The 72,089-nt window shown below is 43.6% G+C and overlaps 1 protein-coding gene and 1 long non-coding RNA gene across 3 annotated transcripts in view; both read left to right on the forward strand.

Annotated features, from left to right (window-relative positions):
* Positions 1-1,566, forward strand: part of Ppcdc (phosphopantothenoylcysteine decarboxylase) — a 33,786-nt gene extending 32,220 nt beyond the window's left edge. For both annotated transcript variants that reach the window (XR_013107630.1, XM_076925626.1), the window contains one exon: positions 1-1,566. This exon is cut by the window's left edge. The gene's annotated coding sequence lies outside the window, so the exon portion shown is untranslated.
* Positions 1,567-28,969: 27,403 nt separating this feature from the next.
* LOC143439355 (uncharacterized) lies at positions 28,970-42,303 on the forward strand. Its single transcript, XR_013107631.1, has 3 exons — positions 28,970-29,362; positions 30,220-30,464; positions 41,008-42,303. It is a non-coding gene; the product is annotated as an uncharacterized LOC143439355 (long non-coding RNA).
* Positions 42,304-72,089: the final 29,786 nt, after the last annotated feature.

Consider the following 72,089-nt stretch of genomic DNA (forward strand, 5'->3'; position numbering starts at 1 on the left):
AACAAAACTCAGAATCGGGTGTGGTGGGGCACTTCTTTTAATCCCAGCACATGGGAGGCAGAGGCAGGTGGATCTGTGAGTTTGAGACCACCCTGGTGAATTCCAGGACAGTGAAGGTTGTTTTGTTCCTAGCTCTGGGATTTTATATTTACCTATTTATTTGAAACCACGCCAGTCCATGTCAGATGCCATTTCACCTTCTTTGCTCACTTTGGTGGTTCTCTCTGCCTTCCTATCTCTGCCACCCTTAGCTTCACTCCCTTTTCCTATCAATCATTGTCCTCCTGCTGCAAATAGATTGGCCAGGGAAATTTCTGCCACACCCTCCCCTCTCCTCTCCAAGTTGCTTATGCTCACTGTGTCTGTCCAGCAGTAGAAGGCAAACTGGGACAGCAATGGGAGCCTGGAAGCTCTTCCACCTGCTGGAGCGTCACACAGACACAAAACTCAGTATTAGGGAAGCTCCTGATCTGGTAAGATTTCTGAGGCGACGTACATGTAAAATTATGTATGGCATGACAGCTTGTATATAAAAAAAATGGGGGGAGGGGAGCTGGGTGGTGGCAGCACATACCTTTAATGCCAGCACTCTGGAGGCAGAGGCTGGTGGGACTCTGAGTTCGAGGCCAGCCTGGAGTACAGGGTGAGTTCCAGACAGCCAGGTCAAAATACTGTCTTGAAAAAGAAAACAAGACAAACAAAAAAGGGGGTGGGGACAAGGTTCATATTGGTTTGTATATGGAACAAATATATACCAGAAGTGAGTAAGAAACCCTTTGGCAGGGACCTGACTTTGAGAAGCAGTGGTGGGAGGCAGACTTTGTTTTAAAATCTTAAGCCAGATGAACATATTATCTGACACAAAGTTAGTAAATTGTTTTAAAAGGGTTCTGCCATGTTTGCCACCTCTAGTGTTACCAGGGTTGTGTTTAGTCAGGGTTTGCTAAAGGGGCAGAACTGATGGAATGAAAAAAAATATATATGTATGTTCCATATATATGTTCCAGATAGATAGATAGATAGATAGACAGACAGACAGACAGACAGACAGATAGCAGGATATTCTGCTACTTTATATTCACAGTGGAGCCTGGTGATTAGGCAGTAGAAGAGGAGGTGGAGCTGGGAGAAGAAGAGAGGAAGGGGAGGGGAGGAAGAGAGGAAGGGGAGGAAAAGGAGGGACCATGGAGGAAGACAGATGAGTTGAAAGCAGTCCTGGAGAGCAACTTCTATCAAAAAGTTAGATATTAGGTAATAATTCTGATTGTGTGGGCATCTTGTTATTTGAGCATTTCCAAATATATAAATCCATTGATAATCTTTAACCATTAAGAGTTCATTCTACTGGGTACTGCAAGGATGGCAGATACCGTCTGGGGTTCAGCCGAGCTTTGTGGATGCAGCGTGGGGGATTGGCAGAGTCTCTGGGTGCCAACGCTGGCATCTCATGGGTGCCAAGGCCTGCACATCTAGCTAGCCGGAGTCCCGGTCAGAACCAAGAAGATGCAGGAACATGGTGGCTGCCCGGAAATAGACTGGACCTAAATATTCCCCCTTATATACATACATGCATAATATATATATATATATATATATATATATATATATATATATATATATATTAGTATTTATGTGTTATACATGTAACATATTATATATTATATATTTTGTGTATGTATATAGTATACATATATGATGCATTTGTGTGGCTTCCTGTTTGTAGTTCACTTAGTCCAACAATGGATGTCTCCTGTTGGAAAGGCCAAGAATCTCTGGTAGAATCCCAGAGGATTCCTTCTGAAGACGGAGATTCCAATACTAATGAAGGAATGCTTCAGTAACACAACAAATGAACTTGCCAGCAAAAGTGAGGGCACACAGACCAATCAGAAGCTTCCTTTCTCCATGTCTTTTTACGTGGTCTGACACCAGAGGATGTGGCCCAGATTTAGGGTGGTCTTCCCATATCAAATGATCCGATCAAGAAAATTTCCCAAGGTGTGCACCCAGCTGCTTGAGTTTTAGCCCATTCCAGATAGTAGTCAAGTTGACAACCAAATTTAGCCATCACAGGCTGGCTAGGCAAGTGTCCCCTTCCTTCACTGTTCATGTGAATTCCTCCTGGAACTGCATGTTCTGTGGAAGAAAATGAACTTCCCCAAGAGAGGATGACCATTCTTAGGTCAGAGGGATCTGAGTAGCTGTGCATCCTTGCTAGAACCTCCAGGTAAGCTCTCAGGACCCATTCATAGGGGAATACAAGAGAGTTAAGCTTCCAGAACTTCACACACATTCAAATGAGGTGCTGTATGTCACAGTGTGCTGCTGCTGCTGCTTCTTCTTCCTCTTCCTCTCCTTTCTCTTCCTCTTCCTCTTTTTCTTCTTCTCCTCCTCCTTCCCCTCCTTCTCCTTCTCCTTCTCCTTCCTTTTCTTCTTCCTCTCCTTCTCCTTCCTCTTCCTCCTCTTCTTCCTTTTTTCCTCTTCCTCCTCTTCCTTTCTTCCTCCTCCCCCTCTTTCTTCCTCCTCTTCTTCCTTTTTTCCTCTTCCTCTTCTTCCTCCCTTCTCTTCCTCATTTTATGTTTATTGATACAGAGTCTAACTATGTAGCCTGATGGCCTACAACCTGCTTTGTTGGCCAGATTGGTCTCAAACTTGCAAGGATCTTTTTGCTTCTGCTTCTGCATGTTTTGAGATTCTGGCCGTGTACCACTATGTCCAGCAGGCCTGCTTTTCTCTAAAAAAAAAATAATAAGTAAAAAACTTAAAAAAGCATTCTCAGCCAAGTATGGTGACACATACCTCTTAATTTTAGCAAGTAGAGGCAGGAGAATCAAGGTTCAAGGCCAGCCTGCGTTACAAGGCTCCAAAACAGATAGAGCCAATCAGATAGCTCACTAAGTAAAAACATTTTTCACATAAGACCTGTAATTTGAGTTTCATGCTTAGAACCTATATAAAAGTGAAGAGAAAGAATTGATTATTAAACCTGAGAATCGCAAGGAGAAAAGAAAAACAAATCCATGATTATCCAGTTAAAGGAAGCTGTATTTTGGGGTTCACTTAGGGCTGTTTCACCCTAAGTTGGAAATTGAGAGAACAGCCTCTGTTAGCCTTCTTGAGATCCTTTTTATAGGAGAGATAGTGTTCACAGGGTCAAAAGAGTTGGCTGTTACACATTGTTACACATTGTTAGAAAGATACAATGAAAGGGAAGGAAAATGGGTAAATGGGGTTTGTGTGAATGGGGTTGCAAGCAGTTCACATCAGCTGTAAGACACAGGGCTTATTAACTACAAACAGAAACCTTAACCTGCACAGACAAACAGAAACTTATTCTTACCTGTCTTAACTGCAAACAGAGCCCTTAACCTGTCAGGTATATTTTTCCTATTTTAATCTCCTATTAAAATAGAACCTCTGACCTCTACTGTAACAGGTTTGTAGACCTTAGCACAAATGACGCCATGTTAGAGGCACTGTTTTGACCTTACAACCCCACGTGTAGGCCCCAACACTTGCCAAAATGAAACAGAAACCTAATCCATCAAAGTCCCAGTCGATAGTTCCAGGACAGTCCCTAAACACACTAATCTTGCTTTTTGGCTTCTGTAATTATGCTTCTGACTGACTGAAGAGTGATAACCAGGATATGAGTTTGTGCATAAAAGACAAAGGCTGTAAGGCTTGGGGCTGCATGATTTGGGCAAGTTCCCCATCAATAAAAACTTTCTGTGTGTATGTAGTGGTCTCTGGTGGGCATACCTTCTAGTACTAAATATGTGTGTGTTGTAGTTCACACACACCTGTGCACATATATACACCAACAATTGTGGGGTCTTTTTGGTTCTTGTTATTTGTTTCTTTTGGTTTTGTTTTGGTTTGTTTTGGTTTGGTTTGGGTTTTTTTCCAAGATAGGGTTCCTCTGTGTAGCCCTGGCTGTCCTGGAACTCACTCTGTAGACCAGGCTGGCCTCGAACTCAGAAATCAGCCTGCCTCTGCCTCCCAAGTGCTGGGATTAAAGGTGTGCACCACCACTGCTGGGCAAACAATTGTTAAGTAAATGGTTTATCTGTTCTTTGTCCCGACATTCTTAAGAATGACTTGGTAGTGAGTTAATGCAAGGGAAAGCAGGGAGAAGACTTGGTGGAGTCAAGAGACTTTCATCAAGGTCTTTGGAGTTGAAATGGGCCTATTGTACTTGTCATATGACTTCCCTGGTGTTCCTAATAAGCCTTTGAGGTCTCTGGCCTCAAGGAACTTTTCACATGGGAAGTAGATTAAAGGCCAGCCTGGGCTACATGAGACCCTGCCTAAAACAACAAACAGAAAGAAAGAAAGAAAGAAAGAAAGAAAGAAAGAAAGAAAGAAAGAAAGAAAGAAAGAAAAGAAAAGAAAAGAAAGAAAGAGAAGAGAGAAAGAGAGAGGACAAGCAACAAGAGAAAAGAAACAAAAACACCATTTTGTGGCAAGTTGGGGTGGGAGAGAGGAAACTTAATGGCAATTGTGTGTTGAAACCAGATTTAGTCACAGGCCAGGACACACCTGTTAATAATGCTTTGCTACCCATGTTTGTTTTTTTTTTTTCCTCCTGATGGATTGTGTCTGTCCTTGTGTTCATAAGAATTTTGAGCTGTAATGTTAGGAAAACAGATCAGGACACAGAACTGGGAAGGTGGGAAGGAAAGGACACAAGCTTGTTATTTGGGTTTGTCCAGGTCCCTTTTGTTGTGGCACATTCTGCCAGTGGGTAAAGGGGTAAGAAATTAAACCAAGGAATAAAGAGACGAGGCTCTTACAGCAGTAAGAGCTGTGAGGGACTTGCGTACCATGGTAGTTGGACTCACTTTATATTCTCCCTTGGCCAGTGTGTGGTTCTGGATATACAGGACTGAGCCATGTGGAGCCCCCAGATTATACAGATGTTGTATATGGTCTGTGTGACTAAGGATTTCCCTGATCTCATTGAATTGCCTTCACAGTGCAGCTTTGGATAGTCAAGGGGTATATAGAACTCTGTCTTAGGGTGAGAAATAGCACATGTCCTTCTGGTTGTGTGGGCTTCTCTTCCTGCCTTGCAACCATCTCCCAGCATGCTCTTGCAAAGGAGACCTGCCCTTAGCACTCTCCTGGTATCAGCTGGAGTATTCCTTCCATTGCACATGGATGCCTCTAGACACCTGCTTTTCCAGTCTTTTTTTTTTTTTTTTTAATTTATTTATTTTATGTAAGTACACTGTAGCTGTCTTCAGTCACCCATATGAGGGCATCAGATCTCATTATGGATGGTTGTGAGCCACCATGTGGTTGCTGGGATTTGAACTCATGACCTCTGGAAGAGTAGTCAGTGCTCTTAACCACTGAGCCATCTCACCAGCCCGCTTTTCCAGTCTTAACAGCTCCTTCATTACATTTCTTCCCATAGTTTCCTTCACAAATATATTGTAGTTTTGAGGTCAGCCTCAAACCCCAAAATGCACACTTTGAAACAAAGCACCTTGGCGTTAGACCCCAGTGACAGGCAGGCTGTGTACCCTGACAGCTTTCAGATGAAATGTATAGTTTCTGATAACCTAGCCAGGCTTGGTACCACCCGGAGTAAAGCAAAGGCACTTAAAGATGGGGCCAAGAGAACTACCTGCTGTCTCATAGCAAAAGAATGTTGGTAGCAGGTGGGTGTGAAGGCAGCCATCCAGTGGGAAATCTGAGCCTTTGGGAGACTCACAGCTGATGTAGGTGTGATCTGGAAGTGTGCCACCCTTTGCTGCAATGGGCTGTTCTTATGGTGGCTTGTTATCTGCTGAGATTAGGTGGTGACCTTTTACCTGCTAGCTCAGATAGTTGGCCCTTGGGTACTGGAGGCCCAGCTTATTCCCTTCTATCCCTCTAGATTCCTAGACGAAGAGGGAGAGTTTCAAAGGTGCTTTGCACCTAGGTGGTCTCAAAAGTGAGGGCTAAGGGGTTTCCAGCTGCCATGATGGACTTTAAAGCAGCCAGTGTGGGCAGAAACTCGAAGATACACTCAAGGAAGGTGAAGCAAGAGCACCCCAGGGCATGCAATGTGAGTTAAGAACAGGGCCAAGATCATGTCTTGCACTTAGGAGAGAGATCATGGTTAAATCCAGGCGTGGGATCTCACACATCACTTGGATCTATTGAGAAATCATTCTCCCTGGACACAGAAGCCTGTGATGAGGAAACTGACAGGATGGGGGGAAAGGGGAGAAAGTGCTGGAAGGGAGCTCAGGCCTATCTGGTACCTGGCCTATGGCAAATTGTTTGCTCCTGCCTCCCATCCGTCCTTCAAGGTAAGCGTTATTAACCCCATTTTTACACGTAAGAATCTGAGGTTCTCAGAAGGAAATGTACACCCCAGCAATCTCTTCATACTGAGGATGGAAATGGGCTTGAGTCATCTTTTACCAGGAAGAACCTATTCAACTGACTCAGCAAAATCTCTGTATCATCTGGCTTTTATCTCCTGATTTCCCATGAGAACTCGAGATCTATATATATATATATCTTCCTAGTTTGGCCAAACTATAACTAAATTGCTTTCTGTTAAAATTTTTTAAAAATTATTTGGGATACAGGGAAAGTAGACAGTGGATTGTGAATCTGAGCATAGTAGAAGAAGTATAAAATAGACCTGGCCAGTCACAGGGCAAGGAGGAATGACTGTAGTTAGTGCTCACACAGGCTGGGGAGGAGCATAGTGGTAGAGGACACCCATCTTCAACAGGCTAATCAAAAGGACAAGCAGAGAAATAGCAGAGAAATGTGGCCACACCAAGAAAAACAAAGTTGGTGACCTCTATCAACCCCATCTTTAGACCTCACATTGGGTTTAGATTTAAATAGAAGGTTACAGTAAAGGGTCTTTTTTTTATCCCATTTTGTCTCCACTCAGAAACTAGGCCATAAACCATTTGCTACCCATCCTAAGTGTAGGTACTTTGCTTCCACACTTTGCCTGTTTGGGTTGCTCTGAGGCCAGAAGCTACAGTATCCGGTTTAGCACCTCATAGTAAAAAAGTAGGAGGCTAGGTAAAGTAGCCTTTGTTCTATCTCAGCAGGAATTTCGAGGCTCTAAGTTGAAGTCTCAGGAAGAAAAGGGGAGGGAGGCTTGTCTCTGCTTTGTTCTCAGCACTTTCAGAGTGTGTGATCACATGGTAAAAAGTTCACTAGGAGTTTGCACATACATTCAGGCCATACACTGAATCAGAGGTCTATAACAGAGAATGTCCACATGCATATTCACTAGGAGTAATTATCTGGCTAAACATTCATCATTTGTTACTAGCTTACAGGTTCATGGAGGATTAAAAACTATAACTAAGTTGTACTTGAAGTTTTGAATAGATAAACCCAGTCAATATTTTATCTTCTGTCTTTGCACCTGTGGTATAGATCCTTAGTTCCTTCTTTATGACCTTCGGTTAATGGTTTTTATAACCCCTTGGAATGTGCTCTAGGTTTTAGCATCTGTTTGTTATTTCAGAAGCAACTAAGCCGTTCTTTTATAAAAGGGGTTCGAATATCTTTGTCTGAGTTACCATTCTGAAGCAGTGGTGACCCTAGCTTGCTGGTTGTTTCTGCAGAATAAACACTCTTTGTTCTTGCATACTATTTGAGTCTTAGTTAGGGTTTTACTGGTGTGAACAGATACTATAAAAAGGCAAGTCTTATAAATGACAACATTTAGTTGGGGGTGGCTTATAGTTTCAGAGGTTCAGTCCAGTATCTTCAAGGCAGGAACATGGCAGCATCTAGGCAGGCATGGTAGAGAAAAAAACAGAGTCCTACATCTTCATCTGAAGGCTGCTAATGGAAGACTAACTTCCAGGCAGTTAGGGTGAGGGTCTCATAGCCTGCACCCACAGTGACACACCTACTCCAACAAGGCCACACATACTCCAACAGGGTCATACCTTCTAATAGTGTCACTCCCAGGGCCAAGCATATACAAATCATAACAGGGGATTTCCTTCAGCAATTTTCAAACCCTAATAACAGGTATGCATAACTCAGCAGTCCTGTGAAGCGACACATAACCAAGGCAGGTCTTATAAAAGAAAGCATTTAATTGGAGGCTTGCTTACAGTTTCAGAGGCTTAGTCCGTTATCAGCATGGCAGAGAACAAGGCTGCACACAGACAGGCATAGGAGCAGCAGGAAGGAGGGGGAGGGAAGAAGACTGACAGCTTTCTTTTTTTGGCTTGATGTTGGCTGTTGCTGTTTCTAGGTGTAACCAGTAAGTGCTGTTAAAGAATGTTTGAGGATTGATAACATCTTGCCTGGCCAGCAAGAATTTGAGGTCAGTGGTACAGGGAAGGCAAGAATCTAGAGGAACAAATGGCTTAAGTTCTAGAAAGCAAGTCAGGGATCAATGTTGGTCGTGGTGGTTTGAATAAGAATGATTCCTATTGGGTCATATATTTGAATGCTTAGTCACCAGGAAGTGGCACTGTTGGAAAGGACTAGAGGGATTAGGAGGTGTGGCCTTTTTGGAGTAGGAAGTGTGTCACTGCAGATGAACTTTGAGTGTTGAAAAGCTCATGCCAGGCTCAGTCTCTTCTTCTCTGCCTCTCTGTCTAAGGATCAGGGTGTAGTTCTCCGCTGCACTCTAGCGCCTGCCCGTGCTCTGCTGTGCTCCCCATCATGGTGGTACTGGACTACACCTCTGAAACTGTAACTGAGCTGCCAATTAAATGCTTTCATTCATGAGAGGTGGCCTGGCTATGGTGTCTCTTCACAGCAATGGAACAGTGACTAAGACACTGGCTGTCTTCCACTATTGCTCTATGACTGATTTCTTTAAAAAAATTTTTTTCACCTAAAAAAAAACCTGGAAAGATGCTCTTAAACTTTAAAAAGTGGTTAAGAGCACTTCAGCACCTGCATGGCAGTGCACAAACAACTAACAATCATAGTTCCAGAGGGTCTGCTGTCCTCTCCTGGTCTTTGTGGTGCATATACATGCATGTAGGCAAAACAAAATTAAAATTATTTTTAGGGAAAGCTTTCTTTTAATTTGTGTTATTGTGTGAGTGGCACAGTATCCATGTGAAGGTCAGAATACAACTTGCAGGGGTTGGTTCTCTCATTCTATAATGTGAGTCCCAGGTACTGAACTGAGGCTTAGCAGTGAGTACCTTTCTCCAGTAAGCCACTTTGCTGGCCCTCTGCTTTATTTATTTATTTATAAAATATTTATTTTTATGTTGTATGTGTATGTGTTTGACATTACCCAAATCCCAGGCTGCCCCATAGCCTTCTGAGTAGAGACAAAAGAGCTTGCCTGTCAGAAGCCATTTTGGACCCATTTAGGCAAGCATATGAATTTTCTGGAGATGGCCTACCATTTTTGCATGGCTATGATGCATGGCTCTAACAGTGCAGAGTCCTTAGAGACTTCATCCCAGGATTGCTTCTCACTGCTAACATGCTTTTCCTGTCACAATTCCATAGCCTAAGGATGCCTGGGCACAAGTCTACCCTATTGGGAAGATTTTTCTGCAGAACAACATGAAGATATAGTTTCATGTAATGATGTTGTGTAGACAAATTAGATGATTTCATAATTCCTGATCATGATTTTATAGGACTTCAAAACTAATACAAGTAATCTCAAGCCCCCCTATAGAATAAAAGCCCCAAATAGAGATCTGTAAGCCTTTGTGTGCCATGGGCTAACTGCACGAGGAAAAGAAAGCAAACTTGAGACAAATTTATGATCAAGGAAAACATTCCTTCTAGGTTAAGTGTGGCTGGTAACTAAAGGTCATAAATTGGGAATAGACAATTTATTGTAGGTGCAATGACAGAAAATAAACTATTGACTAGTCTATATAAGACTTCAAAATAATGAGACGCTAGGCAGATGATTCGTCTCCTGTCAAAACTGTGCTAACTTGTAACATAAAATTTATTGCTTTGAACTTATAATGAACTTATGGGGAGGACTAGTGACAGATAATGAATACTTAGATACTAGTCTTAATGGAAAGACATGTAAAAATTCTGTTGTAACTCCTAAAACCTTATCAATCTATGACATGAATTATTGCCTTAAGCTTACCATGAATTTATTGGAATGCAAAAGTGTTTAGAAAATCATGTAATCAATTATCCTGCTGTAACAGTTCTACCTGATAGTTGTATGAGGTAATTTTTTAGAGAAAGTATGAAAACTAAGAATCACAATGAGACAGTGGTGCAGCTTTCTTCAGCTTCACCCAGCACGTGTGTCTCTGGTCTTTCCTTTTTCTTTTCTTTTCTCTCTGGTTCTAACTCCAAGCCTCTTGCCTGGCCAGCAAGGGTCACTTGAGGGAGAAAAGAGACAAGTAACTAAGACTTTTTTTTTTCTTTTTTTGTTTTTCGAGACAGGGTTTCTCTGTATAGCCTTGGCTGTCCTGAAACTCACTCTATAGACCAGGCTGGGTTTGAACTCAGAAATCCGCCTGCCTCTGCCTCCCAAGTGCTGGGATTAAAGATTTGGGCCACCACTGCCCAGCTAAGACTTTTTTTTCCTTAATTCCCTGCTGCTAACAGCAGGAGTTTATTGCCAGAAGGCATCAGCTTTTGGCTATAGAATAGCAAAGAGTTAAAGAAAGAGAAAATTTACCAATAGCAATTGCAACTTTTGGTGCTGCAACTGCTGATGCCACCCATTGCTGCCTGCCTCAGTCTACCTGGATGCCAGGCTGCTCACTGACACTTGCCAGAGGTTAGTAGTGACTCCTCCATATGGATGGCCTATGTTAGCTCTCAGGCTGATTAGTCCACCATTTAAGTTTAGGAGGCTCTGTCCACATCTCTAACCCTCCAGCTCTGCTCAGCCCTGCCAGGCGCTGTCCCACCAAGCACTGTCCCACCAAGTGCTGTCCCACCAAACGCTGTCCCACCAAGTGCTGCCCCACCAAGTGCTGCCCGACCAGCATACTCTACATCACAAACTTCTCTAGGACACTTTTCCTTCTATGGGTTGAACTTTGCTTCCAGGATATCCTTCAGAGGTGAGACTAGAGTCTTATCATCCCCAAGGCTGCTCATACAGTTTAGTTTTGTGTATTCCATAGTAAGATGGCTCCCCTGCAAATGTTGAGTAGCAAGGTCATAACCCTTCTAGTGAAGTTTGAGCCAGAAGGGGAAAAATGGCCTCCCATGTCCTGGAAGCTATGGTACTGCTAACGTACCCAGAGTATTAGGAAAGGTTGTGTCTATGTGTTCATGGGAGGAGAAGATGCTCTCAATGGCTTCTTGGGTCTCTTCATGGACCCCAGTCCTTGCCTCACTAGGCTTCTGCTCACCTTATCTTCCTCACCCACTGAACTCTGCTCCACTCATAACTTCTCTCCCAGCTCCTCCAGCTAGCCCTCTCTCTACCTTTGCACATAGCACAGCAGTGATTGGAAATGTTCTGACCCATCTTCCTCTTTACACATGGGACTGGAGTTCATCTGTCACCCTGTGAGGTGGATCCTGTTACCAGTCACTTTCCCAGGGAATAAACTGAAGCTGGAAGAGGTGAGATCCCTCACTAAAGGGCCAGTCTTCAACCAGACAGACCTCTTGGGTGTGACATGCTGTTTGGTTAGTCCTTAAAATGCACGCGAGTGCGCGTGTGCGCGCGCGCGCACACACACACACACACACACACACACACACACACACACACACTTGTGGGATCTTGAAAGGATAGCTTGGTTCCTGGTCGAGCACGGGCCTTGAAACCTGGACCCTAATGGGATGTTAGGTGTTTGGCCCCCAGACTCTAGGCTCCTGACACAACACACAGTCACAGACACACAGACATAGACACACACACACCACACACACACACACATATACACACAGACATACAGAGTTCTTTCTTGCCCTCATTCCTTTCTTAGTTAACTCTACAGCTCTTTTAAAATTGTCCTAATTAGTTTTTATTGTCAGCCAAGAGACAAGCAAGAATCATCCTGGAAGAGGGAGTCTTAATTGAAGGATTGCCCAGGTCAAATTAGCCAGTGGCCATGTACGTAGGACGTTGTCTTGACTGTTGATGGGTGTAGAAGGGCCCACTCTTTGTGTGTGGTGCCACCCCTGGGCTGGCCGTGCTCAGTAGTATAAGAAAGCTTGATGAGCAGGGGCCAGAGCAATAAACCATGTTCTTCCCAGATTTCTGCTCTAAGTGTCTGCCTTGCGTTCCTGCCCTGACTTCCCTGGATGATAAACTGTGATCTGAAAGTGTAAGTGAGATGATATAAAACATTTCCTTCCCCAGGTTGCCTTTGGTCATGGTGTTTATCACAGCAACAGAAAACAAACTAGGACAGAACACCCTCAGGAGGTGCCCTGCAGGGCTTGGCAGCCTGGGATCACTCACCTCTATCCAAGAATATCCTCCACATTGTACTTTCCTAGGCTGGCTGCTCTGTCTACTTCACAGAGCTGAAAATGTTTGAAGCGGGGCTGAGCCTTGGTCCAGAGCCAAGTCTAGAACACAGTTTGAACTATTCATGAATGTGCAGAGGTGATATAGGAAGGCTATCGGAACTGCCTGGACCATAGCAGCATTTTTTTTTTTTTTTGTATCATAAAATTTACATACAAAAACATTTTATTAATTTGAAAAAATTTTAATGAATCTCAATTCATTAATCATGATCGATCTTTGATTATGAAGCTCTGGCTTGGGGAAACCTCAGGTTGTTGTACTTGTATGAGGTGCCCTAGGCAATCTGGTCACTTTTAAAATCAGGAATCTTCCTTCCCTTGAGACCCTGTAGCACATTGGCAGGAATATTTTAAAGGGACATACGGGCCTCACCTTTATCCTATTCAGGTATTGAAACAATGGACTCCAAGAAATTGAAATTGTTCTAGGAGTCCCAAGCTGGGAGAAGGAAATGGCTGAAGATTGATGTCAGTTAAAGGAGGGAACTTGTTTTCTTCAAAGAGATTTCCTGTAGTCTGACAATGTGTCATACTACCTTAAGGGAGGAGAGACTGGAGCTAAGACAATAGTGACAGATGGGACCACACCAGACTGGGACTGCTAGCTATGCTTCCTCTTCCTCATCCATCTCTTTCTCGGGTTTCTGCTTGTGTGTGTGTAATATGTGTGTGGTGAATATACTTGTGGGGGTATATATGTGTGTATGATGTGTGTGTGATATGTTTGTGGATATGTGTGTGTATGTGTGTATATACATGTGTATGATGTGTGCATATTTATGTGTGTGATAGGTGTATATGTGTGCTAGGTGTATATGTGTGATGTGTATATGTGTGTAACTGTGTGTTTTGTGATATGTGTGTATGTGATGTGTGTATGATATGTGTATGATGTATGTGTGATTTGTATATATATGTATGTGTGTGTTGTGTGTGACATGTGTGAGGGTATTTATATGTGTGTGATATGTGTATGGGTATGTATGTGTGTGTGGGTATTGTGTGGATATGTGTGATAAGTGTGTGTGACATGTGTATGACATATTGGTAAGTATATGTGTGTGTATATGTGTGTGCATGTAGGTGTGTGATGTTATATGTGTGTGTTTGTGTGTGTGTGTATGTGTGATGTGTATGTGTGTGTTTGGGCACATGTGCCATAACATTTCCGTGAAGGTCAGAGGACAACTGGTATTGACCCTCACCTTTTTGAGACAGGGGTCTCTTGTTATTTTCTGTTAGCTGCAAGCTTCCAGGGTTCTCGGATCCCTCCTCTCATGGTGGTTAGAGAACTGGGCTACAGATATGCACAGGCTCCAGAGTTTTGGACTCAGGCTTTTATTCCTGGATAAGCCCATTACCCACTGAGCTATCTCCTCAGCCCAGTTATGAACTTGGCTGGCCCCCTTTCTACACCTAAGTCTAAAATGAACTCCAAAGATAGACCTAGAGGCACTGCTGGGTTTCTTTCTGTTCTTTCAGCTTCTAAGTAGGGACCTCTACTCAAGCAAACCCAGGATTCTTGTCTTTACCACAGAAAAAAATGTCAGGTTAAATCAGTATGAAGAGGTGGAGTTGGAGTTTATTAAGAGACTACAATACAGATTTTAAACATGATGGTTAAGAAAAAAAGGCCCCCAGGAGAAGACAAGACATACCTGCATGTGGTTGTGGGCTTCTCGAAGGAGAGCCGAGATTAGGTGTGTTTACATGGCTAGGTAGAATCCTGAGCCTTTCTAGATCACGGATCAGAAATCGTAATTTACAGCAAGGTTTAAGGGGTAAAGATTTTCCTTTCGTAAGCAAAATTGTAAGGTGGATTTATGAGAGGTATTGTTTATATTTGGGAACAAGAAGCAAGTGTCAAAAACCCAAAGTTGTAGATTATGTTGGTATCAGGCTCCAAACCCAGTGACATCACATCTAGGCGACCCCCACATCATTGCCAAGGCAACCACCATACATTCCCAGAATCCACCTCGGTACCTCACACCTTCACCTGGGAGAGGCAACGTCACCGCCCATATAAAACAGGCAGAACCCCCTGACCTCTCTCTATTCTTCCATCTTCTTCCTCTACTTCTCCCTCCCCACCCTGCCCCATCTTTGCCCTATCTCCTGAATAAACCCCACTTGGAACTGTTTGGTCTGGTGTGGTCTGTTCTAAGCCATGCGCGGACGTATTTCAGATTATTTTAGCCCTATGTGAGCACATTTGATTTATTGTCTTTGACATCTTTGATTGTACCATCTTTCAGAAAAACATGCATTGTCTCAGAGGGGATTTTGGCTTGATCAGTAGTGTCTGAAGTTTCTTGATGCCGTTAGAAGGGTAGCCAAACCAGATGACAGAGTAGAAGAGGCGTTTTACAAAATTATTTTTATTTTATGTGCACGAGTGCTTTGCCTGCATGTATGAATGTGTGCCCTGTGTGTGCCCTGTGTGTGCCCTGTGTGTGCCTGTGTGTGCTGAGGCTGGAAAAGGGCATCAGATCCCTGGAACCGGAGCTGCAGATGGTTGTGCGCTGACATGTGGGTGCTGGGAATCCACCTGTGAGCTTCAGGGATCGTTTTTTCTCGATCAGTGTTGAGGTTTTTCATATCCCATTTTATCTCCACTCAGAAACCAGGCCATGGGCCGTGAGCCATCTATCCTGGGTATGAGGTACTCTGCTTCCACAACTGACTGTCTGACTTGGCTCTGGGGTTGGAGGCTGCAGCCTCCAGTTTAGCACCTTGTGGTGAGAACAGCAGGAAGCTAGGTAAAGCCTTGCAGGGAATTGCACTTCTCTAAGTTGAAGTCTTGGGAAGAAAGGGGGAAGGGCTCTTTGCTTTTTGTTCTCAGTATTTGTGAGACTCTTGGAGTATGCATTCACATGGTAAAAAGGCTCACTGTGAGTCTGCACATAAATTCAGTCATGAATTGAATGAGAGATTATAACAGAGAATGCCTACCTGCATATACACTAGGAGCTATTATCTGGCTTAACTTTCACCATTTGTTACTAGCTTGTAGGGTCATGGAAAGTTCTAGACTGTAACTAAGCCATCCTTGAAGTTTTGTTTGGACAAACTCAGTCAATATCTTATCTCCTGTTTTTGCACCTGGGGTCCTGTTGTATGTATCTTCTTTATGACCTTTGGTTAATGGTTTCTGTAAACCTTTGGAATGTGCCCTAAGTTTTAGAAGTCTGCTGTTATCTCAGAAGCAATTAATCAGTCCTGTTATAAAAGGAACTCGAATGTCTCTATCTGGGTTGCCAATTCTTGGTGATGCTAGCATGCTAGCTGTTTCTGCAGAATAAACGCTTTTTGGTTTTGCATACTGAGCCCAAGGTCTTTCTTCAGCAATTTTCAGACCCTTACAGGTTTAGATGTTGGTTACTGTGACAGCTTTTCCAGAGGTACAGGAGTCCAAACTCAAGTCTTCATGCTTACATGGCAAGCACTTGACCAACTAATCCATCTCTCCATTTTATTATTTTTAGTTTTTAAAGAAGTTATGGACCAGTGATGTGGTTCATCTGGTAGAGGTACTAAGCCTGATAATTTTGATCTATGGTGGAAGGAAAGAACTGACTCCCATAAATTGTCCTCCATACATGCACAAGTACACTTGAGTGTGCATGTGCACATGTGCTTGCACACACGCTAAATAAAAATGCAATAAAATTATATTTTTGCAGTTACTAGGAGTTGAATCCAGGTCCTCATGTGCTAGGCAACTACTCTACCACTGAGCTACACTTTTAGCTCCTTTTAAAATTTTATTTTATTTTGGTTTTTCAAGACAGTATAGCCCAGGCTGTTTTAGAACTAACTCTGTAGACCAGCTAGCCTCAAACTCAGAGATCTACCTGCCTCTGCTTCCCAAGTGCTGGGATTCAGGCAATGTGCCACCACCACCACCTGGCTTAAACTTAATTTTGAGACAAGGTACTGCTCTGTAGCCCAGACTGGTCTTGAATTTGCAATTTCTCTTCCTCAGCCTCCCAAGTAGCTCAGAGCAAAAGCATTTGCCACTGTTTCCAACAAAAGCTACTTTTACAATACAATAAAAGGCCAGTTGTGTGTGGTAGCCCTGCAGGATAAAAAGTTCAAGCTCACTTCCTGGGTTTTGAAAACTCACCAATCCTTGAACTCGAAATTCCTTGAGTTTTATATTTTAAATTCCTTGAGGTTTATATTTTATTTTCTTCCTGGTCCCTTCTGAAGAGCAAAAGTTTTGTGGGGATTTTTTGTTGTTGTTGGTGGTGGTGGTGATGGCTTGGTTTTTTTGTTGTTGTTGGGTTTTTTGTTTTTGTTTTTTGTTGTTGTTGGGTTTTTTGTTTTTGTTTTGTTTTGTTTTTTATGTTTTTGAGACAGAGTCTTGCTATATAGCCCAGGCTGGCCTGAGACTTGTGATAATCTTTCTGCTTCAACCACTTAAGTGCTGGAATTATAGATGTGAATCATTACATCTGACTGGATCATGAATTTTTTTGTGTCATATCTAAGAAATATTTGATCAAAACTAATTTTTCTATTTTTGTACGTAGTTTGTTATGCTGGCTACTTACTTTAGATCTGTGATCTTTTTTAGCTCATTACTATAACACAATGAGAAAGTAACTGTCTACATTTAAAGACTGGTATGAAGCTATTTCTTAGTTTATTTATTTATTTATTTATTTACTTATTTATTGTTTTGGTATATAGATGAGTTGCCTTGATACTATTTGTTTAAAAGGACTTTCAGGGACAGAGAGATGGCTTAGCAAGCAAAAGTGTTTGTTGAATGAGTTTGCTGACCAGTGTGTAAGCCTTAGAATTCATGTAAAAAGCCAGATGAGGTAGGTCTCTTCTATAATCAGCCCATTCTTATAGTGAGATGGGAAGGAGAGACAGGAGAATCAGCCAGAAACTCTAGAAACAACTAACCCCTTGTAGACAGAACACTGACAGATACAAGGGAGAGACTCTGCCTCAAAAGAATGTGTAGTGTGTAATAATTAAAAAAAAAAAAAATCCATGCTATGTCCGGCTAAGCTCCACTAACAGAGGTCTTGCCTGCCGCTATGGTTCCCAAATCTAGCCAGCTGCTACTAGCACTTCCCAGATCATCCAACCCTGTGGCTAGCCTTCAGAAATCTGGCTACCACTTCCTCAGATTCCCTTAGTCCCATAAAATGACAACACTAAAGACTTGTAATATAACAACCGGATTTATAATGGTAGATCTCCAAACCCAAAAGGCCCGCACAAAGAACTCAAAACTCAGTTGATATTGATACAAGCTGCACACCCAGATTGGACAAGTGTGCCCTACATTATTCAATCGTCTATCTGTGAAATCCCCAGTTACTTATGGCTCCTAGGATCATGTGGTTCTGTAAAACTCTTGTGAGCCTTAGCTTACCAGAGACCCCCTGAGTGAACCACTCAGAGACGTGAATGGATGCAAAAAGCAAGAGGGATTTTAATGATCCAACGCATTGGGGTCGTCCTGTACTGGAGGAAGAGGTGACCCATTTGGCCAGTTTTTATACAGTTTAAGGGGTAGCCTAGAGAAACAGTGATTAGGCACAATATGATTGGCAGAACAGTGTGACATTTAAACTGACTGGTCTTTAGAGAATGAGGTGGCAGGGACTTCCCTTGTCTGCAGGTGGCAAGGATTGGTCTGTCCCTCGGAATGTGTCTACATGCCCTGAGCCTTCCCCACCCACAGGTGGGTTCCCTCCCCTGTGGTCGGAGGAATATTAATCAGCCTCTCCCTTCCTGCAAGTGTCCCCTGCTCTGACCCAGGAATGTTACTTGGCCTCTCCCATCTGGCAAGTGTCCCATGAGCTTTCCAAAGTTTCTGAGCTGACCTCTTCAGTTCCAGCTCATCATTCTGTCCTTCCGTTACCATCTTTCAGCCCCGCCTTCCCTTCCACTGCCCAATCACAGGCTCTAGCCTTATCTGAAGAATTAAGATCTCACCTGACTAGACATGAATATGGGCACTCTTAAGGGAGCAGCCCATACAAGCAGCAATCCGCAAGAACGGACTTGTCTTCTGACCTCCACAGTATCCTGACATATAGCACCCCCTAAAGCCCTTTCTCCCTCCCCCCTTCAATAAATAAATAAAGTTTAAAGGACTTTCTCCTCACTCGTTAAATTGTCATTTCCATCTGTAGCCCTCAGAGAAAAGAAAACTGAAGTGCATGCTTCATGATTTATTTTATTGTTATTCTGCCTTCTGTTTCCCCTTTTCAGAAGTTTGTGCTTTAATATACAAGGATTGGTGGCTGGGGAGGTCTTGGTGGCAAATCCTGCAACACCAGCACTGAGGAAGGTGGGACTAGACAGCCAAAAGTTCAAAACCAGTGTAGGCCACATAATAAGAGACTCTCTCTCACACAGTAGCACACATTGGGGGTGATCATGAAGACCTCCATACTCGGGAGACCCTTCCTCAAGTCTCAGAAAATCACGACCACCCAAAGATCACAAGAAACCATACCTGGATGCAACCAGCAGAGGTTTATTAGGGAAGAAACCTGGCAGCCAGAGGTCTCACCACACACTCGCACAGGAGTGGGGTTCAACCCCAACATCCAGTCCGTGGAGGGTTTTAAAGGGAAAAACCACAAACCAGGGGAGTGGGGGGGGGGTGCCAAGGATACATAACATAAGAATAGTGAAACATTCTAGAGAAACCCACCCTGAAAGATTAATAGCCATGTCACTGTGTCCCACCCTGTCATTTACCAACTATTTCAGATTAGCTATCTTCGGCTATAGCTCCACTTAGGTGGCAGCATCGTTATCTGTAGTCAGGAATGTGTCTTCCTGCCTTGGGCCTCTCCCACCCATAGGTGGGCCTGCTGCTTGAGGCTTGATTCAGGGGCAGTGTCCTCTACCCGGAATGTGCCCCGGGGAAAGTGAAGGCCTGAAATCTTATTTTCAGTTCCTCGTTCTGGAATCTGCACTTTTCTGCCCAGGTCCAGATTTCTTAATCTACACATATTTCATAAAATGGCCTTTATAATTTTTCACTCTACAGACTGTTCTGTAGATTGATTATTTATTTATTTATTTATTTATTTAGAGATAGGGTTCCTCGGTGTAGTTCTGGCTGTCCTGAAACTCGATCCGTAGACCAGGCTGGCCTTAAGATCACAGAGGTTCTCTGGCCTCTGCATCCTGAGTGCTGAGATTCAGGGGGTGCACCACCACCCTCTGGAAGTAGGTTGAGTTCTTAGAGTTGGGCATAGCAGCTCATCTCTGTAATCCCAGCATTGGGAAGGCCAAACCAGAAGGATTTCTGTAGGTTCGTGGCCAGCATGGTTTACATAATAAGATCCTGTCTTAAAATAAAAGGGAAGAGAGAAAGCAAAAATGAACTCTTACAACTCAATAGGGAAGCAAAGAGGATGAGGCATAGCTCAGTGGTAGAGTGCAGGCTTAGCATGCGCCAGGCCATGAGTTCAAAACCCAGTGCTTTCGCGCTCTTGTGCACCCTGTCAAAACGCCCCAATTTAAAAGTAGGTAAAAGGTAATAGGTATTTAAGCAGGGAAAATTAAATATATGCTTACCGAGTGACCAAACAATCTCATGCCCAGTTATCAGCCCCAAATGGATGAAAACATGTGTTTCTACAAATACTTGCTTCCCACGATCAAGAAACATTATTCATAATGACCAAAAATTGGTAACAACCCAAAAGTTTATCAACAGGAAAATAGCCAGGCGTGATGGCACATACTGGTATTCTCAGCACTTGGGGCTTAGAAGCAGTTCAAGGTTAGCCTTGTTCTATAGTGGGTTTGAGGTCAGCTACAGGTGTCTTGTTTCAAATACACGGGGTTTAAAATTATTATTCTCTCTCTCTCTCTCTCTCTCTCTGTGTGTATGTGTATAGGCACTTCATGCTGTGTCACACATGTGGAGGTCAGAGGACAACATGCAGGAGTCAATTTTCTCCTTCCACCGTGTGGGTTCCAGGTTGTCAGCCTTGGTACGGTGGCAGGTACCTGCCATCTAATAAGTCATCTTACAGTGCCCCACCTTGTTTATTTTATGTGTATAAGTGTTTGCCTACACGTATGTCTGTGCCCACTGCCCACTGAAGTCAGAAGAGGGCATTGGATCCTCTGGATCAATGTATTTGGAGTTGGGGATGGTTGTAAGCCACTGTGTGGGTGCAGGGAATCAAACCCTGGTCCCCTGCAAGAGCAATTGGTGTTGTTAACCACTAAATCATCTTTCTGGACCTTGCTTCCTTTTTTTTAATTAAAGAGAGAAAGCAAGTTTATTTAGTACATTGCAAAGAATATAGCAAAAATGGCAATATTGGAGAAAACCCTAGTTTTAAAGAGTCAGAAATATCTTAATGCCCCAAAAAGTATAAATTATATGAATGACTAAATTTTTTTTTTTTTTTTTGGTGGTGGTGGTGATATTATTCTATAGCCCAGGCTGGGTTTTAACTCATTATACAGTTCAGGCTGCCTCAAGCTCACAACGGTACCTTTGCCTCTTTCTCCCAAGTGCTTTCCCCAAACTTTCCCCAAAGTTTGAGGCAAGCCTGGTCTATGTAGAGAGTTTCAGAATAGTTTACCTGTGGTAGTTTAAATAAGTATTTTATATATTTGAATGCATAGTCACCAGGGAATGGTATTCTTTGAAAGGATTAGAAGGATTAGGGGGTGTGGCTTAGTTGGAAGAAGTGTGTCACTGGATGTATATAGGCTTTGAGATTTCAAGAGTCCATTGCCAGACCCAGTAAATGTCTTTTTGCCTCTCTGCCTAAGGATCAAGATGTAACTTGCAGCTACTGCTCTAGAACCTGCTTGCCTGCCACCATGCTCCCTGTCATGATGATAATGGGCCAGGACTCTGAAACTGTAAGCAAGTGTCCAATCAGAAGCTTTCTTTCATAAGACTTGCCTTGGTGATGGTGTATCTTCACAGCCATAGAACAATGACTAAGATACCAGTCTATACAACAAAGTCTGTCTCAAAAGTGAAAGAAAAGAGAAGATAGATGGGAGTAGGAGTTAGGGATGTAACTCGGTAGGTAAAGTGCTTGCCTGGCACGCATAAAGCCCTGGGTTTGATGCCCAGCACTTCTTAAACCAGGTGTGATGGCAAACAGCTGTGAGCCAAGCTCTTGGGAGGTTAAGGCAGGAGAATCAGGAATTCTAGATCAGCCTCAAGCATAAAACAAGGTTGAGTCCACCATGGGCTACATGCCACTATGCCTCAGAAGGAAAGAAAGAGAGGTGGGGGTGGGTGGAGAAAAGGCAAGTGTGTGATCTGGAGCCCTTGAACATCCTTGAGATTGTTGACTGAGATGGCAGCCAGTGTGCCGAGTGTATCCAACTTCACAGTGGCGTGACCACTTGAAAGGCAATTTGGAGGTTTTTTTATACCATCAAGCACAGGGGCTAGAGAGGTGGCTTAGTGTTTAAGGGCGCTGGCTGCTCTTCCAGAACACCTAGGTTTGATCTTCAGCACCCACATGGCAGCTCACAACCATCTGTAAACTCCAGCTCCAGGTGATCCAATGCTCTCTTCTGGCCTCCTAGGGCATGGCACGAACATGGCACCCAGACATTCAGGCAAAAAAAACACCTGTACATACAAAATAATAAAAAAATCCAAACAACAAGCTGGGTGGTGGCGGCACATGCCTTTAATTCAAGCACTCTAGAGGCAGAGGCAGGTAGATGTCTGAGTTCAAGGCCAGCCTGGTCTACAGTAGAGTGAATTCCAGAATATCCAGACCTACCCTGTCTAGAAAAACAAACAAACAAACAAACAAACAAACACCCCAGTCCATAAAACCACCATCACCATCAACAAAATCCAAACAACAATAAAAAGTAAGATAGAGTTCCTATATGATCCAGAAAATCAGATGAGTTCCTTCTTATGAAATAAAGTCATTTAATAACACAAAAGCCTGCATCTGGGATACCAGAATTGAGGAAACTAAGTTAGAAAGAAGGTGGCTAGAGTTTTCGAATTCTGGAAAACTCTGAAGTCACAAAAGGATGTTGCTATGTGAAAATCCTCACAAGAAAATAAAGGAAATCAAACTTCACCAAGAATGGGAGCTCTAGCAATCCGTAGTTGTCAGCGGAATCCTCACTGGGTCTGGGTTTCTCTCCTAAAATGCTAGGGAAGGAGCCGTTGGGAAGAGAGGTCGAATTCACAGAGCTGGGAGTGGCTCCTGTTTCTAGCAGCAGAGTAGAAAGATGCCCTGTCCTGTGGCTGAGTGTAAAGTGGTCCCACAGGAGCATTGCGCTGGACTATAACTGGTGTGCTTTTTGGAAAGTTCTGGACCCTTTGGGAAGATGGCCTACCTCAGCAAAGTGAGTCCCAGGAGGCAGGCGTGATGGTGCTATCTACTGCTGGTTCTAAATAGTGCTGTCTGCTAACTGAGCCACCAAGAGATCACAGCATGGCACGGACCCACTGCCACAGGTGAACCCTTCTCAGCCTCCATGCTGAAACCAGCTGAGCTGCCTGGATGAGACTCAGACCAACTGAGCCACCTGGAGAGGACGCTTTCTAACCTGCCAAGCAGTGTGCAGGCTGTGCAGTGAGCTGCAGGTTTCCAGCTTTGTGAACTATTATCCATGCTGAGGCGGGCTCTGATGATGCAAATGTCTTCATGCTCCTGTAAGTAACTCCAATAAACCTCATTAGTTCACCAGGTAGGACTTCGGTGAGCTGTGGGACAATACCAACCATTAATATGCCACAAATGACAATGACATGAGGAGAAATAATTGCAAAAGAAGTTTTGAGCTGGAGAGATGATGGCTCAGTGACTAAGAGCACTTGCTGCTCTTCTGTAGGGCCAGAGTTCAGCTCCCAGCACCCCTGTCAGATGGTGTTAATCCCACCCGGCAAAAATAAACCCATTACAATAGAACTGGAGCCACATTTGAAGCAGGCTTTATTAGATACTGGCCAGGATGATGGACACTGGTCAGGTCCATATCTGGGATTCCCAGAGAGTGGTCATAAATTAGGTTACTCCAGTGCTTATAAAGGCAAAAATCCCTAAGACTGCAAACTTCCTGCGATTCAATCAGGGGCAAGCATACACACCCTGACCTACTTGCTGCCTACATATCTCCTTCCTGTCTCTGATAAAGCACAGCCTGTGGAGTTGGGGCGCTTAGGGCATTTCACCTTCACTCAAGTACAAGCAATCTTATCATGGTCCCAGTAGCCACCTTCCAAGACCAGGACTGAGATCCCCAACAACCAGAACACAGTTTGACTGAGACTGCTTCATCATGCAAACCTCTGTCTCCATGCCTCGATTACCCATTTAATCCTAAAGCTCATGTCAGTGTTCCAAAGGTGACTTGAAATGTTTGATCATGCTGATTAAAAGCCTTTCCTGCCAACATTACTTTTGTTTGCTTTCTTGGGGGCAAGTGGCCAGACCTGACTTATTGGAATCAGTCAAGGCCTTGGACCTTGGTTAACTCTCCACTAAAAAAGATACAAGAGTGGAACATTGTAGGGCCATGAAAGGGGTCTCGGTTTTTGGTAGAAGCAGTGGCTGGCAATAGCCTGGAGACCCTGCAAGGGACAGGCATCTATTCCGCAGCTCCCAGAATCCAGGCTCCTAAACACATGGCGTGGAACTCCATTAACTTGTACTGTTTAGTTACGTAGGGCAAGGCTCCTACCAGCCTCTCCACAGGTAGAGGGTGTGACTACAGGCCTCAGCCTCAAGAGATTTACATACTAATGAGATACTTGAAGGCCAGAGGGCATAGCCAAGTAAGCATTCTTCCACAGACCCTCCCCCTCCCTATTTAACTCAGGTCTGCCCTGAGCACATCTAGACTCAACTACCATCTTGTCAATAAAGCTGTTTTGGAACCACATGTCAATAAAGCCTTTTGGAACCCCGGACATTCTTGGGTTATTGAGGCCTGCTGTTGTGCTGCCGTCCTGGAAGGCGTCCCTGCTCCAGCCACCGGATCCCACAGAACATGATGGTATATGTTGGGGGATGGTTTTGTGGACTGTGCATTCTGATGCTGATTTCTGTTGGGGTTCAGGAGTTGCCCCACAAACCACATAAACACCAACCTCAGACATACAAGGATGGTTAATTGAACACACACACACACACACACACACACACACACGTAAAGACTGATCAACCAGGGCAACAGCTGAAAGCTGTGTGTTGGACATTTCTCAGGGCCACCTAATAAAGGCTAAAACCACAAAAATCACAATGAGTGCATACGAAGGTGCTGACAGTGCTGCCTGGTGGTTGGCTCTGACATAACAGTTCATATTGACCTTTAATTTGATGGGTCCTAAATGAAGCTTATGGTTGTAGAATTTCTTAAGATTAACAAACCTCATAACATACAGAACATAACAGGGTATATGGTTAGCATGACCCTGCTCTGAGTCAAGCTATTTTTCTGTGACAGTGACTAGCAGGCATGTTACAGGGACAATATGAAATAGCTGGTGGGCATGGAGCAAAATGGCTACGGCTATGTTAGAAGGCAGGCCTCAATAATTTCTATGCCCAGGCACTAGGTTGCGGTTTGGTTTCCTTCACTTCCAATTGGTTAATAAACAAGCTGGTCAGTCAGTTAGCTGGGCAGAAGAGAATAGGGCAGGTTTTCCAGTCCTACTGAGGGGGTCCCAGAGAGACCAGAGAGGACAGAAGGACCATGAGAGGACCACAAATATAAGGTGTGGAGAAACCATGTGGAGCAACCAGGAGGATTCTCCATTAGATTACAGTGAGAGAGCAGCCATGAGGACACACATGGATCAGAGAGAGCCAGAGCCCAGAGAGAGCCAGAGCAGGACCCGATGGCAAATCAACACAGCATTTGTCTGTGTATTAGCAGCCTAGTCAGGTTAGAATAGCTCAGAACCTGCTTAGACTGTCAGCTTGTTAATAAAAATACCAGGTCTCTGTGTCTTTAATCAGGAGCTAGAACAGGCATAGAAACACCCAGTAGTTATTTGAAAACAGGGGTGGGGTATAGAAAATACCCCAAAGTACTTAAACATTTGGTGCACTGAACACGGGGCAAGAATTTACTCAGAATCCAAACTTAGAGAGAAATCCATTTTAGCACAATCAAAATCAGAGAGGTGGAAGCCTGGGGCCAGCACACATGAACCTTGGACAAGCAACAGAACAAAGTGGGGGCCAGGGGCACAGCTGGAGCCTGCTGCAGGGGAGGGGTCAGTCATCTAGTGAGCATGGCCTCAGACTCTCCTGCATAGCTGTGGGGGGCGGGGGAATTGTACTCCTGCCTATAACTGGGACATAAAGAGCCCATAGCTTGGACATACAGAACAGCTAAATTCAGCCCCCAGAAAGTGGCAGTAGGCTGCAGGGGAGGGGTCCAGAATCAGGTGAGGGGCAACTACCAGTTAAACCCCACAGATATAAGGCTGGGCAGACACTGGCTACAAACACATGGAAGGCAGAAACACCTCTCCCTGTGAAAGAAAAGACAGGAGCTGAGCTAATCACAGCACAAGGTCTGAGCTGAACCACAGAGGGAGACAGAATACACAGAAGAAATCTGAGCATAGCCAAACTTCAGATGAGGAAAAAAATGTTTGAAATTCTGTTTTAATTATCAAGAGGGAGACTGGGTGTGAAATTTAATAGACAGGTATAAAGAATTTAAAATGAATAAAAATTAAAAAGAATAAAACAAGTAAGATAAAAAAAATCAATAACAGAGCTTTTGAATTCTATATAATACCACTTAATTGGCTTAAAGAAAGATAGAAACAAAAAGAGAAAAAGATAATTAACCTAATTGAAACTGACATGTTACCAATTATGGTTATTATGCTGGTATTTCTTGTTCTAATTTTAATAATCATAATGGTTTTTTTATACCTCCTTAAAGAAAAGGGCTTTAGAGACATAAGAAAAAGAGAAATATGAAAGACAGAGAAGAAAATTTAGAAAAGATAATAAAAATGAAGAAAATACTAAGAGAATAAAAGTACAAAAAGAAATATGAAAGATTAAAAAATGAAGACAGACTTTAGAAGAAACTAGAAAAAAATTATAAATAAAATTGAGGAAGTAAATAAGATAGAGACAGGAAATAAGGCCAGAGCCTACAGCACCACCATATAATGAAAATGAGGAAAGTCAATCAACGGTTGTTAGAAACCCAACCTTAGCTTGTCTGGTTAGTGTATGACAAGTGTCAACACATGGTGGCCACCTTCAAGAAGAATCTAGATGCCACCCCATAGATACTCTAGATTTGAAAAATGTAAGCAGTGTGTCACCAATTATGGTATGCATTCACTGTTTGTGGAGCAGATATTAAATTCTTGGGTGATTCAAAATAGAATAATCCCTCAAGACTGGGAAGATATGACAAGAGCAGTACTAGAATCTAGTTTTTAGTTACAATGGCATTCATGGAGGAGAGAAGAGGCTAGGGAGACAACAGGGAAATAGGACAAGCGATAAGTAGTTTATTTCAAACCTTACAAGGTGATAAAGACTTAAATAGTCCAAGAAAATTATCAGCTGAGGCTGAGAGAGAATTGGCTCTGGTGGAGAAGTGATTACAGGATGCACCTCTGGATCACTCAGATCCAAAGATGGGTTGTATTTTAGTTATTTTGCCATCTACTTATTCTTTCACAAGAATTCTTATGAAGAGAGATTACATCTTAGAATGGATATTTTTAGTACACAAGCAATAAAAAACTAAAGACCTATATAGAAAAAGTTTGTCTGAATTGATTCTAAATCAATTCAGAAAAATGAGACTTTGTCAATTATCAGGAATAGATCCAACAGAAACTTTGGTGCCTTTTACTAATGCTGAAATTGTCTCATTATGGGCAGAAAATTAATATTGACAAAGAGCTTGCAGTAAATTTTTTGGGAGAAATTAACAACAAATATCCCCAAAGCAAGCAACTTGGGTTTATAAAATGAACGAATTGGCTTCTCACTCATATAGTAAAAGGGACACCACTTTCTGGAGCCTCTATATTCTATACTGATACAAATAAATCAGGTAAGACAAGTTATAAGTCAGAAAATATACATAAAATAATTCCAAGTCCATATTATTTAGTTAAAAATCAGAATTGTATGCAATTCTTATGTTATTATTTTATTTTCCTGAATCTTTTAATATAGTTACTGACTCATAATATACAGAAAGAGTTGTTTTGCATAAAGGAACTGCTGAATTTATTCAGGATGATTCAGAATTAACTTCAATATTTATTCAACTAATAGAAATCATCCATTGTGTATATCACCTATCAGATCCCATATGGGTTTACCAGGCCATCTAGCACAAGGTAATGCTGAAATTGATCAGCTATTGATAGGGAATGTGGTAGAAGCTTCGGAATTTCACAAGAAGCACCACATTAACAGCAAAAGTTTAAAAAGGGGTTTTGTTTTTTTTTTTTTTTCTATTTCTTGGCAACAAGTCAAAGAAATTATATTAAAAAAAATTTATTGTACTTGCTCTTTGTATAACCAAACTCCATTACCTTCAGGGAGTAATCCAAAAAGTACCCCAAAAATAAAATTTGGCAAACGGATGTGTTTCATTTTGCAAAATTTGGAAAATTAGCCTATGTACCCCATACTATAGAGACATATTCAAGATTTCAGTTGGCAACAGCTTTAAGTTCTGAAATGGCTGATTCTGTAATCACACATTTTAGAAGTTATAGCTGTTATGAAGATTTCTGTACAAATTGAGAGTGATTGTACTCAAGCATGTGTCTCTAGTAATATGAGGCAATGTTTTACAAATTATTATATAAAGCATATGACAGGTATACTACATAATCTTACAGGACAAGCATTTGTAGAGAGATCTAATCATATTTTAAAGGGATGCTTAACAAATAGAAAGTGGCCCCCACAGATAGATTACATATTGCTTTATTTACTTTAAATGTTTTAAATGAGAATGAAAATAACAACAGCTATTGAGAGATATTGGATTATGGAATAAAACCGGCTAAATAAAATCATCCTGATATATTAAGGATGTCCTAACTTCAGAGTAGAGGGAAGGAAGTGTGTTATGTAAGGGGAGACATTTTGTATTTGTTTCCACAGGAGAAGAGAAAACCATGGATTCCTTCAAAATTAAAAATCAGATTTGACAGGGGGAGACCTACTGAAGATCCTGACCACAGGATCAAAGAAAGGAATCAAGAACAACAAAACAGGTAAAGTACATGTTGATCCATCCATGAGAACAGCCCTGAGACATGAAAATGTCTCCAGCCGGGACTTAGCTCAACATAGCCAATATGTTGTGTTGGCTGTGGAATCCTCTGGGCTTATCATGCTGACTTTCAAATGGCATGGATAAAATTTTATATTATTGTTTGGTTATACAGTCCAAGCTAACTTATAAAATAAAGACAGATACCTTACCTTCTCAAATGAGAGTCATCTTTAGCTCATTGTGCATATCCCACATTCCATACATATAGTTATACAGAAATAGATATTGCCTTTGGAAGTTTATATGTTTACAGACACCCATGAAGTTAAGCAGCCCTGATGAGATTCACCTTGAGGATGCTAAGAAAGATGTTGAGATGCTGACACATATTTATTCCAGCATCCTGCTTCATCAGCCTCAGACTACCTCATTAGCTGATTCATCAAAACTGGTGTCCAGGACAGAGTCACAGCTGCCCCAGCCTCTCGGACTGTTCCAACCAGGATTTCATTTAAGTCCTGCACTTTCTCAGCATACAGAGACTGGACAACAAATGCTACAGCTAACTTTCTTAAGACTGGCAAATATCCCAATTTTCTTTGTTCCTCCAAAAGAAAACAACACACCCCCAGACAGCAGGAAGCAACTTCAAGAGAATAACACCCCATTCCTAAAAAGTGAGGTGGGCGGTTTTTGATTGTTCGGTGGGTAATGGATATTTGTTATCATTTTAGGGGAATTGGTTACAAGTTGTTGCTGGTCTTGGTCAGGGAGGAACAAAGTAAGGAAGGTTAAATCCAGGGATTGATTGATTGTTTGTTTTTTTGTTTTGTTTTTGTTGTTGTTTTTGGTTTTTCTAGACAGGGTTTCTGTTTATAGCCCTGGCTGTCCTGGAACTCACTCTGTAGACCAGGCTGGCCTTGAATTCAGGAACCCGCCTGCCTCTGCCTCCCAAGTGCTGGGATTAAAGGCGTGTGCCACCACTGCCCAGCTATTTTTCTTTTCTCTTTTTTTCTCCTATCTACTATTAGGAGAAAGGGGGATGAAAAGAAAAAGGGGGGATATAGAAACGAGAAAAGGTAGATTATTGAATCTACTATTAGACCAAAGAGCATTGATAACCTAAATAATTTACATTTGGTATAGACTTTATATATTGATACAGATCTACGATTGTATTTTGTTATTATATACTGTATTTGTCTTTCAATTCTTGTTTAAGGTGTTGTACCTATGTAAGTCTTTAAAAATGCAATGTTAAGTTCTAGTCCTTTTGAAAACTGCTTTACAAACTGTTTAGGATAAATAAGAAGTACAAGTTAATAGCCAATCAAACTTATGGCCATATTATATACTAATTTAGTTAATTACAGAAATAAGCTTCATTTAAGATGCTTTTAAAGTTAAGCAGATAGTAGGTAGCTAGAAACAAGCAATTCAGATATACTACAGATAGATAGGTGGTCTTTAAAAACATCAGAGATCTACAGAATATGGCATTTAAAGTTATTTTATTAATAAAAGGCCTTTTTTTAACAGTGACACATCTGCTCCTAACAGCACCCTCATTCTTCTTCAAAGAAGATGATAATCATTGAAGAACCTCCATATGGAGTTTGCTTCTAATATAACAAACTGCCACTAGGCAAAAAAAAAAACCTCAAAATAAACAAACAAACAAACAAAACAAAACAAAACAAAACTGCCCTTACTTCAACTGCAGAGAACGCTGTCCAAGATACAGACAAGCAGGATACAGAGAATTCAAGCTTTACCAAGACAAGGTAAGAAGAAATCCTTTGTAATTCCTGATTCACAGAAAAGTCTGCCAGATACTCTGAACCAAAAGGCCAAAGATGGCTGTTCCTATGACTCAGAGAAAATTTGAGTGACTGTCCAGGCAGTCAGCAACTTCTGCCATTTCTGTGGTTTTGGAAGCTGCTGCTGGGCACATCCTTCTTAGTCAGCAATATTTATTCCTTCTCAGGTCTCTGATGGGGTTGAAGACTAGATAGTTATAGTCTCGTAATTAAGCTTAAATTGTTCAGTATTTAGGAAGCTGCTTTAAAGTCTGATAAGTTATTCTTAGGTTTATAAATACCAGATTTGATTTAAAAAAAAAACAATTTAAGTACAGAACTCTAAACTTACCAAGATAGGTTACATAATAGAGTTTCCAAGGTTACCAAATACAAGTGCACTGGACATTGTGGATATAATCTTTACTTGATAAGTTTTCATAGTTGTTATTAAATATAGTTTATTAATATAAGTAAATGACCTTTTTATTGGACTAAAAGGGAAAAATATTGGCTGATGGTTTGTGCACTGTGTATTCAGATGCTTATTTCTATAACCAGACATCTGGTTTCAGCCTGCAGAATGGCATGTTCAACCATCTTTGGTCTCCATGTTATGTAAAAAAACATTTTCATCACCTCTGATTGGTTAATAAAAGAGCTGATCAGCCAGTTAGCTGGCAAGAAGAAAATAGGGAGGGACTTCCTCCTACTGATAGGGGCCCCAGAGAGACCAGAGAGGAGAGAAGGGCCATGAGAGGACCACAAGGAGAATAAGGTGTGGAGAAACCATGTGGAGAGACCAGGAGGATTCTCCATGAGAGAGCAACCATGATGACACACATAGACCAGAGAGAGCCAGTGCAAGACCATAACGGGGCTGCGTATTAATAGTCTGGTTGGGTTAGAATAGCTCAGGGTCTGCCCAACTAAAATATGCAGCTTGTTAATAAAAATAGCAGGTCTCTGTATCTTTATTTGTGACTAAGACAGGCTAGAAAGGGTGTAGAAACACCCAGTAGTTATTTGAGAACAAGGCAGGGGGTGTGTAGAAAAAAATTACATTTACAGGTATATACCTGGAATCCCAGCACTTAGGAGCTAGAGGTAAGATGAGCATGTGAGGCCAGATGGCATTCTGTAGTGAGAGCTTGTTGAAAGGAAGGAGGCCAGGAGCCAAACAAAACATCATATAATATGTTACTAAAATTATAAAAAAAAAAAATTCCAGCAAATGTAGACTAAACTGCGCTGCTGGAAAGTGGACTAGTGTTTTGTGGGGAACAGAAAGAGTCCGTAAGCCAACAGGGAGGATGAAAGGTGATGGAATGATCATAACCTTCACTGTGACGATATGGACACGTGTCACATTACCAAACTGTGTACTTGAAAGTCTTTTGTTGATTGGAAACTTTTAACATTTACTGATTTATCAAGTGATTTATTTGTGTGTGTGTTAGTCTGTTATTTTCTTCTACCATGTGGTCCAGGGGATCAAACTTACATCATGAAGCTTAGTAGCAATCACCTTTACCCACTGAGCCATCTGCCAGTCTCTCGTTCAGCTCAAAGGGCACATCCAGGATAATTTGGCTAGACTTTGTAGAGGTTGGCTTCAGAGTTAGTATGCAGCCTTCTGTTGTGAGGCACTCAGCACTCAGCAGGCAGAGATAGGCAGATTTCAGTGAGTTTGAGGCCAGCCTAGGCTCCATAGTGAGTTCCACATAGTGAGCCTCAGTCTGAAAAGATAAGTAAATAAAAAGAGTTGGTGTATTCTGGGTGTGGTAGTGATGGCTGCCACATTGTAGTCCCAGTCCTCTGGTGGCTGAGGCGGGAAGAAAGTAGCAAATTAAAGGCCAGACTAATCTACACAAAGAAATAAAAAATAAATAATAGATACTTGGCACGTGTGAGTTAATGAAATTTAAGCAAAGTTTAGGAAGGGAGACGGTCTAGGTGTTCTTACTGTTATCATGAGATATATTAGAATGGGTCATTTAAGGATGAATTTATTTATGGATCAAAGTTATGTATGGAGTCCAAGGTGAAGGCATTCACAGCTTTGCATCTTGTTGGGGGCCGACTTTTAGCAGAAAGCAGCTATCAGCTTTGCAGCCATCTTGAGCCATATACCCTGACATGAGACTTGGATTACAATAGCCTACAACAGCTGAGCACACTCTGATAATCTTGGTTTAGATACCTTGAGATTAAAGGTGCGTGAGATTAAAGGTGCGTGAGATTAAAGGTGTGTGAGATTAAAGGTGTGTAATTTAAGAGTATGACTTAGAAGTATAGAGATCAGATTTAGAGACAAGACCTAAGGGCATGATTAAAGGTGTGACTTAGAGGCGTGGCTTAGAAGTGAGACATATAAAAGGCAGAGACAGAACAGATCAGAATCAGACACAGCAGACATTAGGGAGACACAGCAGAGAGAAAACAGGTAGCAGGCACTTGGAAGAGAACGTGGAAGAAGTAACTTGGAACTTGGAGGGACTAGGAGCTAGGGACTAGGCATTAGGAACTCAAGACTTAGGACTTAGACTGAAGAATAAACGGGATTGAATTACACTCTGGTCTGCATTCTTCGAGTCCGTCCTCACTCTCTCTCTCTCTCTTGCTGAACCCCGACCCTCAGACCAGAACAGCAGCTTGGGCCGGGATAGAGTGGCCGCCCCAACGTGGGGCTAGTGTGGACCCCAACAGCATCTGATCAAGACTTAGTCTATGCTTCCAAGATGACACCTAATCAGTACCTCTTGCAAAGGGGAAGAACAGGTCTCAGGGTAGAAGGTACAGAAAAGCAGGAGGGCAGCTTGTTTTGCCTACTCCTTTGTAAGGTTCTGGTCCCATCCATGTGGGTGGAGCCCCATGATCTCACCACTCCTTCAGGGCCACTTGTACTGTGATGTGGGGAATTAAGTTAAGGAGACTTTGAGGAAAGTTTCCTTGCTCTCCAAAAGAGACTAAAGACTCTGACTTCTCTTCCTATTGTATAACCTATCACTTTTTCAAAGACAGACTTAAACTGAATCCAGACACAGACACTCATAATCTTAGCACTTGGAAAGAGGATCACAAATTCCAGGCTAGCCAAGATTACATAATGAGTTCAAGGTGAGCCTGATCCTCATAGCAATACACTGTCTTAGAAAAAATAAACAGGGGCTGGGGAGAGGGGTAAGCTGTCTGCAGTGCAAACATAAAGATCTGACCTTGGATGCCCAGCCCCCTCATATAAGTCTAGGCATATCAACTGCTATTGTCATTGTCCCTGTCTTGTTTAAGCAGACACATTATTGAGATTTTATGGGTATAGCTTCCCTGTCATATCTAGAAGACACAATTAATTGTGCACAGACTTCTTGGCCTTACAGTCTTTCTGCTCCCTCTTCTGCAGTGTTCCTCCGCCTAAGGTGTAGGGGTTGTGTTGAACTATATTGATTAGGAGGCCAATCCTAGATCAAGAGCGAGACAATGACTAGAGGACCAGGTCCCGGTGCCTAGCCCTCACAACAGGTGGCTACAATCACCCATGATTCAGCTCCAGGGGATCTAACTCAGTCTTTTGGTCTCCATGACATCGGGAATGCATGTGGTGCACAGATATACATGCAGCCAAAACACTAACATGCATTAAAAAAAAATAAAAAAGAACTTACAGATGTGCCAGGCTTTTTGTATGTACCTGAAATCCCAGCTATTGTGAAGTTGAAGGAGGACCACAAATTCAAGGCCTGCCTGGACTAAAGAGAGAGCTCAAGGCCAGCCTGGATCACTGGATACTGTAGCTCAAAGATGGGCCATTGAGATAGCGCAGGTGGTAAAGGTGCTTGGCTTAAGACAGATCCCCAGAGTCCACATAATTGAAGGCAAGAACCAACTCCTGCAAGTAGTCCTCTGATCTCCACATATGTGCTGTAGCACATGTGCATGTGAGGCACACATACTTAAACGCAAATAAATGTAAAAGAATTAATGAAAAAATTGGGATGTAGAGATAGGAGGATGAGGAGTTCAAGGCCAGCAGCAGCTACATAGCAGAGAAGAACCTGGGAACTGGGGAGATAGTTCAGTGGGTAAGAGTGCTTGTGTGTGTGTGTGTGTGTGTGTGTGTGTGTGCTGTGTTTATGTGTCATGTGTATTGCACGAGTGTATGTGTATTTTGTATGTTTGTGGAGTGTGTTGTATATGTGTGTATGTGTGTATGTTGTATATGTGTGTTGTGTATGTTTGTTGTATGTGTGTTGTATACAGTATGTGTGTATTGTATATGTGTGCTGTATATATGTGTGTGCATTGTGTATGCTTGTTGTATGTGTTTTGTATGTATGTGTTGTGTATGTGTGTGTTGTGTATGTGTGTGTATTGTATGTCATGTATGTGTGTGGTATGTGTTGTATGTGTATGTGTGTTGTGTATGTGTGTGTTGTATATATGTGTGTGTAGTGGTTTGGATAATGCCAGAGAGTGGCACTGTTAGGAGGTGTGGCCTTGTTGGAGTAGGTGTGTCACTGTGGGTGTGGGATTTAAGATCTTTATCCTAGCTGCCTGGAAGCCAGTCTTCTCCTAGCAACCTTCAGATGAAAATGTAGAACTCTCAACTCCTTCTGCATCATGCCTGCTTTGACACTGCCATAGTCCTGCTTTGATGATAATGGAATGAGCCTCTGAATCTGTAAGCCAGCCCCAGTTAGATGTTGTCCTTATAATGTTGCCTTAGTCATGGTGTCTGTTCACAGCAGTAAAACCCTAACTAAGACAGTGTGTGTATATGTGTATGTGTGTATGTGTTCTGTGTATTTTATGTATGTGTTTTTTTTGTGTGTGTGTATGTGTGTGTGATTGTGTGTGTGGTAGATGTTGTGTGTGTAAGAGAGTTGTGTACGTGTGTGTGTGTGGTGCATACATGTGCCTGTATAACAAGTGTCTGTACCCTATGAGTCATCTTACCATCCCCTTCTAGTGCCAGCCCTCTTTTATTTATTTATTTATCTATTTATTTATTTATTTATTTTTATTTCAAGACAGGCTCTCACTACAGGGCAAGTTGAAAGCCAGTCTGGACAACTTAGTGAGGGATGCCCAAAGGAATTAGGCCTGAACAACTTACCAGGCTGATGTTCTTCATACCTCATTGAGGTCCCCACAGCCCCTGTGCAATTGATGAATCTAGAAGCCAAGTTCAGGCAGATTCATAAAGAGAAGGTCCCTATCTTGATACTCATACTGTGAGACACAGGAACTGATGGCATTCTGATTAATGTGTATCTTAGTTCTGTTGCTGTGAAGAGACACCATGACAATGGCAAACCTTACAAAGGAAAGCCTTTATTTAAGGCTTGTTTATAGTTTCAGAGGTTTAGTCTATTGTCAGCATGATGAGAAGCATGGTGGCATGCAGGCAGACGTGCTGGAGAAGTAGCCAAGGGTTCTACATCCAAACCCACAAGCAACAGGAAGAGAAGGACTTTGGGTTTGGTATGAGCTTTTGATACTCAAAGCCACTCAATGATACTCCAACAAGGTCAAACCTTCTAATCCTTTCAAATAGTGCTATTGCCTGGTGACCAAACATTCAAATATATGCACTTATTAGGGTTTCATTGTAAAGAGACACCATGACCAAGGCAACTTTTATAAATGCCAACATTTAATTGGGGCTGGCTTACTGGTTCTGTGGTTCAGTTCACTATCATCATGGCGGGAAGTGTGGCAGAGTCCAGGCAGGCATGGTGCTGGGGGAGCTGAGAGCTCATCTTCTTGATCTGAAGGCACTTGGGAGAAGCCTGGCATCCTCAGGAAGCTAGGAGGATGCTCTCAAACCCCTCCCTCTCCCATCCCTCCCACAGTCACACACTTCCTCCATCAAGGCCACACTTTCTAATAGTGCCACTCCCTGGGCCAAGTATATTCAAACCACCACAAAGGCCCATTGTTATTCATATCACCACAATGAAATAGAGCTATTAGGCTGGCACACCTCCCAGCTTGCTGTGGCAGACAGTGACTATACTTGGTGGCTATAAGGGAAGCATGGGCTCATTGCTGCTATAGCTAGTTGTCACTGTTAGGCATATTTGGCTTTATACTGGAGACATCCCCATACTGTAGGGCAGTGCATGGTCATTTATGGAGGAGTTACAGTCATATTTGAGGGAATTTGATATGAAATATGCAATGTATGTTCAGCCTTCTTTTCCTAATAAATATGACTTTTACAGCAGGTATGAGAGACACTCTCTTATGTATGGCTTCCCTGACTGCAAGGGGCTCTGGTCTGTCTTATTTATAACATCCCTGACTATATGAAGCTCTGGTACTACACTGTCTATTGTGGTGTGGCAATAGATTTATGGAACCACTCAAATGGTAGTAGATTTAGGGGAGACATATCAAAAGGAATGCTACCAAAGGCAGAGATGTCCCTTGCTCAGAATGTAAAAGAAAGAGGCCTACTAAGGTACACATGCCTTCAATTCCAGTACTCAAGAGGCAGAGTCAGGATGGCCTTGGCAAAATCTTGCCTAGTCTGGACCACATATCAATTTCCAGGTTAGTCAGGTGTGAGACTCTGCCTCAAAGAAGAAAGGAGAGAGAGAAAAAGAGAGAGAGAGAGAGAGAGAGAGAGAGAGAGAGAGAGAGAGAGAGATTAGTTGGAGAGATGGCTCAGCAGTTAAGAGTGTTACATTTCTGAAGTAATGTAAAGAGACAGAAGGCAGAAAGAGACCAGAGTCTGTTGGGAGCAACCCTGCTTAAACATAAATGGCCTAAGTCAGCCATAGGTGCCTATTGACACAAAGTCTTGGTCTCTGTGGGAAAATACTAACCCTAAAACAGATAGCTATAAATCTTGTAGACAGGTAGCCCTTGGTACCAGCCTAGATAAGAACAAATAATCATAGATCTTATGGACAGGTAGCCTTGGTGGGAAAGTACTAGCCTAGATCAGAACAAATGAACAGTAGATCTTATGGACAGGTAGCTTTGGTGGGAAAGTACTAACTTAGATAAGAACAAATGACCAATAGATCTCATGGACAGGTACATAGTAACCTGTTCTATCCTGCTTCTTCTGTGAACTCTTCACCCAGCCAATAACCTGTTCTGGAGAACATCTGTACTCCCTCCCCCCCCCCCCCGAGATCACCTGAGCTCCCCAGAAACAAAGAAGACCCTACGTCATCCCCCTCCCCATATCCTGCTTCTATGTGTATATAACCCATGTGTGGAAAAATTAAAATTTGACAGCTTGATCAGACTTCCAGACTTTCTGTCGGTTTCTTGTGTACCCTTGCCCCCCAGTTCTCTCTTCCAGGTCTTCTGATCCCAATTCAATGCCCCATGGGACTGTGGTTTTAGAGTCTGTCAACAGCTGGGACTATACTTATTAGCAGACACAGCATGGGACACCCTCTCTCCTAAGGGAAGTTGAAAACAGATGAAGGTTGACTTGGTGAAAGGGTGTAGATAGGGACAGAGAAGGAAAAGAACCAAAGAGCCACATGCTGTAGTTTCTGAGGAGAAGAGGTTCTAGCCACTGTCCTCAAGGGAGGAAGAGGCTACTATTTGAACTCTGGAAAGACTACTTGGCCCATGTAAGTGCTACCAAGAGGCAAGTCTTTCAAATTGTTAAGAGAAAGCTGGGCCAGTAAGATAGTTCATTAAGTAATGGTGTTTGCTGCCAAGTCTGACAGCATCAGTTCAATTCTTCAATCCCTGGGTCCCACATGGTGCAGGGAAAGAATTGACTCCAACAAGTAGTCCTTTGGCTTCTACATGCATGTTGTGGTATCTCCATGCACACACATGGATAAATGTAATAAAAATATAAAATTTTAATTAAAAAGAGAGAGATAAAACATAAATACACACTGCCCAACAGGGCATAGCTGTGTTTGTAAAGGAATAACAAGGGAATCTACCCAATTGTGCATAGGGTAAGCCAGTCAACCGAATAAGACTTAGAATTCATTCCCAGTCCCTTGCACAATGCACTGCATATGATAGGATCTGGTTTCAGGAATCTCTCTGGGATAAGCACTCTGACACCAGTAAGAGTGAAAGAGAGGAGGTGTCCCCGTGAACTCAAGCCAGGAAAGCTCCTGAAAGGCTTCAGTCCAGCTTGCATTCTTATTTCATGTTCTAAAACCACAAGGTGGGGTGGACAAGCAAGCCCGAGTTTCAGAAGCGAGTGTAGCAGTCCGCAGGTTGTTAAGGGCAACAGCCCATTGTTTCGGCTGGTTCTCCAGGTCATTCCGTGCCGGGTAGCAAGTGAAGTCATGCTTGTAGACAATATAGGCAGTGCTTTAGGAAAATCACAAATAAATCAATAAATCAACATTTAATAATTGCTCTCTTCTATCTTATTGTACTTTAATCCAAGCAAAACCATGTGCATATGCTCCACATCATGAGGTTCTCTATGGGTATGTGACCAACATGACTGGTCGTAATTACCCACCTTACAGCTGAGAGTACAATATACTTGGGGTTGGTCGTACATCTCTGCACACGTTTTAAACAAATTGCCTTAAACCTGCAGCAAATGGACAGTTAGGGCACTACATTGTCCATGGGATAAAAGCTTCTTGGTGGTTCTATTACCTGTATTTTTACCTCAAGTTGCATTAATAGATGTAGAGATATAAACGTGTCCATTCTAGCATCACAGGCCATAATGGCAGCACCAAAAAGCAGAGTCTCTCACAACAGAAAAGAACTACCTGTGCTACTTACTTCTCTTGCCACCATGACAAAACGTCTGACTCAAAGGCAACTAAAGGAAGGAAAAGGTTAGTTCTGACTACGGATGTCAGGTGCATAGTTATGAGAAGGCTTTGGAACAGCTCTGTTAAACCCTTGCAACCTTTCCCTGTAAAACCTCTCTGAAACATCTCTCTTAAAACCTTGCAACTTCAGGGGTTTGTTTCTGAGGTGATTCTTAACCTGGTTATGTTGACATTGAAGACTAACAAGTCTATTTGTGGCCCTGACACCCAACTTATATCCTTTTGTTTTATTTTGTTTTGGGTTTTGAGACAGGGTCTCATTATGTAGCCCAGGCCAGCCTGGAACTCACCTCGTAGACCAGGATAGCCCTGAAATCACAGAGATATGCCTGCATCTGCCTCCCAAGTGCTGGTATTAAAGGTGCACAGTACCATGGCTGGCTTAAAAACAAACCTTTTAAATAATAGCATTTCATCCCTGATCCTCAGAAGTTATGGGGGTGTAGGAGGGGCAACTGAAAAGATGGATCAGTGGTTAAGAGCACTGATTGCTCTTCGAGAGGACCTGAGTTTGATCCCCAGTATCCGCATGATGGCTCAGAACCATCTGTAACTCCAGAACCAGGAGATCCAATGGCCTCTGTAAGTACTGCACAGATGTGGTACACAGACATACTCACAGGCAAAACACACACAGACACAGACACAGACAGACAGACAGACAGACACACACACACACACACACACACACACACACACACACATATATATAATTTAAAAAAATCTCAAAAAGAAATCTCATAGACATCTTATAATGCATTCAGTTCACTTGTGACAGCTCCCCCAATCTGAACAACTCTGTGCAGAGGTCTAAAGCTCAAAACTCTCAACTGAGATCCACTATAAAATTAAAAAAAAAAAGTTATATGTTTTGAATATGAAATGGCCAGAGTTAACATTTTCATTCCCACAGGAAGGAATGGGGGCAGAACATGGAAAAATAAAACCAACACATGATGTGTAGAGGAATTTTAATCCAGCAACGTGGCTGCTCTGGCAAGGATCATATCCAAACACCTTCTAGGTCTGTGTGATCCAGCTGGAATGACACACTTTTAATCTCTCTGGCTGGAATAGTACTAACAATGGAGGTAAGGTTAGTCTATAGAAAGAAGCAGCCATGTTTGGAAGCGGTATTTGATTGAGGTGCAAAGTGACAAATCAGAGAAAGATTTGACAGAATGAGTCAGAGGCAGGATAAGCCAAACTCTTTTGAGAAGAGACAGAAATGAGAGGTGATCTAAGAGATCAGCACAGAAAGTCAGAGAGAGGAGGCAATATTACCAGAACAGGTTGCAGGTCTGCAGAACAAGCCAGAGAATATAAGGAGCTGGAAGATTAGAACAGATTCTCAGAGTTAATTGACGCCAAACAGAGCAAAACAGTCAGAAGCCAACCAAAAGAAGCCAGTTTGAATTAGTCAGCTTGGAGAGGACTTTGAGCCAGAACAGCTGAGATGAACCAGCCAGTCAGTGTTTAGAAAAAGCTAGAAAGGGTGGGCTTATTTAGTAGTAAGCCTCCAAGAAGACAATTATGTCTGTTGAATAAAAGGTACTTTACAAAGGTGGGATTCTAGCCAGGCAGCCGTAAGCTAACCTAAACCCTAAAGCTCTGTCTTTGAATCTAGGACTCCAGATGACATCCTCTGGGCTCCATGGCCTTGGGTATCCCTCTCTTTCAGTTCTTCTGCCTGCAGTGTGAACTCTCTGACTGGCTTTACTCTACGTCTGCAGGTTTCTTCATGGATGCCCAATAGCCCTGGCACTTCCAACATCCTAGGCTCTCCACGGCAACTTAAGCTTCACCTTCTCAGCTTCACACAATGGGCCTCATGGAACCCATTCCTCCTCACAGGGAATGTGACCCCGTCGAACACTTTCAGGCCTTCTGAAACCTCTGTGAAAGGCTCCATGACCTGCAACTCTTGAAATATCGCATGCCTGCAAACCACAAGGACAGTATGTACACTTGGTGGCTTAACCTGGAACATCGCTTTCCTATATGGTTGGTCTCATCCCTGGGCACATGTAGCATTCTCAATTCAGATTCTTTCCTTCTAAATAAATTTATATTTTCACAGGTCAGAGTCTTTCATAGGTGTGTTGCACTTAGCTCTCAGGGCATCTTCCTCCCTTTACTGGTGCAGAGTTCAAGGTCTCTCCCTAGTGGTACTAATCTCTCTAACAATTCCAACTAATCTCTGCATTTGCCTAATCTTTGTCTTTTAGTTCATCCACCCTCCTTTCTTCACCGAAGTGCATGCTTTCCCAGTACATCCCCCTCTCTCACTATAGCGCTGACAAATGGCAGCAAGTATTAGCCATACCACTTCCTGGATATTATGTTGTCTTGAAACTTTCTTAACCAAATAACTTAGCCTATTACTTTTAAATTTAGCCTCATTTAGATTTTCAGGATGTGGGAAGAGCACAGCCAGACTTGGGGTTCATGGTGACAGAATGTAACACAAATAGCCACTGGGGGAGTCTTTATTCGTCTCTGAAACCTCATGAGCTGAACCTCAACTTGTTTGCATTTCTCTCAGCATTCTGCTCTTCCACACTACCACCGCACCGCTCGTTAGCAGCATTCTAGGCTTTCTCTTGCCCTCAACATCCAAACTCTCACAAAATTTTCCCTAAACCAGTTGTGAAGGCTTGTTTACTACCCAGTAAGGTGCCTCATAGCAGCAACCTTCTGTGATATAAACCCCTAGAAACTTGACCTTGGGACTTTGTTTGTTGCCTTGTTTGTTCCTTAACTATTTGTGTTTATTGCCTTGTTGTTCCCTGACCTAGAACTGACCTCATTATTTGCATGTACTTAAAATGGTTTAAAAGCAGACTGGGGAAAAAAAATAAACCCACTTCAGCCTCAGCACTGGCTGGAGTCATGTTATAATGTTGCCTAATTGTCTTTTTCTTTTCAATCCTCACTTCCTCCCTTGAAACCCAGCTAACTGACTGAGCTGGCTTGGTCACTAATGAGACATCTTACTACCTTAGCTATCAGCCAAGGACCTCTGCCCACCCTGGATATTCCTACCCTCTCCCCAAAGTTTTATATAAGTACCATTCACCCTGAATAAAATTGAACTGTCTTTATAAAGCTGATCCCAGAGAGAAGTCTGTCATCTCAGTCACACTATGGGCTGCTTGAAACCCCATTCATCGACTCTGATCTTTTTGCCCTCATGGGCTGGTATTACCCTGGGGAGAAGGGAGGATCATATGGAGTTAGAAACAGAGAGAGATGACTACTGAGCTCCACTTGCTGTGTCTTTGTGTTCAGGTGGTGCCCAGTTATCCACGTTCAGGTTGGATTTTCCATCCCCAGTGAAACTCTCTGGAAATGTTCTCGCAGACAAACCCAGAAGTGTCTCCTAGGTGACTCTAAATCTAGTCAACTTGACAATGAGCATTAACTATCAAATCGCCCAAATGTGGGAAACAGTCTGACAAAATAAGATGGCATTAGAAATACTAATATCTACACAGGGAGGTGTATATACTATGTTGATGACTGAACACCAAGTGTACATCGGATAAGGAAACTAACGTACCAACCAGACTAAAGACTAAAGCTGTAAGACCTTGTCCACAGACCCTGCACCACAAAGAAGCCAGTTCTTGCTGTTCAAATGGCAATACGCTCTGCACTGGCTCAGCTAACCTCCTTGTACTGGAGATTATAGAACTGTTGTGGCATATGGGCAAAGTGTGTGCTTGGGTCCTTGTCTTAAAGGATATATGGACAATTCAGAATAATATAAAAATAGAAGGAACGACAAAGGCATCAGACCCTGAAGGGATGCAGTGTGGGAAACATTCCAGTATCAAAATCTAAGATAGCTGCAACAACCTTGCCCTTGCCTTGGTCCTTGTTCTGCAGATTAAAAGAGTAAGAATGAGGCAAGTGTTTACAGCCTTCCCCCTCCTTTGAAGATGGCTGAGAAAAGAAGGAAGATAAAGTCTGAGAAAAACATGAAGTGTATCTGATAGAAGTTAATTCAGTCTTGAACTTATACCCTGTTCCTCTTTGTTTGGTGTGGTGGTTTGAATACGTTTGGCCCAGGGAGTGGCACCATTAGGAAATGTGGCCTTGTTGGAGTAACAATGTTGTCCTTTATAAGAGTTGCTTTGGTTATGGTATCTCTTCACAGCAATGGAAACCCTAAGACAGACGTTGGTACCAGGGACTGGGGTATTGCTGGGATAGGCCTGACCATGCATGCTTTTGTTTGAAGGAATGTGGATTTGGGGACTTTGGATTTAGAAAGCTAAGGAATGATTTATGTGGAGTTTAATGAACCATCCTAGTAGGAATATGGAAGACATTGGTGCTAAGGGTGATTTGAACTGTGTAGATCTGGCCCAATATGCTTCAGAAGAGAAGAATGTTAGTATGTGGCCTCAAAACTGTTTTTAGTGATATTTTGGAGATGAATGTGTCTGCTTTTTGCTCTTATCTAAAGCATCTGTCTGAGGTTAAGGTGAAGAGACTCAGATTAATTGCATTGACAAAGAAGGTCTCAAAACAATCCAGTTTAGAGTCTGTGCTGTGGTTTAGTTTTGATGAAGCATACCAAGCTTAAAAAGAGAAAATAAAAACACAAAATGTATGGTTCTGAAAGATATAGAAAACTTATGAAAAGTATAGAAAGTTTTTATGACCCCTAGACCTGAGCAAAAAAAAAAAAAAAAAAAAAAAAAAAAAAAAAAAAAAAAAAAATGCAGGCCAGCTGGTTCACTAGTTCTGTAGAGTGAAAAATTATTATAAAGGCCATTTTATGAAATATGTGTAGATTTCTTTGCCCTTAGACCTGGGCAGAAAAGTGCAGATTCCAGAACGAGGAACTGAAAATAAGATTTCAGGCCTTCACTTTCCCTGGGGCACATTCCGGGTGGAGGACACTGCCCCTGAATCAAGCCTCAAGCAGCAGGCCCACCTATGGGTAGGAGAGGCCCAAGGCAGGAAGACACATTCCTGACTACAGATAAAGATGCTGCCACCTAGGTGGGGCTATAGCCAGAAGATAGTTAATCTGAAATAGTTGGTAATGGCAGGATAGGACATAGTGACATGATAAAAACCACATTTTTGAGAAGAATGCAGGGTGATTTCCACATGACACTAACCAATCAGGGTGGGTTTCTCTGGAATGTTTCACTATTCTTATGTTATATATCCTTGGCAACCCCTCCCCACCTCCCCACTCCCCTGGTTTGTGGTTTTTCCCTTTAAAACCCTCCATGGACTGGATGTTGGGGTCGGACCCTACTCCTGCTCAAGTACGTGGTCAGACCGCTGGCTGCCAGCTCTTTTCCCTAATAAACCTCTGCTGATTGCATCCAGGTATGGTTTCTTGTGATCTTTGGGTGGTCGTGATTACCTGAGACTTGAGGAAGGGTCTCCCAAGTATGGGGGGTCTTCAGTTACAAGTTAGAACCAATTGGTCTTATCCCTTATTCACTCATCCATGGGTGCTGCCGGCACCTTTGATGGTCTAATTTGCATTTTCATATGCCAAGATCTTTATCCACACCTGTCTTCCACCAGAGTCTGTTCACAGCTTTGCTCTGTTTTAAAATAGAGCTTTGTTCACAGCTGAGACTGGTCCGTGTGTGTGTGTGTGTGTGTGTGTGTGTGTGTGTGTGTGTGTGTTAAATCACCAAAGGCCTCTCTGGAGACTCGTATAATTTTTCTAAACAAGGTGAATCTTTTCCCAGGCTCCTCAACTTTGTACCAAGCTCTGAAAGCTGCTAGGTGACATTATTCTATAGTAGCATCATCAAATTGAATCTGGTTTTGTTTATCAGAACACAGTTTTCACCCAGCAACTGGTCTTTGACAATATTCATTCCTTTTCCTCCATTCCACTGTTCAATAACTGAGGCTTCTTCTCTCCACCATGTTAACCATTGCAATTACAGCCCAGCATCTAGTATAGCTGTCACCAATCCCGTCCAACCTTGGGGAATAATTCTATTTGGAGTAGCTTATATTTTTAGAATTTATTTCACATAAGGTGACTGCATGCCATGTAAAACCATAGCCTCTTTAAAACACCTTAGACTTATCATTTCTATAGGATGCCTTCCTATCTTGTCATAACATAAGGCAAGTGCATCCCATATGAAATCATGGATTCTTTAAAACACCTTAGATCTATCATTTCTATAGGATGCCATCCTATCTTGTCATAACCTTTAGCAGGTATATGCTGTAGGACTACTGGGAAAGCTGATGGTGATAATCTTGTGACCAAGGGCCACCCTTCCTCTAACTCTAGCAGCTTGGTGGTTGTCGCACCCCACTCGTCCAGCAAGGAAGACACGAACAACCGGATCCTTCTCAACAGCCTTTATTGCAGAAGCGCTCTTTTAGTTTTCAGGAGGAGACCTCGAATGCCCAGGGCGAGCTGCTTATATACCCTCAGCCCTGGGTGGGGAAAAGCGTGTGGAGGTGCTCAATTGGTCAGAATTGCAGTGCCTCATTAGCATACCGCATTAGCATACCCCGCCTGGGAGGGGGTGATTGGTCAGGATTGTGGTCCCTCATTAGCATACCCCGTTCGGGAGAGGTTGGTGCCAAAACTGAGTTGCGCATGCGCAGTGCACTAGTAGCCGATACCAGAGGCCGGGGCCAGCGCCATCTTGGCCAGCTGAGTCAGGTCGGTGGCCTACAGGTGGTTTTGAGATTAACTTTTTCTCTTGAAATGGGTGTTCTCATCTTTTCTCTGACCTTACTGTCCTCCTCCTCCTCCTGCTCCTCCTGCTCCTCCTCCTGCTCTTCCTCCTCCTCCTATCCATCCCTGCTGCCCACCCAGCTCCTCACCCCACCCAGGGGCTACAGACACTGGAAACTGAAAGTGCAGTAGGCCTCGCACTGTCTTCCAGCACAATTTCTTTTCCTTTCTATTCCGGGCCCCTTCCGAGTCCCCTTCGCCCTCAAAAGAGACACGTGAGGCAGTGTTCGGGTAGTAACTACAGCGAGGCTTTATTCTTGTATCAGCAGAAGCAGAAGACCCCAAGCCCGGGAAAGGCACTGCTATATGCACCCTAGAGTGGTGTGTTCACTTCTGATTGGCTGTTCACTCATCACCCCATATTACGCCCCGGGATGGGCAGTGACTTTGGCGCGCTTTTGCCTTTTGCACCTGCCCAGTTAGTTGTTTACTTGTGGGAGCACAGGATGCCCGCGCCATCTTGTAATGGCGAATGTTGTCACGCTCACCGCAGCTCCTAACATCTCCCCCTATCAATTTTATTAAGATGGAACAGCCTTTTGCCTATCAAGTGCGGCACCAACTCAGTGAGGGAAAGCAGAGGTCTGATCCCCTGTGCAAAATGAGATATTGTAATGGGTTTCTTCTCTTGTTGTCGTGCAATGAGTAATACTTCCCATACCCATCTCGATGCCTTTTTGTCGGGGAAAGGGAGCCTCCTCTCTGGAGCGCCACCAGGGGAGGAGGTTTCTTGGCATCAAACCTTTGTGCAATCAGGCATACTTTCGGGAAATCTATCCACACTCGTGGAACATTCCCTGTCGAGTACCCACTCGCAAACACCTCTAAATATTTAGGTACCACAGCTATTCAGGCAAGGGCTGGCTAGACTTAGACCTCTCATCGACCCAGTGCAATGGGCTGAACCCTTGGGGTGCATCGACTGAGGGTCTCAGTCATCAAATACTTTCTTAACATAGATAGCCAAATTTCAGGGGAAGATCCTTGCTCCAAGGCTACGAGTGCTTGGGCGATAGCAACCTTGTCACCTTTTTTTTTTGTTGTTGGGCTCTGAGCTTGCAGACCAACCATAACATGAACACTAATCTATAACATAGGGCTGCACCAAACAGACCTATCCCCACCCTTTAAGAAAGAAAGAAAAGGCAGAGGTAAGCCAAGAAGTAAAATCGCCAGGGGTAACAGGGTCCACTCGTGTTCCATTAAGGCTCAAAATCCGGATCTGCAATTGCCGCTGCATCTGGTCCAGCTCCCTAGTCCAATTTCCTTGTAAATAAGCAGAAAGGTTATGGCTTTGAATAAATGTATCATTCATAAATCTTAGAGGTGTAATACATAGATGTGGGGTTGCTGACACGCAGCTCATCTGAACCACATCCGTGAGCTGCTCCACATGGGCTTGGAGCAAATCAACTCTCTGATTGACCAACAGAATGCCTGATGCCAAGTGTGCATCCACTTTCTGTAGGGTGGTCAAAGCCTCAGAAGTCCTTTCTGAAATTTGATTAACAACAGTAGCTGCTGAACTTGATTATCCAAGGCTATGCTGGCTGTCACAGCTGCAGCTGCAGAGATGGTAATAGCAGTGATAATGGCTGCAGTAATGCCAAAGTCTCTTTTATGTCTTATTAATGATGTAATAGGGAAAGTTTCAAGATCGGCTTCTACTGGAATGGGCACAAAGGTAGGCACGTGCACAACCAAGGCTAGGTCTAGTGATCCATTCCAGCATTGTGCTAAAAAGCATTTAACATTCTTACAATCCAAGATATCAGAATTATTTTGAAAGTTGGATAACATAAAGAAAAATGGGGGGTCCACACACATGGACACCGGTTGTGCAGATGCATTCCTAAACACATTATTAATTTTAATGTTATTCAAATGGCTAGAGATATTAGATCGTGTAGCTGAAACATTTTGTACTTCATGAAATATACCATTCAACAAGGCAAAGGCAGATACACTGGCACTAGCTCCAGCCTCATTACTCAACACCCAATGATAAAAGGGCCAAATATTTTCTATGCCAGTGCTCTTACCTGTATTATTCATTATAGCCAAATCGAGAGGAGGGGATAAATTAAATCCTCTGGCAATTTGTTTCTTGGGTTTAATCTTAGACTGGCAAGGTGAAAACACCACTGGAAAGGACAAATCTGGATAGTACCACAGTATCATCTGTTGCGAAGTGGCATTATTGGTATAGCCAATTGGACCTCTTAATTATAGTAACATTACTTCTAATCATGGTGATGGTAATGTTTATAGGTGCTGATTAATTCAGACTGATATTTCCCGGTCCTTCCATCTGTCCTGAACTAATCTGATTCAAGACAGCCCCTAGCATTCTTGTCTCCACCTTACTGTAAGTCACAGGATCCACCCAATTAGCAAGAGTAGCTTTCTTAAGAATCATACAAGGTGTATGTAGTTTACTTGTCTTATTATCCTTGCTTGCTGCCACAAAACAAAGTGTAAAATTTAATGGAAAACTTGTAGCATTATATAACTCAGGCTGCTGGTGGGTGCGCAGAGAGCACGGGGCATCCATGTAACACTCAGTAGCTGTAAACAACGGCAGCACTGCAGAATTTGAATGTACTGGCATGGGAACAGGCCAAGATCTAACTATGGCCCATAGTGGTATACTTATCCCCAAATCGAACATCAGCATCAGGAGAATCAGAGACGTTATCTTGCAATCTAGCTTCATTCTTCACGATCTACACCAACCGTGTGGGGACCCAAATTGGATTGTCTTCACCCTGTGGAAAAACACAGACAGCTCCCCTCCCCGGCCATGGCGGGGGTCTATCGCGTCCCTGACCTTGGAGAAGGACAACAGCCATCTCTAAATTTGCTGCCGCAAGTCCTGCACTAGTGAGGGAACCTCCCAAGCCGACAGGCTCTCAACCAGTCTTGCAACCCTCTGTTCCTACGAGGGGCAATGGCTGTGCGGCATTCCGCTGTAGCATTTTCAAAGACCATTTGTTCTATCAATGGCATTGCCTGCTCTGGTTTCCCAAAGATTCTGCCAGCTGCCTCAGTCATGCGGGCCACAAAGTTAGAGAAGGACTCACTGGTCCCCTGAGTTATTTTGGACAAATAAAGATTACTGCCTTCTCGCCTGGGGAGAGACTTCCGGGCCTTAACAGCAGCTGTCGCTATTTGTGCGTAGACCTGCCAAGGGTTTGTGGTCTGTACGCCAACTCCAGCCAGCATGTCAAAAGTCCATAATTGTTGACCCTCAATGCTTGCATTAGCTCTGGCTTGTGCTTGTAACTGCTCATGCCAGAGCGCTTTCCATTCCAAATATTGGCCCATATTGGTCAGTACCGCCTTCACTGTGTCCTGCCAGTCTCCTGGTGTCATAGCAGCTGTACTTAATCTCTCCACTTGGGATACGGTAAAATTAGCCCCAATTCCATATGCACGTACTGCCTCAGCTAATTCTTTGACCTGCCTATACTCTACTGGGGTGTGAACACGTGCTCCTTCTGCCACTTCAAAGACTGGAAATGCCAGCTGTAGCTGTCTCCGATCTCCTGGGCTGAGAAATGAATTAGAGGCACTGCCTGGGGCATAGGCCGGAGGCAAGGGCGGGGCCGAGGGGCTCAAGGTCTTTCTTAGTCTTATCTCAGAACGGTTATTTTTTGCATAGGCGGCTGCCTCTTCTTCAGAGCTGCTAAGGTCTATGGAGGCAAGCTCCTTAATGGGGTATAGGAGGGTCCTTTTGACCTCCACTCTCTCGTCACCAGCCGGTGAAGGGTCCTTAACCTTAATAGGCCCTGCAGTGGCCCCTGTTCCTTTTGAGTACTCTTTTCTTTGACCAGGCTCCTTGGCCTGCCTCTGTTGCCTAGGCTTTTTTGCCTGCTTCTCCTTTCCAGGCTCCTTGGCCTGATCTTTTTCCCCAGGCTCCTTGGCCTGATCCCCAGGCTCCTTTGCCTGATGTCGGCTAACACGCTCTGTTTCTGATACCCTGGAGTGGACCTCTCCTGAAACCTCTTGACTTGCCCTAATAGCTGTGCTGTGAGCTGGATCCCCACAACACAAATAAGCTAAAAACAAAAGCAACGCAAGCAAGAGGCCAACTAGTGCAGTGGCGGCAATGAGTGAAAATCCGCTCGCAACCAAGGCTTCCACCACAAGCATACCTCTCAGAGACGTACCTCCATCCTGTAGTCTTTTAACCCGCCCCGAGTCTCGGGGGGGGGGGGGTCTCCCACAGTGCCTTGAAATACCCGGGTTTCGGCACCAGATTGTTCCGCGCCCCTTTTCGAGTCCCCTTCGCCTGCGAAAGAGACACGTGAGGCAGAGTTCAGGTAGTTACTACAGCAAGGCTTTATTCTTGTATCAGCAGAAGCAGAAGACACCAAACCCGGGAAAGGCACTGCTTATATGCACCCTAGAGTGGTGTGTTCACTTCTGATTGGCTGTTCACTCATTACCCCTTATTACGCCCCGGGATGGGCAGTGACTTTGGCGCGCTTTTGCCTTTTGCACCTGTGCAGTTAGTTGTTTACTTGTGGGAGCACAGGATGCCTGCGCCATCTTGTAATGGCGAATGTTGTCACGCTCACCGCGGTTCCTAACACCTTTCCTCCTGGGGGAAATTTCTGCTCGCAAGAACTGAGCATTTTACTTTATTTTATTTTATTTTTATTTTTATTTCTCTCTTCCCAGTGTTCCTCACCTCCCCAGCGCTTCCATTTACAACTGGAAATTTTCCAGTTGCTCAGCCATTCTCCTAACCTGTTTTGAAACAGGAATAATAATAATAATAATAATAATAATAATAATAATAATAATAAAACAGACGATATCTCAGTGGTAACAGCCCCAGTAAAATTTTTTTTTTGCTGACATCTTGAAAAAGAGTATCCATTTCTTCATCCCCTGTCATTTTCTCTGTATCGTCTGCAGTCAGATTCCCCGTTCTGCACCCTCATCTGATGCCACTTGTAGCTGTTGCTTGCTGCTTTGTGGGTTCTTTCTTCCATCCTTCTTCAACCTTTTTCTTCTGCACTTTCAACTTCCTAACACCAGAAAGGAGAGGAAAAGGATAGAGGGGAAAGTGGGCAACCATGTTGTTAGACCACTTCCTGCTGATTAGAGGTGTTAAGTTCCTTGGGACAAGCTTGCTCTTCACCACAGGGATATCTGATTTCCTCATCTTTTTGTTATTAATTGATTGATTGATTGATTGATTTTTTTTTTTTTTTTTGAGACAGGGTTTCTCTGTGTGGCCATGGCTGTCCTGGAACTCACTCTGTAGACCAGGCTGGCCTCGAACTCAGAAATCCACCTGCCTCTGTTGTTTTTATTTTTTTTCACAGCTACTTAATACATCACAACCAACAGCAAACAACAACCAACCAACAAATCTACCAACAGCAACCCCACCTCTCAGAACCCTATTATTTATATACCCTCTGAAAATTTCCCAGAATTCCAAACAGCACACATGTGCAGAAACCATCTGCAGCTGACAAAATCACATCCCTTTAAGAGCACAAGGCAAGTCATTGCCAGCTGCTGTGGACAGTCAGAAGCAGCCCCATATCCCATACCTGGAATTAAAAAGAAAACATATTCTTCTAATATTTTTGCGTTCTTTAAAGAAACCAAAATTTCACTACAGGCTTCAACACAGTTTTGTTTAGTTTTGTTGCTCTCTTTTGAGACAGTCTTACTAAGTATCCCAGACTGGCCTAGAACTCGTATTTTTTATGACTTCTCCATACTATCTCCTAATTACTATTATAAAAAAGTTGTTAACCTGACATAATGACACAAGCCTTTATTCCAAGCACTTGGGAGGCAGTGTTAGGCAGATCCCTGAGTTCTAGGCCAGTGGGAACTACATAGTGACACCTTGGTTTGTTGTTGTTGTTGTGGTGGTGGTGGTGTGTGTGTGTGTGTGTGTGTGTGTGTTACCACATGTGTATTTGAATGTGTGTGTGCAAATGTGTAGACCAGAGGAAGGTATTGAGAGTTCTTCCCTTTTATTTTCCTTATTCCTTTGAGACAAGGACTTTCCCTGAACTGGGAACTCAACATTCTTTGGCTGCAGTGAGTTAGTAAGCCCTAGAGATTCTCCTGTCTCTGCCCCACACAATACTAGAGTTAAAGATGTACAAGAGATTACACCTGACTGGGATCTGAACTTGTGTCCTCTTGGCTACTTTGTAAGTAAGTACTCTTACCCAGTGAGTCATCTTGTCAACTGTTAATCCCACCTGTCATATATTAAGAGACCACTACCACATATTTGAGCCAAATCTGAAGCAAGCTTTATTGAACATTGACCAGGACAATGGGCACTGGCCAGACCCATACCCAGGATTCTCAGAGAATGGCCATGATTTTGTCAGATGTTTATAAAAGCAACCCCCACAAGGCTATGTACTTCCTGCCTTTGTCCAATCAGGGGCAAGCATACATCCTGGCATACTTCCTGCCTCTGTACCTCCTGACTAAATGTGTTCAAGCACCTCCTGTGCAGTCATTCCCACAGCCCCACCCCACCCCTCTGCACTGCTTGGTTCCTGAAGGCTATACCCAGCTCTGCAGATCCTCAATGGCTGTTCATGGGTTTGTATTCTGACAAGGACTCAAGTAAAAGCTTTTTAAATGTTGGTTTTATTCTGAGACAAGGTTCACAAGGTTTCACTATATGACTCTAGTTAGTCTGTTGCTTAATATGTAGACCAGGTTGGCCTAGATTTTAAAGAGATATGCCTGCCTCTGCCTGGGGAGTGCCAGAATTAAAGTTTCGTGCCACCATCCAGCCTTTATACAGATATTTATAGCCTACATTCCAATCCAATTACTGCTATCCTTTTTGTTTTCTTCCCATACGGCTGTCACTTCCTGTTTTGTACACCTCCCTGTTGGGAGCTATGTCCTAGCAGAAAGCCGCTATCATCTTTGTAGCTATTTCGGGTCATATACCCTGACAAGAAACTTGTTTTTCAACAGCCTGCAACAGCTGAGCACACTCTGGTAAACATCTTGTTTTTTACCACATATCTTGTTTTGTTGTTTAGTGCCCCCAGCTTCAAGGCACACGTGGAAAAGTGTCTTCAGCTGTGTTCTCCTGCTTGTGCATAACCCAGGATTTCCTTTCAATAAAGGGGACTTGATCAGACTCTTTGTCTTGTCTCCATTCTTCCTGTTCTTGACCTTCCATCCCCACTCTCTCTCTCTTGCAGACCCCGTTGACTGACCCGCACGGGCTGGGTCACCTGGCCCCCAAACGTGGGGCAGTGAGGACTGGGTCACCTCCCTATGGCTCATCTTAGAAAATGTCCTTAGAGAGAAAGCTGGGTGAGTGTGGGCTTGCTCCTGGGAAGCCCTCCTCCCAAGGGTCATCGTGCTGCCTTGGCTGCTGGTCAACTTACAAACAGTTGTATGTATTGTGTTTGGCATTTATAGCTGTTCACACGGAAGGGGACACCTAAATTGGTGACTCACTTAGAGGTTTGAGAGGTAGAAGCCAAGTTGAAAGAGTGTGGATCAGGGAGGCCAGCTAGCGTCTGGACTCTGAGGTCATGACCAGCAAGCAAAAGCTGAGAAAATGGAAACAATGAATTTGTGGAAACAGGGGGAAGAAGAAAACTTAGACGTGAAGGGGGGGGGGGGGTGGTGAGAGGAAGGAGATCCGGTTCTGAGAAGACAGTGGGCACCTACTGCAGAGCTAATCGCTATGTCTTACTGTCCTGATTCCCACAATGCCCTATTCCCAGCACCACCCACCAGTCTAGGGGTCATGCCTGGAAAAGTACAGATGCCACTCGAAATTCTGTGCTTGTCTTCCACACTGACCATAACACCCAGGACTAAGGGAGCCAGTGGAAGCCTTTGAATTAATACTTCCTATTCCCCAACGTCCTATTTTCCCAGCAGGCAAAGAAGCAAGGCACAAAGAGATAAGGTTATACATAAGGTTGTATACAAGGCACAGAGATTCTAAGGTTGTACAACAAGCTTCAAACACAAGATGAGCATGTAGGTAGTCTACCTCCTGAGCCTGAAGTCTTAGACACAGCATCTCCTGTCACTCAGGTGTCTCCTACATCACAGAACAAGTAGTATGGCCGTTTCTCCTGCAAAGATGCCTCCAGGACTCATCTCCAGAGAGTGTCTCTGAAAGATACGGCCTTTTAGGGGCCAAACATGGAAGGGAGGGGCCCAGCTTGGTAGTGGCAGGTAGTGTTATGGTCCCTGTTCTGTTGATGATCTACTAGGGGAGTTTCTGTCTGTCTTTGAGTCATAGTTTCTACACCTGTAAACCTATTGTGATGTGCTAAGAAACTTGTGTAGGCAACAGGTTTGAGGGTCTCCTCAAGTGTCCAGCAACCTAGAACCTGCCCATTGGTATTGCTCCAAGGTGATTCCACAAGGGCATGGTGGTCACCAGGAGGCCCCTGGTCTGCTTAAGGGACAGCCAAATGGCTGCACATAGGCAGGGTTATGTCGTGTCAAGCCTGGAGGATCCAGAGGCCAGGTGGGCCTCTATAGGTGTCTAGAAAGAAACAAATAGCCTTTGGGCGAGCCCCTCAGCTAAAAAAAATGATGGGGGAGACAGCAAGATACCTGGAGTAGAGCAGCTAGACCCCCACATCTAGCCAGGGGAATCAGGTTCTTCTATGCCTTTCTCAATTGCCTGTATTTGCTTCTTTTTGAATAGCATTTGTTTTTAAAGTGGGGTTGTAGTAGGTCTTAGCTATCTTGTGGGTTCTTATTTTTTCCATTTTTTATCCCCCACACCCAACTGCCCTATACCACCCCAAGTTCCCCCCCCACCCCATACCACCTCAGGTTCCCCCCACCCAACTGCTCCATACCACCCCAAGTCTCCCCCACTGCCCCAAACCACCTCAGGTTCCCCCCACCCAACTGCCCCATATCCCATCCTTTATCCCCCTACCCAACTGCCCCATACCACCCCAGGTTTCAAGTGCAGAGAGATAAGTGATTCCTGAATCTACTTTATTTTATTTGCTTCTTGACCACAGCTACTAACAAAACACAACTAACCCCTCCAAACAACCAACAACCATAGACCCCACCAATGGGGCTCTAGCATTTATAGACCCTCTGAAAATTCCCCAGAGTTTCAAGCGTCACACAATCGCAGAAACTATCTACAGCGGGCAAAACCACGCCTCTGCAAGAGCAGGAGGCAAATCACAGTCAGCTGCTGCGAAGCAGCCCATGCCCCACACCAGGGACTAAAACAAAAATATTCCCATAATATTTCTGTGTTTTTTAACACAAATCAAAATTCCAGAATTTTTACTGCATGGGGTCTCATTAAAAGATTAAAATACTAAGACAAGAAGAATGATAGAACCTGGGGACTGCAGAGATGGTTCAGCAGTTAAGAGCACTGACTGCTCTTCCAGAGGTCCTGAGTTCAATTCCCAGCAACCACACAGTGACTCACAACCATCTGTAATGGGATCTGACGCCCTCTTCTGGTGTGTCTGAAGACAGCTACAATGTACTCAAATAAATAAATAAATAAAATGTAAGAATAATAGAATCTCTTGGATGAATCATGCAACAGTGGTATGAATTCACACTGTTTTATCAGGTTTGGTTTTGTTTGTTGTTTGTTTGTTTTTTACTGTTTTGTCCAAAGCAGGAGGTCATCTTCCAAAAGAGGTGTAAGATAAACTTAGAGACATTCCTTTTGGGCTGGAGAGATGGTTAAGAGACATTTTTTTTTTTAATTGTATATAGCTGGTAATTCAGAAACTTTCATTTTCCTACAGAGGTGAAAGAAGAAAAGTGACAGAGAAATTGCACCATTGTTGGACAAACAGAGGGTTTCAGAGTAAAACTGACATCCGTTGGACTCCAGGCTGCAGGGAAGAAGGTCCAGTTGTGGAATAAGCAACCTCATGGCTCCAAGTCTTTCAACCATGGTATCAGATGTGGATTTTCTAAATCAGATCCCAATCATAATATTATACATGTATTTTCTAAAGCATCCTTGAGCCAAGCCTGGTGATCCGAGACTCTAATCCCTGCTACTTAGGAGACTGAGGCAGGAGGATGCCAACTTCAAGTCCTTCCTGGGCTCCAGAGTGAGTTCAAGGCCAACTTGAGCAAGTTAGTGTCTTAAAGGATAAAGTGAAGAAAGAAGCTGAGAAAGGTAGAGCATTTGTCACCCTCGTGGATTCAATTCTTGCCTCTGCAAGTTATTAACAACAGCAATACCTGTCTTGAAAAACAAAAACAAAACCAATAGCAGTAACATGTCTTCCATCTTCCCTGTGAGTAGGGTGGGAGAGCAGCGAGAAATAGCTAGATCCTGAGACCAGGAAGCCTCCTTGTGACCAAATCTTCATTCTCACTATTATCTCTGGGCCCCAATACACCTGACATCCTTCTTTGGGTCTGGAGCTCCTAAGCCTGTGGTTTTCCTCTGGGTGGTGACTCAGGGCCCACAGCCGACCCTGGATGCCATTTCCCCCTATCCGGGCCTTGTCGACTGCTCTGAGTAAGAGGTGGCTCTGTGGTTTCTCTGAAGCAACAACCACAAACTGCCAAGCCCACCTTACCCATCCTCCACTCCCCACCTTGTCTCTCAGTCTCCTAGTCCCACCCCCAGGCTGTCAACTGAAAAAGAAATAGGGAGGTTTTTATGTATGTGGACTTGGTGCTATGCATGAGTGGAGGAGACCGCCATTTACTGGTCAGGGAGAGTGGGCGGGGGATGCAGCTCAGTGGTGGAGTGTTTACCTGCTGCCATGTGTATTTGATCTTCATCATCCACCCCTCTACCCACACGTGGGCAGGATGTGGGAGAGGAGGGAGAGAGGTGGTGTGAGGCAAAACATCTTAGGGGTTTCCTTTAGGGTAACCTATTTATTTAATGCTCATTTACATGTATTCCTCAAAAGCGACTGAAACCATGACAGTGGACAAGAAGACGAGATACTCAGGCACCTCTCCAGTGAAAACTGAGTCTTCTGATAGTGAGAGTTCTACTGGCTCTCAGCAATCCAAGATTGTCTGAGCTGAGCGAGGGGACCTATGTGACTCAAGCTGACACGCTTCCCCAGGGAGAAGGTCGAATCTAGTTGGCTTGTCCAAAGCTCCATGGAGGGCTTGGTTCTGATCTATAGCTCTCGGCAAGGCAAAGAGCTGGGCCTGGAGATGGGCAGACCTTGCAGCTTGCCACCTCCCCCAGTTTTGCCTCTTTCTTTTTCCTGGCTTTGATGGCAAGAGCCTCCCTGGCTGATAATCGTCCTGCATGCTATACCACCCAGTCAGTTGGCTTCCACGAGAACCAACCCTCCCTTGCCTGGCTTCCAAAAGCCTGCCAGCCTCAATTGTGTCAGAGGGGTATATAAACAACCAAAAAGGAAGAAAGAATGGGCCCAGGGTGACAGAACCACCAGAGTACCTCAAGGGAGGCACTGTCTTGTAGGGTGGGTAAATCATACAGGTTAGCACTAGGGAATTGCGCCAAGGCAGACGCTGTGGGCCTCTTTGCACCTCAATACTGCAGCCCATCTCTCTTGGCTGGATGAAGAGCAGTCCTCCACCTGTCCGTCCATCACTATCGACTTAGATCCATTGGTTTTTATAAGTGGCCCAGCAAGTCTGCACCCTCCCTGGCTTTCTTCCCAGACTCAGATGCTGACTGGAGACAGACACCATTCTGGGTGATGATGGCCTGCCAGAGGCCCCTGTACAGCTCAGTGACTCAAGGGAAGCTGCCCTTGGTCTAGAGACTCAGAAAGGAGAATGGTCCTGTCTTGGCTATTATTCTACCACAGTGCTAAGATACCATGACCGAGGCAACTTATAAAAGAAAGTGTTCAATTTGGGGCTCATGGTTGCAGAGGGTTAGAGTTCTTAAGTATCATGGCAGGGGTGGGGGTGGGGTATGGCGGCAGACAGGCATGGACCCGGAGCAATAGCCAAGAACTCACATCTTTATCTAAAAGTAGAAGGCAGTGACAGCGACACTGGGAATGCCGTGGACTTTTGAAACCTTAAAGGCCCCGCCCTAGTGATATACTTCCTCCAATAAGGCCAGCCATACCTCCTACTCCCTACTGTTTCACCAACTGAGGACTAAGCACTCAAATATATGGCTTGTGGGGTCTGTCTCATTCAAATCACCACAGAATCCTTTAGTTAAGTAAAGGAACCCTTGTATTGTGAGTGATCCCCTTGAACTTTATACCCACCTAGGGGATCTTGTCTAACAGCTTCTAGTCTCTACCCTTTAATGGGGCTGGACATCACCCCATTTCAGTTCTAACCCATGTGCTGGATACTTGGGGCTACCCTCTGTAACTTTAATTTTTTTTCAAACCTTACTTTTAATGATGGTTCTTAAATGCGTTAACCTCCCTTTGTAGCCCACTACCTACTAGAGGTAGTGTTTAAAGAAAGGATACAGGGGAAGTGGACCTGTTTAGAAAGGTTCTTTGGAGCAATTCCCATCTGTGTTGTCTGGAAATCAGCAGTTCAGTTCACAGGTGAGCAGCTGGATCCACTCGCAAACACTTCACAGATACAGCAGCTGTCCAGGTCAGTAGAGTTGGGATATTAAACATGAATCAGAACTGGTGGCAAGACCTAGCAGAGACAGCCAGGCCTCAGCCTCGGCATAAGTCATCAGGAGGGACCCAGAGGAAGGCCAAGAAAAGTTCTAGGGTGGGTGTCACTCAGTGAAGCAAAGGTCAGTGAAGACACAGACCCACAAGCATTGCCCGGCTACCTGTATCAGCAAGCCAAGCAGCCTCTGTCACTGTCTGTTGAGTCCTATTTAGACTTCCTCCAAACACCATGTGGGTCTTACCTCAACATGTATGTCTGCCCTGCTGGCATCACTCAGCCAATTAGCCTGAGTCCACAGAATCGACAACAAACTGCAACACACCACCAGAAGGTTTTTGGTGCGTTTCTCGCTATGGAGTCCTGACAAATGCAACTCAACTATGCAATGTAAGGCGGACCAATACATATGTGTTGTTAGCAAAGAATCCTTCATGTCCTTGCCAGGACCCAGCCACCTCCACTGGACCAGACCAGTCTGTGTTCAGTTTCATATATTATTAAGGAATGCTAAGCCAATGATAGAGTTTATCGTTGTTCGTCTAGGAACAAAACCCAGCTCACATTAATGAGCACCTCCATATGAGGACAATGTATTAGATTCCATCCTCACTGTGACAAATACCCAAGAGAAATACTTAAAGACAGCAAAATGTATCCTGGCATGTATGGCTTCAGCGGTTGTCCACAGTGGGCAAGTTCCGTTGATTTTAGGTCTGTGGCAAGGCTGTGGGAGAAGAGCTTGGAAAAGGAGCATGCTCCAGTCACCTCATGGCAGCCAGGAAGCAGAGAGGATAACACAGGAAGGGGTCATAGTCAAAGATACAACCCTAGTGTCCTACTTCCTGCAGCCAGTCCTGCCACAGTTACACAGATCTCTTAGGCATTTCTCAATCCAATCAAGTCAGGATTAACCATTACAGGCCTGATCAAGGAGACTGAGAACTATATGAAAGCAGGGTAGGCCCAGCAAGGGGAGACATGGGATACGTGGAAGCTGAGCAGATGCCAGGTCTAAGGCTAGACAAGCAGAAACAGGGCAGGAAGTCGGAGCTCCAGCTCTGTCACCAACTGCCGGTGTGATTCTGGAGAGGTTACCTCTCCCCTGAGGTCTGTGTTCTTTTGTGTATAAAATGGAAACATTTACTTGTCCCCTCCTGGTGGCGACTATACCACAAAATGCAACTTCATATTTTATAAGATGCCATCTCCTTGACACTCACAAAAACATTTATCACTACCCATCTCCCAGGACTACCTACCTACCTACCATCATGAGAACGTGCTTTTAAAATACGTACAGCCAGGGCTGGAGCAATGGCTCAGCAGTTAGGAGCACTGGTGCTCTCTTCCAGAGGACCCAGGTTTCTGACATTACATGTGGACTCAAAATCATCTGTAACTCCTATTCCAGGGGATCGAATCCCTCTTCTGGCCTTTGCAGGCACCAGGCCAGAAATGTTTGGTACACATATGAGGGCAAAACACTTACACATATAAAATAAAATTTAAAAATCTAAAACTTATTTTAAAAACATTTATAGAACGCACCTGGATCTGCCTCCTTAGTGGAGTAGGCAGCAATCAACCTCGTGAGATGAACCGGGAAAACGAATGCAGTTTGCTTGGCTTTTAAATCGACCTTCAGCCGCAAAGGAGGCGCTCATAGTCATGCTTTTTCTTTATCTGTCTTTTTTGTTTGTTGTTGGTTTTTTTTCCTTAATTTATATAATTTATGTATTTTGTTTTTTTTAATTTATGCATCAGAGAAAGAGACAGAGCTAGAGACCAGAGAGACAGAGATAGAAAGACAAAGACAGAGTATACGGTGTGTAAGTACCCTTGGAGGCCAGAAAAGGGTTTTGGATTTCCTGGAGCTGCAGTTACAGGGTGTTGTGAGCTACCTGACAGAGGTGCTGGGTGGGAGTTGAACTCAGGTCCTCTGCAAGAGCAGTGTGTGCTCTTCACTACTGAGCCGTCTCTCCAGCTCATGACAAATTTGTTGTTGTCTTATATCTTTTGAAAGACTTATTTATCTATGTGTGTGAGTGTTTTGCCCGTGTGTATATATGTGGACCACATGCCTGCCTGATTCCCATGTAGGTAAGGATCTCTTTAAGAAATTAAGGACAGTTGTGAACCATCATGTGGGTGTTGAGGACTGAGCCCGGGTCCTCTGCAAGAGCAGCTGCTGGTGTGATGCTGAGAACTGAACTCTTCCCTTTTGCAAGAGCAGTAAGTGCTTTTAACTATTGAGTTATCTCTCTAGCCAATTTGTTTGTTTTGAGATAGAATTTTACTATGTAACCTAGGATGGCTTTTTTATTCCTCTTCAGAGTGATCATCTGATTTTCTTGGCTCCATTTCTCCTTGTGGGGTTTATGACCTTCAGGAGCTCCCCCAGAAGAACGAGCTTCCCAAGGAAGTATACATGGGAGAGAAATTGGTTAAGCCTTTCATATTTGAAAACACCTCTACTTTGCCTCACACTAGATTGGCTCTATGGACTCCTCAGCTAAAAGGGTCTTGTTTTACAGTCTTCCAGCTTCTGATATTACGGAGAAGCCTGAGACATGTCTCATTCCTTATCCTTATATAAGATCTGATGCGGCCCCGTGGATTATTGTAGGATTTTCATTTCTATTGAAAACCTTATTTCTATTTATTGTTAGCATCATTTGACTGTGGGTTTGTTTTAACATAGGGTTTCATGAAGCCCAGGCTGTCCTCAAACTCCTTATTTTCCTATGTCCATTGGCATGTGCTGGCCTTATGGGTGTACACCACATGCTTGGCATATGAATTATATCTCAACAAGTTTGGTAAACTGGGTGTATTGGCATCCCTATTATCCCAGCACTTGAAAGTAGAGACTGGAGGAACAGGAGTTCAAAGCTAGCCTCTGCTGCACATGGAGTTTAAAGCAAGATGCTGTTACATGAGATCCTGTCTTAAACGAACAAACTAACAAACAATCCAGGTATAGGGGTAGAGAGAAGACTCATCCAGTATAGCTAATCTTGGTTTGTTGTGGGGGTCAAAAGTCTTTATCAGCAGACTAGTGACTACACTGAGTGTTTAGGATCCTAGTGTAGTCATGAGCCTTTCCGATGATGAGCTTTTAAGCAAAAAACAAAACAGAACAAAAAAAAAAAAAAAAAAAAAACTGTGTTTTGGGTTGACATCCTTCAGTTAATGAGAACAGTTATCCAGAAGCAGAACTACAGAAGCAAAAACCAAGGTTAGTACTTTTAGAGATTTTCCCGTAACTGTAGTCTTTGATGGATTAGGCTCTTGTTTCAGTTTGGGCAGATGGTGCTGTTATGTGCTGACTTTTACAGCTGGATGGTTCTTCCATTGTGGAGTCAGTTGTGCTAAGGTCTGGGGACCTACTAAGGTCTGGAACAAGTTACAAGTTATCAACTTGATTAAACCTGGAATCAACTAACAGGCAAGCTGCTGGACACACCTGTGAAGCTTTTTTTTTTTTTTTTTTTTAATTAGTAGACGTTAACTCTTTATTGATTCTTTGTGAATTTCATATTGTGTACCCCAATTCCACTCATCTCCCTGTCCCTCCATATCTGCCCTCTGCCCTTTCAACCTACCCTCCAAAAGAAAAAAAAAATCTCATTGTGAAAGCTGTAGTATGTCACAATGTATCACACAATGTCTTAGTTAGGGTTTTACTGCTGTGAAGAGACACCATGACTCTTGGTCTCTATAAAGGGCAACATTTAATTGGGGCTAGCTTACAGATTCAGAGGTTCAGTCCATTATCATCAAGGCAGAAACATGGCATCATACAGGTGGGCATGGTACAGGAGGAGTCTACATCTTCATCTGAAGGTTGTTGGAAGACTGGTTTCCAGGAAGCTAGGATGATGGTTTTAAGACCACTCCCACAGGGACACATCCACTCCAAGGCTGGGCTAGCTCTTCTGCCCTCTCAACCTCCAGGCTGATTCACCTGAAACCACCTACAACCAGGGTCTACTCTACTGTACTGCCCAGGCAAGGTGCAGGGACACCACTCCTTTTCTCATGACTTGGTGTGGGGGAGCTTTCCCATCTGCTGCAGGTGAGGAGGGGAAAGGGAAAGGGCATCACCTCTGTGCTTACACCACCCCACAGCAGACCAGTGGCATGGCTAGCTCTTCCATGCTCACACCCTCTAGCTGGCTTACCTGCAACACCCTCCCTGCATCTCCTGAAGTGGAAATCTCTGGTTGTTTTGGTTGTTGACAATTATGTCAAATGATGTTTTGTTGGGGCAGACAGGTGAAAGGATATTTTGCTGAAGCAAACATGTGAGAGGACATGTGTGTTGAGACAGAATATAAATATGACCCCACAGACAGCAAAAGGAAGCCATGGCATTGGTTCACCTTGCTTTGCTTCACTAGTCTTCACTGACAACACTCATTGTTGGTTCGCCTTGCATCATGTTGCTGATGGTCACTTTTCATGACTTTGTAGAGAATGACTTGCCAAAGAACTTCTTGTGATAGGCCAGTGGCTTCTTGTCTCTTCCATGGACTCAGGCCAATTGATGGAGCCTTGTGGTTTCTTCTGGATTAAATAGCTGTTGCTGATTCATGAGTGGTGTTTTGCTGGTGGACTGGACTTTTGCTGCTGATTCATGATTGATGGTTTGCTGATATACTGACAACAAAGATTGGAATCACCCCCAAAGAATTATTTCTAAACAGGGCCACAAACCCTGTCCTGCCCCCATCCCTATTTCCTATTAACCTCTCCTTTCCATTATCTCTGGTGAGTGGTGGCCTAGAAGAGAGGTTGAAGCATTTAAGAAGCCTTATTAAAGTAGGTTTTGAAAAATAAAAGCCTACACGTCCCCAATCAGGGCCAGCTCTTCTGTGTTGCCCAGGCAAGTTACTCTCCCAAGTACTGCATCTAGTAAGGGGCAGGGACAGCTCACTTGCTCTCATGACCTTGGAAGGGAGGCCATGAAGGGGGTAGCATCTTTTGCTTACCCACACCACCATACAGCAGACAAGTGGCAGGGCCAGATCTCTCATGCTCACACACATCAAGGGCTGGGACCTCACCATGGCTGTAGCTGGCATCACTGGCTACTCATATCAGGCTGTTCCTCACTACCCTCAAGTCTCTAGTTCTGCCTCTCCTCATTGTGCTTACATCCTTCTGTTTCTCTTCCATCTCTCTACTACTTAACTTGCTACTCTTAGTGGTACCAGCGGCCTCTGGGTGTCTAGAGTCATATTAGGTGTGGTCTCAGGAGTGCTGTGCTCCACATGTGCCATGTGGTACTAGGCAGGAATTGTCTCAGGGTTGCTCCCTTCCTGAGGCATGAGGTGCCAGACTAGGAGTGCTACTGGCCCATAAGGATGAAGGGAGCAGAGTTGGCAAACAGGGTTTTGGATTGCCCGTGAGTACAAACAGTAATGACATATTGGGACCAGACACGAGCACACAGACATATAGACACAGACACACAGACTCACACACAGACACACACTGACACACACAAACACACACATGGACACACACACTTTGGCTGGGACCAAATACATGGTTCATCAATTCCAAAAGTGTTCATGCATACTTACATACTTACACATACACTTTTACACATATGTATGCACATACATATAGACAGACAGACATATATACATTTGGTGGATGGGGCAGAACCCAAAATCCACACTTTATTTTTTTTCTCTGGCAATTTATACCTTCTAGAAAAAAAGTTCTTTCTAAAATTACCTCAGAGTTAAAATGTAATCATTCCTGATTACACAAATGAGAGTACAGCATGGGCTATGTACACCAGAGTGTACATCAGAAGCAAACAAAAACACCACCAAACAAACAGGGCAAATGAGATGGCTCAGTATGTAAAAACTGCTTGCCACACAAGTCTAATGGCTTGAATTTAATCACCAAAACCAATGTCTACTTGACACAAACTACTGTCATCAGAGAGGAGGAAGCCTCAGTTGAGAAAAGGCCTGTGGTGGTTTTAATATGTTTGGCTCAGGGAGTGGCACTATTTGGAGGTGTGACCTTGGAGTAGGTCTGTCACTGTGGGTGTGGGCTATAAGACCCTAATCCTAGCTGCCTGAAAGTCAGTATTCTGCTAGCAGCCTTCAGATGAATATATAGAACTCTCAGCTCCTCCTGCACCATGCCTGCCTGGATGCTGCCATGTTCCTTCCTTGATAATAATGGACTGACTCTCTGAACCTGTAAGCCAGCCCCAATGAAATGTTGTCCTTATAAGAGTTGCCTTAGTCATTATGTCTGTTCACAGCAGTAAAACCCTGACTAAGACAGAAGTTGGTACTAGGGACTGGGGTATTGCTGTGATAAGCCTGACCATGCTTTTGTTTGGAAGAATGTGGATTTTGGGACTTTGGATTTGGAAAGCAGTGGAATGCTTTAAGTGGGGCTTAATAGGCCATAATAGTAAGAATAAGGAAGACTTTGTTTCTGAGGGTGATTTGAACTGTGGAAGCCTGGTTCTAGAGTTTCAGAGGAGAAGAATTTTAGGATATGGCCAAATGACTGTTCTTGTGATATTTTGGTGAAGAATGTGGCTGCATTTGCCATTGTCCGAACAATCTGCCTGAGGCTAAGGTGAAAAGAATCAGATTAATTGCGTTGACAAAGGAAGTCTCAGAAATACCCATCATAGACTTTGTTCTTTGGTTAAGTCTCATGAAGAGCATTTTAAACAAACATAGCAAGCTAAGAAAGGAAAAATATAAAATATATAGTTTATATATAAAGGGCTCCAGGAAGTGAAATGGAGCTGAATCCTATATTCCAGGATATTCAGTTGAATTAAGGGAGTAGTGCAAGATCCCACCCAGCTAAAGCTAGGTCTAGGCATAGCACTGTAAGACTCTTGGGAGCATTAGCTTACTGGAGACTCCCTGAATGAACCATGCAGAGACATGAATCGATGCAAAAAGCAAGAGGAATTTTAATGATCCAATGCACTGGGGTCGTCCTGCACCCGAATGAGAGGTGGCAAACCCAGGCAATTTGGCCATTTTATATACAGTTTAAGGGGTAGACTAGAGACACAGTGGCTAGGCAGAATATGATTGGCAGAACAGTGTGATTTTTAAACTGGTCTTTAGGGAATGAGGTGGCAAGAACCTCCCTTGTCTGTAGGTAGCAAGGATTGGTCCATCCTTGGGAATGTGTCTACTTTGTGGGCCTTCCCCACCCTCAGGTGGGTTCCCTTCTATGTGGTCTGAGGAATGTTAATCCGGCAAGTGCCCTCTGACCGAGGAAAGCAATCAGCCTCTCCCATTCAGCAAGTGTCCCATGACCTTTCCAAAATTCCCAACATGGCCTCTTCAGCACAAGCCTTTAATCCCAGGAGGCAAAGACAAGCAGATCTCTAAATTCAAGGCCGAGTAAGTTCTCCAAGAAGAAAAATTTAAATCCAGGCTTAGTGGACCACATCTTTAATCCTAGTGCTTAGGAGACAGGCATGCAGATGCTTGAGTTTAAAGTCAGTCTACAGAGCAAGTTTCAGGGCAGCCAAGCTTAGGCAGTGAAGGAGTTGGAAAACAGAAACCTGGTGCTAATGCAATAGAACAAGGAACTATGTTCCAGCTTCAACAAGCAGCAGAACTAGGCAGCTTTGGCCATGTGGCTCTGACTTTAGAGTCAAAATTGAAGGGACTACTGGGACAATTGATGCTGGTTAGCTGGAGCTAAGAAATTAGTGGTGATTAAAAAGAGACCAGCATCAGTGAGGTGAAATCTTCTGCTCAGTGTTTTCTTAGAGCACAAAGAAGCTGTGCTCCAGAAATAGCCAAGGTTGTACCCCATACTGCATCTGGACTTGGTAATGTGTGAGAGTCAGTGAGGTGGTACTGGATTTGAGGGCATGAAGGCGTCATGAAGAGCAGCTGAAGCTTGGCACTGTGAGAAGGCCATTGGTGAAGGTACAGCCTCAGTTGCAGTTGATGGCCCAGGACTGATGGGGTCATGCAAGGAAGTTAATGTCTGACAGCATGAAGAGAGCCTGTGAGAGGCTATTGGTCAAGCTTAGTTGCAGTGGAAGACCCCAGTGTATTAGAAATGCCAGCACCATGGGATGACCACTAAAAACAGCAGCAGCCATGAAGTGGAGTCAACCAGAGCCTAGAGTGCTAGAGGGAAGAGCTGGAGGTGTGACCCAAGCCTTTTGGGGGAGTCCAGAAGACCATATGTAGATCACAGACATTAGAAGAAGAAGCTGTGAAGTTGAAGTTGCCTTGGAGACCCAAAAATGTTAAAGATGCCAGAACCTTGGGATATCTGCTGAGGAAAGCTGCTAACAGGGAGTGGAACCAGCCCAGGAGAAAGAAGTTTGTTGCAGTCAACAAAGATGAAAAGGGAGTTGGAGATCTGAAGAACGCCTTGAAATCAGACAAGGAGATGCAGAGTTTGGAGTTTGTCCAGCTGGTTTCCTGTCTTCCTTTGGGGATTACAGTTAAGTGATTGCATGAATCTCAGAAGAGACTTTGAACTTTGGACTTTTAACATTGTTGAGACTGCTATAAACTGTGGCGACTTCGGAAACTGGACTGAATATATTTTGCATTATGCTATGTTTAGGTATGGTTCCTATAGACTCACTCATAAGTTTGAACAAGCCTTTGGGGGCCAGGGAGTGGAATGTAGTGGTTTGAATATGTTTTGCCCAGTGAGTGGCACTATTTGGAGGTGTGGATGTGACACTGTGGGAGTAGTCTTAAAACCCTCACCCTAGCTGCCTAAAAATCAGTATTCTGCTAGCAGCCTTCAGATGAACATATAGAACTCTTAGCTCCTCCTGTACCATGCCTGCCTGGATGCTGCCATGTTCATTCCTTGATAGTAATGGACTGAACCTCTGAACCTGTAAGCCAGCCCCAATTAAATATTGCCCTTATAAGAGTTGCCTTGGTCATGGTGTCTCTTCACAGCAGTAAAACCCTAATTAAAACATTGCTTCCATAAAATCTCTGTATAGGTAAGCTGTCATGCCCAGTTCTAGAGAACCCCAGAAGACCACCAGAGATCACGACACTAATACAAACACACAAGAGTCTTTTGTTCAAGTTCCAACTTGGACACAACTCCTCCCCCTGCTTGGCAGGCTAGGAATGTGACTCCGGGTCTAAGGGCTCAGTGTCTATATATGGGAAATGGGTAAGCTTTGAGCCTTGGTGTTACATGAGTGGGTGAGGGGTAAAGGAATGCTATCCTTCAAAATTGATAATGTTTGTTCAGACTGCAAGGAGGGACCATATATCTGGAAAAGGACCTTTTTGACCTGGGAAGAAGTGACTCATTTCATTATCAGTGACCAGTGCATTTTTACAAGCTGGCCACAGCTGTCTGGGAACGCTTGGTTGTCTCTTTCTCATAGTTTAAGAGTGGTGGCCTTATCCCTTCAAGGGCATTAATTTTCTGCCTCCTTCAAAGACAGGGGACATTTGCAGGGGTGGGGGAGGGGGGAGTGGTGACTGTCTAAAGCAGAAGAGAGTGCTAAACTCCAGGGCACCAGGGGATAAGGCAGAAGAACGTCTGCCTTTTATCTTGGTGCCAGGGCTCTCTTCAAAGCCTGTAGGGCAGTTTATTAATTAGTGGTTGATATGAGAGGGTTTAGCCCATTGTAGGTAAGGCCACCCCTGGGCTGGTTCCGGGTTCTGTAAGAAAGCAAGCTGAACAAGCCATGGCTGAGTAAGCCAGTAAGCAGTACCTCTCCATGACCTATGTCTCAGCTCCTGCCTCCAGGTTCCAGCTCTGTTTGAGTTCCTGTCCTGGCTTCCTTCAATGATGAGAAGCAACAAGAAACCATGAGGCAAATATACCCTTTCTTTTCTCCTCAGCTTGCTTTTGGTCATGGTGTTTCATTGTAGCAATTGAAACCCGAAGACAGGAAAGGACTCCTAAGAGTTGTCTCCTGATTTCTACTGCACATAAGCACCTATACTGTTGTGACACTCTTGCTGGGGAGACAAGGACAAATGTCTCTTACCCCCCAGTAGGGAAACAGAGATACCATCAAAGTCCAACTTGTGAAGCAATGATTTTATTAGTTATTTACAGAAACACAAATGATACAAGGTCAGCTGTACTACCAAAAGCCCACCCCTAGTGTGAGTGATAGGTCTCAGAAGCTAGAAACCTGGAACACACTACATAGCTTGCAGGCAACATATGGTGACTATCCCTTCCAGACAGCTCAGCAGATCAGAGCCTCTTCCAGGTAGCTTATCTTGTTTGAGAAAGTCCCTCAGCAGTCTTTACTGCTTAGATAGACTTGGAAAGGGAGAGGCCTAGTGAATCTGCTCAGTTTCAGGGACTTCCTGAAACCATTTGAGTTGTTTATTTCCTGAGCTTAGTAAGCTTCCCTGAACGATAAACTGTTTCACCTCCATTTTAACATCTTGTTCCTTCATGTGCTTCCCTTCAAAATGGAAGATGTTCATCTTGGAGCTGAAGAGATAACTTAGTGGTTAGGAATGTGTACTGTTCTTGCAGAGGAAGGACCAACCACCTAAACTTCTGTTTAAGGACATCTGATTCCCTATGGCTTCTGAGAGCACTTGCACACATGTGATACACACAAACTAACAAAAGCACACACACACACGCTCAGGGCAATAAGGAGGACTCCCTTCATTGGCAGGGGCTTCTCTCTGACCATGTCTGGGAATTCTAAGCTCCCCCCACCCCATGCCTCTACTTGAGGAATGTCACGTAGCCTTAATTAGATTACAGGATCAATTTTCTTTCTCCTGATAAGAACCCATTCAGTACATGAGATTTCTGAAAGGCTTCCCCATGCAAATGAGGCACTTCAGTACCCTAAACCCTCAGCCAATGAGCTTTGCCCAACTCTTACCCCCAAACTTGATATCGTTGAATCGTCCATTGTCTCTGTCTTCAGACACACCAGAAGGGGGCATCAGGTCCCATTACAGATGCTTGTAAGCCACCATGTGGTTACCGGGAATTGAACTCAGGACCTCTAGAAGAGCAGTCAATGCTCTTAACCACTGAGCCATCTCTCCAGCCTCTTGATTACCACTTCTTAGTAATTTTAAACCACTTCTTTAAAATCAGGAAATATAATGACGTCATAGTGGTTCTCACCTATAATCCCAGCAATAGGGAGACAGAAGAAGGAAGTAAACTGTCTTCAGCAGTCGTATGTTGCTGGATTGTGTTGTGTTAGCCAGTCATTTATTGGAATAGTTATACTATTGCCATTCAATGTTATATCCATGCACTTGGATTGGTGCCAATCTATTTTTCTCTTTTTTTTTCTGTCTCATGCCTTTAATTTCTTGGTCCCTCCATGCTTGTGTTAAGTATATTTTCGTACTATATTAACTCCTCTGTTGATATTTGTTTGTGAGACAGGCACTCATAGAACCAAGGTTACTGTGTAGCTGAGGTTAGCCTTAACCTCAACCTTCTTGTCTCTACTTTACCAGGGCTGGGATTACAAGAGTGTATCATCATGCTTGTCTTTCTTGATTGTTTTAAAGCTTATTTTGATGTGGGGCATTGAGAGGACCTTATGCATGCAACCCAGGCTGGCCTTCAACTCCTGATCCTTCTGTCTCCACCCCTAAGGTACTGTGGTTACAGGCATGAACCACTACAAATAGCCTTTTAAAGTGTATTTTAAGAGTTGCTTTTCTCAGTAGGGCATAGTTAGTGTACAGTCCTTTAATTTCAGCACTTGGAAAGCAGAGGGAGGTGGATCTCTGTGAATTCAATGCCACCCTAGTCTACATAGAAAGTTCCAGGCCAACCAGGGATAGATAGATAGATAGATAGATAGATAGATAGATAGATAGATAGATCTTGTGTTTCTGCATCCCTGAAAAAAGGTTTCCTAGTCAGTTAAGAATTAAAACACCAATGCACGACATTATCTGCTTTTATTCATTCATCCATTTATTCATTTGGAGGTTGGGTCTCGTGAAGCCCAGGCTGGCCTCAGACTTGCTCTGGAGCCAGGACGAGTCTTAAACTGTTCTTCCTTCTATCACTTCTTCACCTCCCAAGTGATGCCACTGCTGTCTTACACCACATCAACTACTCTCTGCTTTATACTGATTTAATTCTGGTAAAATTCTGTAGCTTTGTCTTGTTCCCTGTCTCCTGTTTTGTGCTAATTTTTTTTTCATGTTTGTATAAACCTAGCAGTACCTTGGCATAATTATTGCTTTGTACATGTCTATGTTTTTTTTTAAAGAGTCATTTATTCACGTATTTCATGTATATGAGTGCTCTGTCTTCAGACACACCAGAAGAGGGCATCAGATTCCATTACAGAATTTTGTGAGCCACCAGTGGTCATTGGGAATTGAAATCAGGACCTTGTAAGAACAGTCAAGACTTTTCTTCAGCCCCGTGTCTATGTGTTTTAACATAAGTAAAACAAGGACAAATGTACTGTGATTCCAATTCTATGAATCTCCTATAGTAGCTAAATTCAAAGACAGAAAGAATGGTTGCCAGTGAGGATGGAGATGTGGCTTAGCAGCTAAAAGCACTGGCTGCTCTCCCAGAGGACAAGGGTTCAAGTCCCAGCGCTCATATGGTGACTTTCAACTGTCTGTAACTCCAGTTTCAGTGTTCCAACATCTTCTTGTGCCATATATGTGGTGCGCAGACATGCAGCCAGAACATCAATCAATACACAAAATAAAATAATACAAGTGGTAAAGAATGGTTGGCAGGGTCTGGGCTAGGGAGGGCAGTAACATAGCATTTGAGCATCTCAGCTAGAGAAGGTAAAAGAATTCTGGAGATGATCTGGGTATAGTGGCCCACACCTTTAATCCCAGCACCCTGGTGGCAGAGCAGATGGATCTCTATAAATTCAAGACCAGAATGATCTACATAGTGAGTTCTGGGATAGCCAAAGCTACACAAGGAGACCCTGTTCTGAAAAACCAAACAGTTCCGAAGGTGGATGATGGGAGTGGCCACACAATACGGAGAATGTGTTCAATGACACAGAGTTATACCCCCAAAGGCCTGGACATCATCATTCATTCTTGTAATCCCAATATGAAGGAAACTGAAGATGCAGGAAGAGCTAAAGGCCAGCTTGGGCAACTGACCCTCTTTCCAAAAACAAACAAACAAACAAACAAACAAACAAAACCACTTAAATGTTAAGTGATGCAATTTGAAAAGTATTTATTTTATTATTTTTGTTTTATGCCTATGAGTTTTTAACTGCATATATGCCCGTGTACCATGTGTGTGCCTGGTGCCCACAGTAACTCAGAAGAGGGCGCTGGATTTCCTAGGACTGGAATTTAGGACTCACATAACCACAAGCAGCCATGTGGGTGCAGGGAATCAAACCTGGGTCCTCTAAAAACAGCCAGGACTTTTACTGTTTTTGCTTTGTTGTTGTGTGTTCCGCGCCCCTTTTCGAGTCCCCTCGCCCGCGAAAGAGACACGTGA

Source organism: Arvicanthis niloticus, chromosome 26 (genome assembly GCF_011762505.2).
Source record: "Arvicanthis niloticus isolate mArvNil1 chromosome 26, mArvNil1.pat.X, whole genome shotgun sequence".
NCBI lineage: Eukaryota > Metazoa > Chordata > Mammalia > Rodentia > Muridae > Arvicanthis > Arvicanthis niloticus.